This window comes from Netta rufina (assembly GCF_964035555.1).
Source record: "Netta rufina genome assembly, chromosome: 19".
Classification (NCBI taxonomy): Eukaryota; Metazoa; Chordata; class Aves; order Anseriformes; family Anatidae; genus Netta; species Netta rufina.
In genome coordinates this window covers 8044803-8115389 of record NC_140143.1, presented here as the reverse complement: position 1 = coordinate 8115389, position 70587 = coordinate 8044803, and the positions used below count along the sequence as shown (strand labels likewise).

At 44.9% G+C, this 70587-nt stretch overlaps 1 protein-coding gene and 1 long non-coding RNA gene across 2 annotated transcripts; both read left to right on the top strand.

Annotated features, from left to right (window-relative positions):
• The first annotated feature begins 7173 nt into the window (after window positions 1-7173).
• LOC311216697 lies at window positions 7174-10229 on the top strand. Its single transcript, XR_014618956.1, has 3 exons — window positions 7174-7309; window positions 9351-9403; window positions 10107-10229. It is a non-coding gene; the product is annotated as an uncharacterized lncRNA (long non-coding RNA).
• A 24084-nt stretch (window positions 10230-34313) lies between these two features.
• On the top strand, window positions 34314-66887 carry SEC14L1 (SEC14 like lipid binding 1). Its single transcript, XM_084298724.1, has 16 exons — window positions 34314-34370; window positions 47898-48047; window positions 48138-48269; window positions 50263-50391; window positions 50646-50880; window positions 51226-51335; window positions 52112-52301; window positions 55210-55298; window positions 56378-56448; window positions 58094-58265; window positions 58598-58732; window positions 61414-61548; window positions 62028-62279; window positions 63284-63462; window positions 64078-64179; window positions 66358-66887. The coding sequence occupies exons 2-16, from the start codon at window positions 47937-47939 to the stop codon at window positions 66371-66373; spliced, it is 2058 nt and encodes a 685-aa protein (XP_084154850.1). The 5' UTR covers window positions 34314-34370; window positions 47898-47936; the 3' UTR covers window positions 66374-66887.
• Window positions 66888-70587: the final 3700 nt, after the last annotated feature.

Sequence of the window (70587 nt, the reverse complement as noted above, 5' to 3'; positions counted from 1 at the left end):
GGTGCCTGGAAAGGTTTTACCTCCTCCACAAAAAAAAAAAAAAAAAAAAAAAAAAAAAAAAAAAAAAAAAGACAAATTTGGTTGACCTTATTGCAGTGGAAATGGTTTTATGGGGGTTATTTGTTTATTTTTATCAACAGGGATCTGAGCTTCCCTCCTAAGGTGACACAAAGCCCAGCTCGGCCTCCATGCTGCTGAGAATTGCTGTTGCTGTAACAGGAGTGGATATAAATCTCACAGATATTTTTTTTCTTCCTTTCAAATGTCCTTATTGCTGCCCAGAGTGGTGTGTGCACACAGGGAAGGAGCTCCTTTGCTCCCTCACACTAGAGATGTGGTTGCTTTGCAGGCCTCAGACAGGAACGTGTAGTATGAATGTCCCAATCCTGGCTCAACAGCAGGAGGAGCACGGTGTGGGCAGCCTGTTGTGACTTTGTGCTGGAATTACCTGGAGGTGAAACTCCCCGAGCAGCTGGGACCCTCCCCAAGCAGCCCAGAAGCTCTTGCCCCATGTTCCCGTGTCCCCATTTGGGGGGATGAAGGGCCTGTAGTGGCTGTCCCCCCCAAAAAAAACTGACAGAGCACTGCTGTCCCATGCACAGTGTCCGAGGGCGTGCTGCCATCCCAAGCGATGTGGTGTTTCCCCATGATAAACCCTATCCAGCACAGCACGGCACAGACGCTGCTGGAGATTGTGTGACCGTAACCCAGCCTGGCACTGGCATCACTGGAAGGGCTTAGCATGAAGAGAACAGTTCTCCCCATGTCTGCAGGTGTTGTAGCTTTCAGTGCTAATTATTGCGTGTTTTAATTCATCCATAACCAATATAACCTTCAAAGCTTAAATACATCTTGATGCGATGCTTCCATTGTCATTCCCTTTTCCTTTGAACTCCTGCGAGGAAGCCTCTGAGACCCCACAGCTATTGCTTTGTGTTTGCTTTTAATCAGCTTGCGTTTCTTCTGAAAAACAAACAATACCACAACGGTTTCTCCTTGGAAACTTCCACACGTTTCCAAGAAGAAGAGAGCGTGAAAGCATGATTTGTTAATTGCTGAATTCCTTTCCTTGATGTCTTCCTTTCTTGTTATCTGTTTCGAGGCAAAGGGAATGGCTTGCTTAATTTAGTGGGGGAATCGGAGGGTGCATGTGTAAGTGGAAGCACGGTGACAGCATCACGTTGGTGTGATGCCAGGGATGTCACCAGGATGTCCCCACAGGTGCTGGCCCAGCCGGGTGAAGCTGCAGCGCCTGCCCCAGCCCAATGCCCGGTGCAGCCACGGCGCCTGTAGGGAAAAGCAGTGAGTTTGGGATCGTTTTTTTGCTTCTCATCTTTGCTCCCTGCTGGAGCTGATTTATCCCTGCAGCCTGCACAGCTACATCCAAGCGGGGCATGTTTCGCCTTTGTGCTACAGGAGATCGCTGTAAATTATTAGCTTCTTTGTGTCAGCTGGAGCCCGACGCAGCCCATAAAACTTTCTGGCCATGTTATTGCGCTGGAGCGTGGCACCGGGCTGCTGGCAGCAAGCTGCCCAGGGGAGAGGTTGCCAGCTCAAAGGATGCGTTATTCTCCAGCATGTCCCCATCCCTGTCCCCAGGATCGCCCACAGGCTCTGTGAGCACGTCTTTCTAGCACAGTGCAGCCTCCAAGGGGAGAGACCTGTCCCAGCTGCCGACCCCTTCCCAAACAGCCTCCAACCTGTTCCAGCTCTGCAGGGGCCGTGCCCACCCCTCCTGTGCCAAAGCACCCTGCAGCGCATGCTTGACGCTTGCAGCTGGAAGAATTGTTGTTGTTCTTATTATTATTTATTAATGATTATCTCTGAGCATAGAATCGGTGAGATTAAAATTCAGAGGTCTCTGGGCGAGATCGCAGCCTGTTCGATATATTATCAGTAAGTGGTGCGCGCACAAGGGTGGGGTGGGGAGAGAAGGGGATCTCACGAGAGCCACAAAAACCGGACTTTTAATTTAAAACTATCCTTCACTGACTTGTGCATCTCTCCTGCAAGACTATATTTTATTTCCCCCTGTGCAGCAGTAATCAGAAGGCAACAAGGGAGAAGGGGAAGCGGATTATCTTCCAGCTCTATCTGGCTGATTTCAGGGCTGTAAATTATAGATATATATGGTACAAAGGAGTGCTGGGATATTAATTTCTGTTGTTGAAAATCACAGACCCTCTGCTTTAATTTACTGCTAAATAATAAATGACATTGTAAGATACTCAGCAAAGATAAAGATGCCCCAGTAAATCAAAGAGCTCATAAGCACTTACGGATCAGTCTATCTTGTATGTGTACTTAAGTGGTTTATATTGTTCTCACAAAGCAGAAATAAGCAGGCGTTTAACTGATGTTATCTGCCAAAATAAAGGATGAACCTGTGAATCAAACAGTTTCCTGCAAATCACCATTTGCATTTGCAGAATTAAATGGGAAGTGGTGCTTCAGGGATTCTAAAAGGCTCTTAGCACCAAACCTGCCCTGCTGGAGGCGGTGGATGATGCTGGCAAGGAGAACAGCTGGGAGGTTTGGTAGGGTTTGCCTGCACCTCACCAGAGAGGAATGCCATGTGCTTTTTAGAGTCACTTTGGCCAGTGCTTGTTCCTATACTCCATCTCCTGGCTCCAGATGTGTTTTTTCTCTCCTCCCCGGATCCACTCGTACCATGCAGTAGAATGCAATGGCAGAGCTGATAATGATCCCATGGGAGAAGCAGGAGCTCCTAGGCGGCCACGAGATGGATGCTGGGCTCGTGCACAGCCTCGAGGAGCTGGGCAGGCAACGCTCCCAGCCTGACAGGCTCCAGCAATCTGCAGTAAACTGGACAAATTCTGTCTGAATGCAACAGAAAGAGATCTCAAAATGCAGCTGCCTGTCCAGGCACAGGGCTGGGGAACCCGGCTGGGGTGTCCTTGTGTGCTGTGAGCTGGGACAAGTGTTCCGGAGTATTTCTAAGGCGTTTCAGAGTGGGGCTACCCCAGCAGCAAATTAAGGGGGATTAGCACAGTCCTTCCTGGGCTGACCCCAGCTACCACACATTTATGAGGTGCCTGGCCTTCATCCCTGCTATCCTGCCAAGCCAGGGGCCAGGCGTGGTTAAGGCCATTTGTTATCCCTGACGTCTGTCAGCCCACAGAGCTAATTGTGTCCCCCTGGCTTGGTGGGGACCTGGGTGAGTAACTGCTGGTGTTGGCCTCCTGCCCTACAGATGCCCCTGCAGCCAAGAAATGTCATCTTTGCAATCCAGATGTGCTTCTTGAAGGCATTAGCACCCCACAGCCCCTCGTGGCCTGGGTCTGTACCTCACAGATGTGCTGGTTGAGCAGTGGGGAGGACTTTCCGTCCCACTTGAGGGTTTGTTTCAGCTCCTTGAAGAGCTGCAGTTCTGCATGTTAATTCACACGAAGCATCACTTTGCCTGGCCACCACACTGCCTGCCCTGGTGGTTATCATTGCAGGGCACGTGGGCAGCAGCCCAGCTGGGTTTGTCGGAGTGAGCATGCAAACAGTGCTGCTGGCAGGTTGATGGCAGGGAAAGCCTCCAGCTGGGGACAGTGACAAGTGGCTGAAAGAGAAAACATCTCTCTCCAGCGCAGCTGGATTTGGACAAGTGTGTTTCTCTGTGAGCAAGGGTGTTCAATAGCAAGCCATTAGGTTCAGAAACCTTTGTGTCCTTCTCTGGACACAAAGGTTTCTGGGGATTGGGAGCAGAGGATCTTCTGCTGGGAGGAATTCTAGAAACGGCTGACATTTGTACATGCTGGATGGTGGCTTCCAAATGCTGGAAACCTGCTCCCAAAGAGGCCAGAAAGCATTGTGTCTCTGCTTGCAGGTGCCTCACGCTCCTTGCTGCAGAGCTGATGACTGCGTGTCCCATGGTACATCCTGCGTCAGGGCAGGGGAGCAGTCACGGTGGACAATGGTCCCTGTTCCCAGGAGTTGCACTGCTGTTCTCTGTCCCCGTTCACTGTGCTGCAGCAGTGACTCCAAACGAGGAGGATCCAACCCAGGCTCCTGCTATTTTGTTTTGCTAATGGTGTTGAAAGACAGGACAGCTCCAATTTGCCCAGAGCTGCTCAGTTACAACATGGCACTGCAGGGAAGGTCTATACTGAAAACCATGTTTGACAGTCAAAACGTTTTGCTGGAGCACAGCATGAGAAAAACAAATTACTATGGCATAAACGAGCAAATCCATCATCAGAGGGAAGAGGAGGAGAGAATTGGTTTAAGGATCCACGTATGAGACTGTGACAGTAATCATATAACGGCCCTTTAAATGTCAAGGGGGATGAACGCAGTTTAATAGCAACAGAAATGCTGCCAAGCTGGGCGGCGTGTAACAGAGCAGATGGATAGATAGATCTACTTATTATCTACTCCCTGGAAAAAAAAGGAGAAGAAGATAATTCAGGTTTATGCTTGATCTAGTGTGTAAATCTCAGAAAGGTAATGCTTTCTTTTACCAAAAGGAAAAAAAAAAAAATAAAAATAGTTTGTTTTCAGACCCAGACAGCATGGGTTCAGCTGTATAAATGAGATGTATAACATTTAAAGCTGGCTGCAACCCTGGCAGTATTATATCGAGGAAAAATGAAAGCACGGGGGCGTGGGAGCTGTCGGTCAGAGCTGGGTGGCACTGTGCCTCATTCAGCAGTGTTAAGAGTCAGAGGAAAGAAAAGGATGTGGTGTGCCTCTGCTCTCAAGTTCTGCACACATGTGCCCCTGTGCTGTCCTGATGCAGGATGGAGAGGGAAGGAGGTGCCTGTCTGGAAGAGGGTGTCCAGCTGCATCCTTCCAGTGCCAAGGTGCTTGTCCCTTCTGAAAGGCCAAGTTGCATTTTTAAATAATTAAAATGAAATCTGCCAAACTGACCCCCATTTTTTCTGTCTTCACCTCCCTCCACACCACTGCATGTGTATCAGGGTGTACTCAGCCCCACAGTGTTAAGCAGCTTGTGGGGAGCTTGGACACCCTTTGAAGTGGTTGGAGAAGCCCCTTTCTGCTGTGAGGGTGCCGGGCTGCCAGCCTGCCCAGCACAGCCACTGCACAGAGGGACAGAGAGGTTTGGGGTCCGGCCTCTGACAACCTGCCTGCAGGGCTCTTCCACCACACTCTGGACACCTTCTGGTATCGTTACAGAGTTGTACTCTGTGTGGAAGGAAGAAAAAAAAAAAAAAAGCCACTGAGCATTGCCTCACCCCATACTAAACAAGCAACAGATGAAAAGCTGGGCCATATGGGGAGAGAGGTGAACATCCCTGGGCTTGTGACCACTGTTCAAAGGGCAGAAAGTAAGGGCTTGGCACCCTGAAAAAGTGGATGCAGGCTATGCAAACTGAGCTCCCCAAATCTGTGGGTATTCATGTTTCCATTTGTCCTTTTGTGTGGCAATTGTGTGTGTGCAAAACAGGGGCTCAGATTTCACGAGGACAGAAAAGACTTTTCTTGGTACTTGTGAAGCAGTCTGACCATGTATTTACAAACACCAGAAGAAAGACATGAGCGAGTGAATAGTTTATTGCACAGAGCAGCTCTGTGAGCGTACAGACAGCATGGCATGGGGTATAGGGCCACTAACGAGAGCCTAAAAGTTGATTTCCCTGCTCTGTCATTGGGTCGGGTCGGGCTGCCAGGGCTCTGCAGCAACCTGAAGGCGAGGGTTTGTGAGCAGTGCGGAGCTTGGCTTTGCAAGCTGCTCCTTCCACCCAGGTCCAACATGCATCATTTAGATCTGTGTCTATATTTTATAAAAGGTCTGCTAAAATGTGTTATTGCAGAAATAAAACTAAGCGCTTATTCATTTTTAATCAGCCATTGGGGAGAAAGCCCTTGCATGCTTGTTGTGGTGTTTTCCTTCTGTTGGGCTGTGTGTACCGAGATGTCTTGGAGGGAAATCTGTGATTAAATTACATGACTGAGATACCTTCATTCATGCTGAAAAGCCTCTCACTTAGCCATGAGCGGAGCTGTCAAAGCCACCGAAAGCGAAGCACAATTCACCGTGAATAGGGGGCCTCGGAAACCATAAAGAGCAAATTAGAGCTAAATATTGATTTACTCCACATTAACTCCAACCCCAGCTCCTAGCAAATCCAGCCTCCGAACACTCCATACAGAGAGGTTTAATGCTTATGTGCCTGTTTTTTGGAAAAACAAGACAGAAAACGGGCGCTTTCCTAGAATACAGGTTTTATTTTTGTTTTATTTTCTGGAGCATGTCGCATTTCCTGTTCTCCGTGCGATTTTCCTGGCTGGGGCCTAGCTCGGGCCTGGCGGCGCCGCGCGTTGCCATGGCAACGCCGGGCCCTTTGCAGGAAGCCTGCCCCTTTTAAGGCAGGCCTTGGAGGCCGGAAGTGCTCCCCCGAGGCGCTCTGGTCTCCTCCTCGTCTCGCTGCTCTTCCTGCTTCCGGTGGGGCGCGGGGCCGCGTGGTGGCGGGGGCGGGGGGCCGGGTAGGGCCGGGGGCTTTATAGGGCCTGGGGGTGGTCAGTGGGGGCCTAGGGGTGGTCATGGGGCGCTGAGGGTGGTTTATGGGGCCCTGGGGGTGGTTTATGGGGCCCTGGGGGTGGTTTATGGGGCCGGAGGGGGTCGTACTGGGGCTGGGGGCTGGTTATGGGGGGGCTGAGGGGGAGGTGGGGGCCTGGGGGGGTTATACTGGGGCTGGGGGTTAGGTTCTGGGGGGCTGGGGGTGGTTTATGGGGGGCTGAGGGGGAGGTAGGCGGTGGAGGGGGGTTGTACTGGGGCTGGGGGTGGCTTATGGGGGTCTGAGGGTGGTTATGGGGGGTCTGAGGGTGGTTTATAGGGCCTGAGGGGGTCGGGCTGGGGCTGGGGGCTGGTTATGGGGGACTGAGAGGGAGGTGGGGGCAGGGGGTGCTTTGGGGGGGGACTGGGGGGCTTATATAGGAGGTCTGGGATCAGCAATTGGTGGGCTGGGGGCATGTGGGGACTGTGGCAGGGCTGGGGGGGTCGTACTGGGGCTGGGGGTTGGTTATGGAGAACTGGGGGTGGGGGGGAAGATGGGGGAGCGCTTGGGGGCTATATTGGGGGTTGGGGTTCAGGGTATGCAGGGCTGGGGGGGTCATTGGGGTTTGGGGATGGCAGTGGGGGCTGGGGGAAAGATGAGGGATTATGTTGAGGCTGGGGGTCAGAGAATGGGGGGCTGGAAGGGGTGAGGGCTCAGGCAGCTTCTCCCTGAGCCCTGTGTGTTGCAGGATCTGCGCTGGGGGGCAGCTCCCAAGGAGCCACAGCCCCAAGTCATGACCGAAGCTCTCCGAGTCTGCGTGGGACGCCCATGTCCCTCAGGTGAGGGGGAATCAAGCCTATGCTGCCCTCAGGTGGGCTGGGGGCTGCAGGTGGGTGGGCGGGGGGCTTGGGGCCGACCGCTGGCGGCTGCTTCTCAGCCCGTGCCTACCGGCCTGCCCCGCGCCCCAGATCAACCCCCCGCGGGCTCCCCGCCGGGGTTCCTCCCGTGCAGTAACAGGTGTGAGCATCCATGCAGCATTTTGGTGGTCATGTATGATACTGCACACAGCGCGAGCCTGCCTTCGGCCGGGGGGATGTCCCCGTATGGCCGCTTGATTCCTTTCTTTATCCTGTACCATCCTGGCTTAAGAATCAAATCGTAGAGCTAAGTGGCGTTGCCCTTCCTTCACAGGCAAGTTTTACAGACATGGAAGGTAGAATTTAGATACGCTATTGATATTTTATTTTTTTCCCTTGATTTATCGCAGGAATAAATTATTGATTTATCTGAATTCCCAAGCTTTAGTTCCCAGGTAGCAGGGAATGCTGGCAGGCAGGGTTCTGTACTCGAACAGCCTGTGAGGTTCTGCTGGAAGCTGTGTACTTTGCTCTCCCGTTACATCTGAGCTTCTCTTTAGTTTGACTTTTCTCCTCAAGTTGAGGAGTGCAGCTGAGGTCCCAGCTAAGGCAGCCATGCGTCCTCACAGGCCTGGGTTGTGACCCTGGCCCCAAAGTGGTCTGGGCTTCTGGAGAAAAAATACTTTTCCAAGAGAAAGCAAGGCACTTTTTGTTTTGTTTTGGTGGTGTTTTGTTTTTTGGTGTCCATCAGGTGCTCAGCACTAATATGCTTTCGGCATTTTTCGAGGTTAAAATGCTGTGGGGAAGGATTTTAAAGACAGCTGGGGGGTGGTGTGCTGCTTTTCTCAGGTGTTTCAGTGGAGCTGATACAGAGAAGATGGATCTGTGCACGGCAGTGGTCCCTAGCTTTAGCTAACGCCCTGCCTGGGTAATGTTCTTTGTTCAAAAAACATTGTGGGATGTTTTGTGCCAGTCAGTTTGGGGTTGTTTTGTTTTACTGAGGCAAGGAGCAGTCTCAAGGGGCTCCTTTGAGCTTGCTGTGTACTAGCTAGAGTTGGGAGTTGTTTGTGTAAGACCAACAAGGAAGCCTCTGGGCTTTCATTTGAAGCTTGCCTGGTAACACAAGGAGGCTTAGAGTATAGCTTTCGTATCTAAAACTGGCCGGCATCAGGGAAGGCCAAGTACAGCACAGTTCTGAGATAATAAAAGTCTGGTTCTCCACTCTCCAGTAAGTGAGCTGAACAGGGATCTAGGCTGGGAGGCTTTCCAGTTAAATCCTGCCCACTTGCCAGCAGCCCCGTGTGTGAGCAGCTGCCATGGCTGGCCGTGCCTGGGGAAGGTCCTGCTTAGAGGTGCAGTAGGCACCAGCTTGTCAGGCCCTCTTCTGCAGCAGGGTTGAAACCAAAGCCTGTGTAAGCTTCTGAGCTGATAAAAGCACTGCTGTTTTAAAAGGCAGGCGTCAGTGGCAAAGTGGTTGTTTCATCTGGGTAAGTAGGAGCACGTGTTTGGAGTAACCTGGGTTCACTGCATCTCTTTTATCAGCCCGCCAGGCTACCTGCAGCTCTCTTGAAGCTTGCAAGGCATGTGCAGGTGTAACAGAGCGCTCCCTAGTGCAGTGTTCAGCAGATGGGCATGAGAGCTTAATGTTTTTTCCTCACCTGTATCGACTCTTATCAGGAAGCAGAAGGTATTGCTTCTTCCTGCAGGCCTCACCTAACAGCGAGTGCTGTACCTTAGGTAAAGCTGCAGAGGTGATGCAGTTTAACACCCCCCTTTTGATCCTTTGGACTGTGTAAGGTGAAATTCCTGCCCTTTGAATGACTTCAGTCAACCGTGACAATCGTGCTTGGGTTCAGCTGTGCAGTGGCTGAAAGATGTTGGGCTTTCCAGTGGCACCTGGGGGAGGGAGGGGGGTTGGTTGGCTCCTGGGTTCTTGTGCCAAGCTCTCATCTGAAGCTTAGGGACGGCAGCTTTGCGGTGTGCCCCTAAATGCTGTGTTTAACACTTGCTGCTCCTTGCGTAGGTGTTCCTGCTCACCACAGAGGCTGCAGGGGCTGTGCCCTGTCCCAGGCCGAGGTAAGGGAGCTCAGCTGTGCTCTCTGCTTGCTGGAGGCAAAGCTGTGTGCTTTGGATCTGCAGCCAATCCTCCCTGTCTGCTTCATCTTCTAACACTGAACTCACCTGGACAGAGCTGTCTGACGTTGTCAGACTGCAGTTAAAAAGCATTTCACTTTTGTACCCCTGCAGACTGACTATTCATTATTACTGACACAAGCTTTTCCCTTTCCTTTCACTAATGTCACACTCTTCCTGGGTTACAGACTGGTATTTTCTGCCACATGGGCTGTCAAAGTGCATGGAGCCCTGCATAGGGTGGTTGCAAATATCCTGATCTTTACTGCACTGGGAAATTGAGCTGTACTTATCCATTAAATCAAAAGATATATAAATACATAGCTATATTTAAAACTTGACAGGTTTCTAATAAAGGAGGGTAAGTTGGATATGAGTAAGAAATAAATCTTCTAAGCTTCAAGAATATTCCTTTTTAAAAGTACTCTGACTGAGGACTTTCCTGTCAACTAGCTTTTAAAGTATAAAACATTTTTTTATTTCAATTAACGTGCAGCGTACCCATTTGTGAGAGGGATCCCTAGCTGTTGGTGGCACTTTCTGGGTCTGGTGCCCTGGCATGTGCACTGAACAGCTCTGACATCTGTGTGCAGCTTTCCCTGCTGTGTGCTTGTTCTGCTTCAATGTCCTGGTTGTTTCTTTACAGGTGGCTGAACTGAAGGTCTCTGCGTGACGGTGGGAGTGCTGCCCTTGCAGTTCCCTTTGGTTATATCTGCGTGGTCTCTTCAGGTTATAAAAGGTAATTTTGTCTAAGTAGATGGTAAACATTAATAAAATCCAGTTCTGCAAGCTGGCTGTCTTTGTATTTAATGCCTGCTAGTATGTGTGAACAAAGCAAAAAGGTTTTTAACTCCCTGGAAGCGTGCACGTAGACAGGTAGGCACATAAAACCTTCTCCTGTGCTGACACCTGTGCCCAGGGCAGTCACGCTGGGGGTGCATGGTGTTCTCTAGGTGTGGTGCTTCAGGGATCTGTGGGGGTAATTCGATCTTGACAGTCACTAACGTATTCCTGAAAGAATCTGAGCATCTTGGTGTGCCAAGCTCTGATTTCCACTAGAGGGTGTGAAGGGCTGCAGAACGGTGGCATTTCCCTGAAACTGGGAGACTTCCTTTAATCGGATGCGCGAGCAGCAAGGCTGTGGCAGGATTATGTTCCAGCTGAAGAACTCTGCTCTTTGTGTTGGCAGCAGCCCAGGTTACATCTGCTTTATGTAACCCATCAGCTGCACTCGCCGTGAAGCCCATGTGATGCTCAGCCCCGGCCGTCGTGCATCCTCTTGTGCTCTCAGGCAATGCACGCGTGCACCCCGGGGGAGGCAGCTCTGCTCTGCATTGGTACAGCACCACGTCCCCTTCCCTTTCATCTGAGTTGTAAAATCTGCCCTTGCTAAGCAAACAGTAAGTTTGTATTTGTATTTCAAAGAGCCCAGCTTCTAGGATTCTTTTCGTAGGGGGAATTTCCACTGAATCTGCAAGATTCCCAGGCCAAGCCAAGCCTGAGGCTGGTGTGAAACCACGCTGGCTGCTGAGCTGACACAGGTGGAGCCTCTTCCTGGTGCCGCAGCAGCCACACTGCTCCTTGGCCAAGTAAAGAACTTCTTCATTGCTAAATTTTGCCTCTAAGTGTCATGTTCGGGACAAATTCCTGAGCACAGCCAAGCCTGGCCCTGTTCTGGAGCAGTGCTGCCTTTGCTAGAGCAGTGAGAGCTTGAGAAGAGGTGTCAGGAGGAGCGATGGCCATCTCAGAATACTGGATTGCTGCAGCTTGAGTGTGTGCTCCTCTCTGCTGGTAGTGGATGGGGTCTGGGGACACTTAAAGCTCACTTTTTGCATCTGAGAGGGAAGCAGTTCCTTTGCCTACTGCTGCCAGCTCTGCTTTCGGGTGGAGGCTTGCTGGGGAGCAATGGGGATGTGGTGGAAATGTGTTGGTACTCACTGGGCTAACAGGAATGCCCCTGCGGATGGTGAGGAATCGAGGCAGCGCCTGGAGGCAGGGCAGTCCTGCAGTGCCTTTTCTGCTTTTGCTTTGTTTTAAAGGAAACTTTACATCTATTTGACCTCGTGCCTTCTGCAAAAAATAATGATAATGCGCGCTCTGGAGATTTGAATTCAGAGTAGGTCAGCAAGGAGTTCGTCACTCTGTTCCCTTTTTTTTTTTTTTTTTTTTTTTTAATGCTTTTTCCCAGCTTCTGCTGGGAGATGCTGTGTCACAGTCATGTGCACAACTGCCACGTGTGGTTCCCAGCTTACCCAGGTTTTTCCGAGGGCAGAGCTGAGCTGGTTAGTGACCCTGGCAGTGCTGCTCTGGTGAAATCCTCCTGGGGCTGACTAACAGGCAGGGCACAGCTTCCACGCTCGGTTTGCTGAGGCCTCTGCTGCTGACATGGAAAGTGGATTAGAGATTGCAAGCAGCCTTCAATTGAGGGAAGCTCAACTGACTTGGGGGGGAATGAGTCAGTTCTGCGTTTGGGGCTCTGGAAACTGCTCATCATGCTGAAGCATCTTCCGTGTTCATCGGCTGAAGTGACTCCAACTGCGTTGTGAAGGTGGCTTACGTCTGTCGGGAGCAGTGAGTGTTGCCTCCCTGTGTCCCCTCTCCGGAGCCTCTCGTGCCCTGGGAAGGAGGATGCACCCAGTTTTGCTTGTTGGACACCCGTGGGGTTGTCCTACAGCCTGCAGCTGCTGTGAGCCTTTTAAATAGCAACTGAGAATGTAATGCCAAGACAGAGCATGCGAACACCCTGGTTGTGAAGCGTTGGTATCACACGGATATGTTTTAACCCTGTCCTGTTTTCCCAGAAGTTTTGCCCACTGGTGGGGTAAATGTGTAAACCCCTAACGGGATTAGCACCTGGCTCATCCAAAAGGGAAATTGTTTCTAACCGGGTGCTCAGCAAGGTGCTGTTCCTTCTTTGGCTGCTCTGGCTCACCCCTGTGACAGCTGGGAATGCCAAATGGCTGTGGGGTGGTGCTGGGCCAAATCCTACAAAAGCCAGCTGCTCTTCCCAACAGCAACACAGCTGAAATATCGGTGTGAGTGAAAGAACACGGGGTGCAACCATGTCCCTGCTGCAGCTGGCTCTGCTGGGGTGACAGCAACACCATGGATGGTGTTTTGTGTGCGGACAAGAAATAGGAATGATGCCTTCCAGGTGTAGCTCTGCAGGGACAGCATCCTTGGTGATTTCATGCCTCTGGGATCTCCTCGTGCTTGGAAAGCACTGGGAGAAGCAGAGGGAGCTGACATTGTGCAGGCAAGGTGTGGTGATCTGGGCAGGCTGAGCTCCTGCAGCGGGGTCAGAGTGTGTCACTGCTGGGTTTGCTGAACCACAGCAGTCCTGGGGTCAGCTCGTGGTCTGTCTCTACTGGAAAGATCTGGCTGCAGGTGCAGGAAAGGCAGGCAGTACCTTCCCACAGACACCGGCGATAGCTGATGGTGCCACAACAGCTCTGCCACCCTCCAGCGTGGCCTGATGAGATTTGTGCTTGTCTGTATGACCTCCTGGGCCAGAGCTGCCACGTTCATTGTCTTTTCAGACCAGTGGGAGCTGGTTGGGATCTGTGAAATTGAAAGGGAGGAAAATCAGTCTTGGAGAAGGGGCACGTGCTGCCAGGCTGCCCTCAGCAAAGCTGGCTGTGAGCCCGATGGCTTTTGTTTGGCTGGAGCAAACAGTGCAGGTCCTCCGTGCTTCCCAAAGGCTGGGCTCAGAGATGTCCTCAGCCCTCCAGGCAGGTTTTAGGGGATTGTTTTCATTGGGAGGATGATGGTTCTCCTCTTAAATAGCAAATCCAGGCCGCAGAGCCCTGGTCTGTCTCCTGTATCCCCAAGGTGAAGGACACTGCCTGGGTACTGCAGGGTTGGGGTGCTGGGATGTCAGGATGCTGTGAGGTTTTAGAGTCCCTGATCCTGATCCCAGTGCTCTAGAACTACAGCTTCTTCCTTTAAAATTTCCAGAGGAAAAAAAAAGAAATCTGAATTTGGCCTGACTTGAATTTTTCAGTGCTGGCATATCCTGTGGGATAGAAAAGCTGTGCTTGGCCAAGCTGTCATAAAAATGTGTGAGGGCAATGGGTGTGAAGGGCAGCGAGGCACCTGCTGCCTGCCTTTGTTTTGCTGTGTGCTGTGCCAGTGGGAGGTTTCCCTGTCTCAGGATGATGCTTTTCTCCCCCATGGAGCCAACACCACAGCCTGGGTGAACGGCACCCCTGGGGATTGACCGGAGGGCAAATGCAGCCGCAGCCCTCCCCGTGCGCAGCCTTGGCCATCACGGGGCAGAGGGACGTGACCGCTGCTTCCCCAAAACGTGGGGCCATACAACAGCAGTGCCAGCAGCCACGTTCCTGCATGCTTGACCCAGCCTGGAGCCCAGCGGGGGTGCTGTGAGGTGGGACAGGGACCGGCTGCATCTTCAGGGCCAGGTCCTGGTGCAAAGCCAGTGGTAGGGTGGCAGCCAGCGCCGTCAGCCAGCCAAGCAAAGCCTCCGGCGGCTGAGCATGAAATGGGTATTTATGTGCACAAGCACCAAATCAGTCAAAAAGAGGAAGAGGTGTCTGTACAGGCACTTGTGCGCTACCTCTGCTCCAGACAGCCTGTGCTGGAGGAGGAAAGCTGGGCCCCAGGGAAGGGGAGCAGCTCCCACCTCGTCTCCTGCCTGCGTGCACGTAGGAAAATGCAAGAGGTCTGTGCCTGGGGAGCTGGACCTTGAGCTGGGACAGGAATTGGTTAATGCTATCGGTGTGTTATGCAAACTGCTGAACTTTGCATCTCAGAAAAAGAAACTCAAAGGAATTGAGTGCGTGGAGAGCAGCTGCTGGGGTTGCTTCTGCTGCTCAAGCAGCCACAGCACCGCCTGGTTCCCACCTCTCCTCCCTCCATCACCCATCAGGGAGCCTCGGCTGCTCTCTTAGGACACATCGGGGGAGTGTTAGCAAGCACAGCTCCAGGCCGGCTCCTTCCCACTGAGCATCACTCAGCCCTTAGCTAAGGACCCCCTCTGCTAAGAGCTTCATTCCAGCTGCTCCCCGGAGAGCTGTTCTCAGTCTCTGGGTCTGGCTGCAGCACTGCTCTTCCCTCAGCAGCACTTAAAGAGGGAGAGAATGAGCTGCAGGGAGGGCTCGTTGCCCACCCAGGTTTCATCTTGGGGGTCGAGGCCAGGCTGAGCTCCGGGGAGCAGAGCTGGGTGCAGCACAAGCATCGCTGCGTGGCAGGAGCCAGCCTGGTGTCAGTCACCGTGCCATGATAATGGCAGAGGGCAACTGAAGGAAGCTTTACAAAATGTTTTTTTTTTTTTAAGCTCTAGCTATGAAAGCGGCAGTGGCTCCAAGTTGGACCTTCCAGCCAGAGGTGCTCAGGCTTAATTTGACAGCTATTCCTTAAATATTTAAAAAGCTGCCTGGAATAAACTGAATGCTTCCGAGTAGTGACCTAAATTCCACTTGCTGTAAATTTCATTAGAAAGTGGATTTGTGTGCCTGCCAGCAGCAAGCCGCTCTGCAGCTTCATTGATCTGACCAAACCATGTGCTGTGCAAGTGCCTTCCTCAGCAGATTTTTAAAGAGCTCCCTGCTGCATGCTCCTATCCTCTGTGTGCCTTGTTCCCTTGCCTTCCTCCTCCCTTCCTCTCTTTTTCCTCCCGATGCAAGCACATCGTTTGTTTACTAATCACGTCGCATCGTTAGCTGCATGGATCCATCCCACCGGCTGTGTGGGCAAGGCTGGAGCAGCTGGGAAGGGAACGTCCCTGTCCTTCAGCCAGCTCCAGGAGCTTTGCTCTCCGCTCCCCGTCCTGGGGCAGGCAGGAGCTTCTGCAGAGGGGCAGGGCCCAGCCCAGGCTGCTCGCAGGGAGCTCACCTGCGGCTCCAACACCTTTGGAGAAGTCTCCTTTCCTTCTGCTGCCCCCAAAGCGCCGTCTGTCCTTGTGCAAGCACCACCTCGGAGCTTGTGGAGAGGCGTGATGGCAGCCCAGGTGGCACGTACCGAGCCTCACTAGGGAAACACGCCTGGGGAGACGTGGTCCTGCCAGGGCACCGGGTGCACGAGCAACGTGTGAGCTCCTGAGTGGGGACATGGGGACACGCAGCTCGTGGCAGCGTGCTCGCTGCCTGCTTGTCTGGGTTCTGGGTGGTAACAGGACCTGCTGCCACCTCTCTGTCATCACAGGAGGTGCTTGGGCACGATGTTCCTCACCATCCTCTCCATACAGCTCAGGGGCAGCTCGTGCATGACCTGCAAGAGGTGCTGCCTCGCCTCGGCTCTGTGGTGGTGGCTGATTTTTAGTTCAGCCTGAGTCTTGGTGAAAGAGGCTACAGCAGCACTGGGGACAGGACCTTGCTGGCTCTCAGTGTCCAGAGGAGGGCTACGTTAATGCTGCCACAGGAGGGTCCCTGCTTTGCACCCCTACCCGTGATGGCAGGGCTCAAAACAGCTCCACGGCTGCCCGTGCTCTGGGGAAGGGCTGTAACTGGCCCAGAAATCTGCTTTTTGGGGCTGGGAGCGTCACCAAAGCAGCAGTTTTCCTCTGCAGCCGATAAGGAGGTTAAGTGAAAAATGAAATTTATCTCTATCTCCTTCCTCGTGCTTTCTGATCTCTGCCAACAGAGCTGAAGATGGGGGAGGATTTTTTTTCTATATTTAGCTTCGGAGAAATTGCTATAACTAATCGGCTTTAGGATACTGGGCTCGCTCTTTTATTTTATCTTTTTTATGTCGTAAAGACCTTGTCATGTGGCTATGGGCTGTGGCTTGCTGGCTCTGGGTTTGCTGGGCTCTTTTTCTTTTTTTTCTCACATGGAGTCAATTAATAACCTGCAAAAATAACACTTCCAGCTGTTCCACTTGCAGTGGCTGGGCTGGAGTCTAATTACCGGGCCTCGGATCCCAAATCCTGCTTTGCATGGAACAGGGACAGGGGGAGGAGGTGGCAAAGCAAAGAAGAAAAAAAAAAAGTGTGATTTGGGTGCTATTTTTAGCCTTTTCAAGCCAAATGTAAAAAGACCCTCAGGCTGCTTGCGTCCTAAATCTGATCGTATGCACAGCATCGTTCCCATGGCACGGTGCAGCAGCCGTGGTGGGCTGGGTGGTTTTATTTCAGCAGTTTGCTTGCCTGTGTTTAAAACCTCCTCCTGGGCCGGTTTGAGCTGTGCCGTGGTGGTGCAGCTTCCATCCCCGTGCTGATGGGGTTTTGCAGTCTCCTGTAGCTCTCCGCGTGTCACTGCCCGTGCTGGATGGGGTCACAGCAAGGAGGGAAGGCACATGGCTGCCCTAAAAGTGTCCTCTTCTGTGGATTGGGATACAAAATGGGTATTTGCCAGCCCTGGTTTCGGGGCAGGCTCCTGCAGAGCTCCTGGCTTGCAGTGTACACACAGTAGGATGTCGGGCTGTGTTTCCAGGCTCTGCCCTGGGGGTGGCCTGGGGCATACGGGCTCCTTTCATTGAGACTCATTTCTGAGTCTCGACTAAATTTTATTGCTCAAAAGCAAATAAAACAAGCAGCTGTTCATTAGCTAATCTGAACTACTCAGTGGCCACGCGTCAGTCTGTAGCTACCAGCTTGAAACCATGGCTGCAAACAGGCTTCCTGTGCTGAAGACCGTTCCCTTCATGAAACCAAGTTATTTTGAGGATGCCATTTGGAAGCTGCCCTCCCAAAAACTCCTCATCCCACTTGCACAGGGGTTGCGGAGCCGGTACTATGCCCAGAAGGCAATTCCACCTCTTCCCTCTCTGCTCCTGCTCCTCCTTCCCCACGCTGACAGCTGCAGGAGCCGTGAGGCGTTAAATATTTCATCTCTCATCCCTACAGAGCCGAGGCCGGGTGTCCCTTCAGCACAGCTCTGCTCTCAGTCTTCTTAGCCAGGGGCGGAGGATGCCATCGATCTCTGCTCGCTCCCGTCTAGCAGAGAGGCTGCAAACGTGGCTTCCCATCACGCGGCGCATTAGCCAAAATTAATTCCAGGGCGGCGAGGCAGCCAGTGGGTTCTCAAGGCCGAGACAGATCCGTGCTGCAGCCACGTGAGGAGGGGCAGAGCAGCTCCCCAGATGCTTCTGCTCAGCAGGACCCACACTCTGTAGGACGTGGAAGACGCTGGGGCCGGTGACACGGGCGGTTCAGCTATAAGGGACATCTGTCTGCACCATGCTCCCATTCAGGCTGCTGCTGCAGCATGTGGGGGCATTTTGATGCGTCTTGCTGGCTTTCTTTCATCCCCAGCCACAGGCACGCCTGTGGAGCACAGGAAGGTTCCTCCCCTGTGACAAGGAAAAAGAAATCAGCAAGCAGATCGAGCGTGTACAGCAAATAATGAGATCGCCTTGGATACAGCGGCGGAATTCATGCAAAGAATTGTGCTGATCAGAGGAGATAAGCAGCAGTTCCGTGGCCTGCGAGCAGCGTCACGAGGCTCGTGTTTCTCAAGTGTTTTCTCAGAGATGCTTGGATGGAGGCTGCCAACAGAGGCCCGATCCAGGGACAGATTGAGCTGCTTTAGCTATTACACTTAGGAGCGTGATTTAAAAAATAAACCCTGGAATAGCTGTGCTGGTGGTTATTTTGGTGGGGAAGTGCCTCGTAATACGTCGCATTTTCCTTGAGGCTTGGGAATAGGTGATACAGAAATGAGCTCTTCTGTACCAGCAGAGCAGCACCCACAGAGAAGGCTCGTCCTGAGGGAGCCCCCGTTGGAGGGGCCGAGTACTGGTGCAGTCAGTGAAAGGAGCTAAGTTTGTGGAATGCTTTAACAACCAGCAATTGTTTCTTATTAATCCCCTGGTATTATAAAAGGGAAAAAAAAATCACAGTATTTTACAAGCAAATAAAGACAAAGCGTCTAGCTAGCGAACAGCTCAGTGGCTCATTCAGCGCTTGTTAAAGCAGCTGAGGGTGTTTGTGCTGTCAGACTGATTTGAAGGAGGGATAGTAAACGGCTTTGTTTTTATTTTTATGGGAAATGTACTCAGCTCTGCGTTAGCAATGCCTCTTAGTCAACGCTGGCGTTTTTTCTAAGGACTGAAAAGTGTCGTTAATGACTAGATGAGTTCTAGGCAGTCCTTTAAGGCACTTCGAGAGTCGACTAGTACCAGGAGCCTCCCTGCGAGGCTAGTACCAGAAGGCTGCTAGGAAGCGGCAGATGGGCACGAGTAGCACTTTCAAAGGCACTTTAGGAAAGTAAAGCATTCCCCAAAGCCCAGTAAAGCCTCCCTTGATTGCAGTCCCAGTTTCCTGTACCACGTGCATGGCAGCAGCCTCACCGATAGTAAAATACCCCGGCAAATACATTATCATCCAAGTGTTTTTTCCCTTTATGCTGAAAAAAAGAGAAGGGGAGTGGGCCATATTCCTTGAGGCAGTTTGGTTTTCCTGTGCCACCTCCTGAGGTCTCAGGGATAAAATAATTTTGGGAGGGCCCCAAAGAGCGTCCCCTCTCTCCCCACGCTCCCCCAAGAAGGCTGTGCTGTCAGCCTGGGTGTTACAAGCATCCTGCGTATTGCTAACCCATTTCCTGCACTGAAATGAGTGTTGGATTTGATGCTGTTAGCTCTCCTCGTGATTTAATCATCGCAGTGCCAGCAGCCTTCCGGCTGCCCACTTTGGCTTTAGCACTGCCCTGCTCACAGGTGGGGGAAGCACGCAGGAAGCGCTGCACAGTTACGGGCTTCGCAGGAGAGGCTGTGGGTGCTTTCCACGTGCTCATCCTGATTCACGTATTTTATGAATCAGAACTTAGTCCTGTTTGGTAACGCTTGCCTACGTAGCTGTTAATGTCATTGGTATCCGGGCTCTGATGTCAGCTGCTGGAGCCCAGGCGCTGGCAGCTGGTGTCCCTGGCCAGCTCCCAGCCTGCAATTCAATTTCCCCATCAGTCACTTCGGAAGACAGGAAAAAAACACATTTCTGTCTGTTTGTGACACCAAATCACAAAGGGCTCCAGGCTACAAGTTCATTTAAGGCTCTTCCACACTGTGACACATGGGAAAGCTCAGAAAAATCGAATAATGGTATAGAAGTGACACCCTCATCTATACTGTGCTAAACTACTGTAAGCTAAGGCCAGCTTAATCCTGGATGAACATCTCTGCGCAAGAGTTTAATGTCTTTTAGGTTTCTTACATTACCATCGTCTCTCTGAACACAGATCAGTCCAGGCACGTTTTGCCCTGTTCCCAGTCTTGTCAATGGTGGAAAAGTACCACAAAGGGCAAAGGCAGCAGCACGGGGGAATAAGGGCATCCCCCTGGAAGCACAGAGCTCTGCGCTGCCTTCTGACACTGACCCTCTGCCTGAGCTTTTGTGTAGCACTTTGAGCCTGAATATTTCTGTCTGCACGTTGGGATTATTAGTATGTTCCCTGACTTTACAAAGGGCTTGAGGATCTCCAGAGATGTGTGTGCATCATTTCCCCAGGTTGAGTTTTCAAAAATACACCCAGAGAAGCTCGTTCCCCTATGTCTGGAGGACCCAGCTGGGATGTCACAGCTGCTTTGGTTCTTAGAGCGAAGGAATTCAGACCAGCTGAGAGCCAGCCCCACCACCAGGTATTGCTTCCTAGACTGACAAAGGAAAGAGAGAATTGTGACACCTAGTTAAGTGCATATAACTGTGCCTAATAAGAAGTGTGTGTAAACCAGAATCGCATGCCTGCAGGGCGCAACTCTGTCCTACTAACTGCCTGTCAGCTATCCTGCTTATTTTATCTGGAAACATTATAATTTGGGAGCTTTTTCATGGCTTTAGATGTTTAGGAAGAGGACATTTATTTCAATTTAGCCAGTGGAACAGAAAAAATTCCACTGAGTCAGACAGAGCTGATTTATTAGGGAACGACTCTGGAAGATCTTCCTTTTATCTGAACTCAAAATCTCATCCCTTCTTTCACATTCCTGAATATGCTTACTGCTTAGCAGCCACAAATTCAATGAATGCGTGCCCTGTCTTGCTGAGAACTCCTAACAACCTCTTCGTACAAAAGCTGTGAAGATGAGACCTGCTGGACAGTAAGAAGCAATGTCCGCTCCACTTTTATTAGAACTCTCTGGGATGCAAACGAAAGGGAACAGAGCGAGTCCCTGCTGGCTGAATTCCACGGGCTTGCACCCAGCTACAGAAAGGCCCAGAGGCATTTTGAGTCTTTTTGTGTACACATCAGCCCGGTGCTGCTCCCAGGCAATTGCACATTAACTTAGCTGTTATTAGTAATAAGGGATTGGCTGCCGATGGTTCAAGCTAATTTCCATGGGAATATTGCCTGAAACAGGATAAATGACTGGGCTTTGAGTTGTGCAACCAGACTTTGTAACGTGAAGGAATGAAACCCAGGAAAAGTGTTCACGTGGTGGGGAGTGACTGACCTTGCATAACCTCCACAAGGCCCATATTCCCTCCATTTCTAGCATGCTGCATTCCTTATTTTCTGAAAATACCAGTTTGCACTTTCAGCCTGTGTCCTTTGGGATTAAATTTTTATCACCCCTCACAGCATTCCTTAAACATTTCACCCACTTATTCATTTATTTACACTCCTAATGATGCACTGCTGGAGCTTCCATAAGAGAAGACGAATCAGGAATATGAACAATAATAGAAACATTTTAAAACATACTGCTCTCCTCTGCTGTGTCTATCTCGTTAAGATTATTGCTACAGAAGAGAGGCAAGACACCTACTACGACTGACTTAGACATTAAATGATGCACTGATAATGTCTTCACCTTATCAATAAACTCCAAATGCCTTTAGGAGCCTTAACGAAGCTTTTCAGGTTATACGGCTATTTGGTTAAATGAAATAGAGGCGGTTAATAAGATTTCCCAGACTGTACAGGGAGAAGCATTATGAACAAAGAGGAATCTGAGTGGGCGTACATTCCTCACCCTGCTATACTGGTAGGATTATATCTCAGGCCTTCGGAGCAGGAAAAGGATGTTGCAGGCGTAATGGCAGGGAATATCAATCAGGTACCTAAATCTAATTATGAAATTACTAGATTAACTAGCTAACTTTGGTTATACGAATGGGACTGGCCAAGTGCCACGAAAGAAACCAGATTTAGAGACACAATTTCTCAACACGTTAAAGAACTACTTGTAAGGACTAGTTTCGGATCAGACAACAGACCTTTCTTGACTAACTTTAAGACACATGCTTTGTGTAAGAAAGTACTGTAGCTGATTCACTACTTAATAGCTACCACAAATTCAGCCTTCCTAGAGAAATAATTGCACCAAAAGGACAGGATAATGACTCTAAATTTTAGTGGCTGGATTTATTTTTTGAGGCAAGCAGGTAATAATAAAACATATTCAGGGCGAAAGCATCGCCTTGATGGAGTCATAGAAGGGAACAGAACTGTTTGCCCCTAATTTTCAAGTCCTTATTTGAACAGCTTGTAACACACTGGTACAGGACAAAACACGGCTGTATTTCCTGCTTTCAGTACATCATGTTATGGCCGTGTCAGACATGGATTAAGACAGCAGAGCTTGTCGTTTGGACACGTGGAGCTGTGAGGCATCCTGGGCTGGGTGACGGCTGCCTGGGGACAGCAGAGCAAGGGAGGTGGCGGCTCAGGCGTGTTGGAGGCCTGGTTCTGTGCTCCCACAGCGCTGGCAGGGCTGTGCCCTGTCTGCCTCCAGGTCCCAGGACAGCTTCTGATCCTCCTCAGGCGATGAACCCAAACAGGGCCGCTGTTATCTCTACTAAAATGGTACAGTGCTTGCCCTGAGAAAATACCTAGAAGACGCTAGGCTTCAGTCCTTTGCCATTTCAAGTCCCAGGCAGGGTTTGGGGAGTTTCTCACCCTGCTGCTAGTCCTTCATTTCAAGCCCTGGACGGGCTTTCCAGACCGCTTCTCACCCCTCTTTCAGTCCTTTGCCATTTCAAGCCCTGGGCAGTCTGTTGGGACCATTTCTCACCCCTTTCAGCCCTGCCAGGTTTTGGGGACAGTTTCTCACCCCTCTTTGAGCCCTTCACCACTTCAAGCCTCAGGCAGGCTTTCGGGTCAGTTTTTTCCCCACTTGTTCCCCCCGTCGGGCCACCCCACAGTGCCTGGTGACCTCAGCAGTGCTGCCCCACGCCCTGTCCCATTACCCTGTCCCCTCACACCCAGCACAGCTCTCGGTGTCCCACCGCCCTGCCTCACCCCAAACCTCTCCCCTCCCTCCTGAGGCACTCTGCCCCGCTTCGAAGCCCTGAGGAGCCGCAGATAACGATAAGGAGCTCGGCAGAGCCACAGCCGTGCCTTTGTGAGGGACGTTATTAAACATTATCAGCTGAAGCCTTGCACCGAGGGCAGAACTGAAAGGTTTTACACCGAGCTTCGGCTGAGGGAGGCTTAGTGAGGAGAGGGGGGGGGGGGCGACCACAGCCCCTCAGCGACCACACTCCCCTCACACACTGCGCATGCGCAAACGGCCGCGCGGGGAGACGGCCCCCGCCTTCCTCCTCCTCTTCCTCCTCCCCCCTCCCATCGTAATGCCGGGCGCGCATGCGCACTGCTCCCTCCCCCCCCTCCCCGCCCCGTCACCAGTAACAACAGGCGGCGGCGCCCCCGCCCCTCCCCCGCCGGAACCGGCGGCGGCGCTGCCCCGCGCCGGCATGAGGAGGGCAGAGCGCGGCGGGCGGCGAGGCGGTAAGGCGGCCCTCGGCGCGGTCCCGCGGCCACCCCCCGGTCCCCTCAGCCTCCTCAGACACCTCTAATACCCCCCCAGCCACCTCCAGTCCTCCCTCAGCCGCCCCCTGGTCCCCTCAGCCGTCCCTCACAGCCACCTTCCGTCCACCTCCTTCCCTCAGTCCCCTTCTGTCCCTTCATCGCCGGTCCCCCTCAGCCCCTCTCACCCCCTGTTCCCCCTCAGCCACCTCCCGACCCCCTTTGTGCCCCCTCAGCCCCCGTCCCCCTCAACCACCTCCCGCCCACCTCAGCCCCACGCCCAGCTCCCTTCCCTCAGCCCCCCCTCTGTCCCCCCTCAGCCCCCTCTGTCCCCCCTCAGCCCCTCTCCCCGTTCCCTTCCCTCTCTCCTCCATCCCCTCCAGCCCCCCTTCAGTCCCCTCAGTCCCCCCCTTGTCCTCCCCCAGCACCCTCCGGGCCGTTACCGGGGGCAGCCCCGAGCCACCCCCCCTTCCCCCGGGCACCTCAGCCCGCTGCAGGTGTTGGGCTCTTTGTTTGCTCGAGGCTTTGGCAGGGTGCTGGGCTTTGCTGCTGCTTCAGGGGGGTGTTGGAAGATGGGGTCAGGCGCGGGGAAATTCCTTAAATTTCCTGGGAGTCCGGGGTTTGGTGGGTTTCCGAGGAGCTGCGGTGCCGGTGCTCAGCGCTCCGAGTTGGTAACTCCTTCCAGAAGTGCTGTAGATAATGTGAGAACGCGCTCGAAAAATAAAATAAAAAAAAAAAAAAGGGGGAAAAAAGAAGAAAGCAAAATTAACTTATTGTAATAAAGCCATTTCTCGCTAAAATTAGGCTGGCTAGCAGCCAGAGTTTTCATCTACAAGTGCGGCTGCCAATATATTTCAATAAATGTAATTGCCTTCAAGAAAGTTTGGGTCAAACACTTTGCTGGGGTAAGCAGATATAACGCTGCTGGAGGAGCTCCTGTTCGGTTCGCTGGTGAATTTCTTTCTGATGATGTTGGAATATCTGTAGTTGCTCTAAGGTTTGCTTCCTCCCCGGCTATTTCTTAAGCCTCTGTCTTAAAAAATCCTGGTTATTTTGATTTGGAAGTGATGTAGGAATGCATGGTCTTAGTTTGCTGTAATATTTTTTTTATTATTTCTGGAAGTGAGGGCTTTTAAAGTTTGGAGTATTTTAAAACTTTTTTTTTTTTAACTAATCCCAATTCAGAATGAGCCATAAGCAGCCCAATTACTGTGCTGGGGAACCAGGCAAAGCTTTTCTGCCTTTGGCTTGTATGTGCTAATGTTTGGTTCTCAGCAGCAGTGCAGGAAGTCTCACCACCCAGATGAATAGTCATAAAGTCTGTTGAAGGCTTGTTACTAAAACTGGACTGAAAATGTGCTAATTTCAAGTCTTTTTTTGGAAGAAGTTATAACGAGTCATTTCTGACAAAAATACACATAGCTTTTCAGTTTCAGAGACCCCGTGTTTCATTAAAAAAAAACAAAAAGGTCTTCATGGAGTTGTGGATAGAACTGCAAGCATGATATCACACTCAAAATAGTTGTTTGAGATTAAAACTAGCTTCCTATGTTTGATGAATGATTTTAAACATTTCTTTTTAGAGTTGACCATAGTACCCGCAACAATGGTGCAGAAGTACCAGTCTCCCGTGCGGGGTGTATAAACACCCTTTTGAGTCTGATTATGGCTGTGAGTATTAAGTTTTGCTATCATTTTCTTACTTGACAGTTCTTTGTGTTGCTAAGTACTAAACTGGGCACTGTTTGCTAGGTGCTGTGAAACACACAAACGTGAGATGGTGTACCAAGTACGGGAGATGTGTTTTGATGGTTTCCTCTTTCCATGGTGTAGTTTTTACCTAATGTGTTCTCTTTTCCCTGACACTTTACATACAGTTCATAGACAGATTTGTTTGTAAACTTACAGCCAAAGTGGGTTTGAAGCGTACTTCCCTGTTGGTAATTGGGAGCAATTGAATCTGGCCTGGGAGAAAGCATGAAGTATGTTGATTAAAGATGGTTGTGGTTGCATCTTCCACAGTATGAGAGTGGAAAAGAATAGAGAACACAGAATGTCATGAAAGCAAGATAAGCGAACAGAAGAGGAAAAAGCATCGGGAGCAGTGGCAATGCTTTGTGGGGAGAACAAAAAAACCAAGGGAGGCCAGAAAGATGAACAAAAAGCCTCTTGGGTGCGTGGCTGCTCATTTGTATACTAGTGCTAAAATTGTAACTGAAAAAGACTTAAATCCTACTTAGGGTTCCTGGTCTCTCTTCTTTTTCTCTCTTTCTCCCCATGTTTTTTCTTCTTTTAGAAAACAGAGGAAGTAGGTCCTTTAAAGTATATTCAGCCAAAACCACAGCTGTGTGGCTGTCATGAGTTAGGAAGAGCAGGCTGAGGGGGAGCCATCAGGCCAACTTCTACTTGATAAGAGCAGTTAAAACCTAAATAATCTAAATAGCTATTTTGTTTCACTGAAAATGCTGTGCTTAATGGCTTCAGAGAAGAGTTTTAATAGTGTTCTTAGTGTAAATATTGAGAGAGACATCACATGGTTTGGAGTGCAGAGTTCCTTACGGAAGTGATCTTCTGCAGTCTGCAGGGCAAAAAAAAAAGGATTAAATTGCTCTGCGTGAAATCCTTCCATTTCTTTTTATCATATTCCTGAAGCTGTGTCCAGGATTATGCATGCAGGTCTTGCTCTTGCAAACACGTCAAGGCAGAGGGCGGTTATTTCATAAGTGGTGGAGAATCTGACTGTGATATGTGGAAGGTCTTTTAATGCACTACTACATTTTGATGATTAAACTAGAGTTTTTTTTAATTTAAATTTGATTGTGTATGCAACTCATTTAGCCTTCAGTGAAATATACTGGCTCTATGTTCTTACACCAGAGAAGAAATGATTTCCTTGAAAAAAAATCTCTAGTTGTTTGCTGAGCTGAGGAGTCCTTAGCTTGCTGTTGAAGGCAAAATTTCTTTTAGCTATTTCTTCAAGGATGCTTTGAATTCAAGTGCTGACATCAGGATTTTTCGCAATGCTTTATTGGGTGTAATGGAAACACTTCAGACTATTGGTATTAAGTTTGAGCTCTCAAACTCTTCTGTATCTTGGGCATAATAAAATTTCCAAAGTAATTTTTAATGAATATTTAACCTGTTCTTACATTAAAGCTTTTTTCCCCTTCTGTAAAAAGAAAGAGTCTGACTACATATGCAACTAGGAGAAAATGGTAGTTGAAAAATAACAACAGTGACCTAAGAGGAGAAGAATGTTTATAAAAAGAAAGTCAGCTGAACAGGATGCTTTCCGAGACAATTCATATTAGTGGTAGTACATATGATTTATTTCTTACGCCAGGGCAGTGAGTTATCACTTGAACTTGTTCAGAGTGTGATCGCTAAATGAACATACCTCTTCTGTTGCTTCTGTTACATTACTGTTTTTAAAAACATGCAGTAATCTATTCCTGTTGGTAATCTGTCCAAACTGTTAATGTTTCTTCCGAAGTATGTAGAGGAGTGTCACTGTGAGCCAATTTTTTTCAAGAATATAAACAGTATCTGATAGCTTGACATTTTTTGTTACTATTTTCCTTTGGTTGAATCGTGATTGCATAATTTGATCAAATATTTCTGGAAGGAGTGTTCACGTCAACTTCTGTGATTGCTAAAGTGGAAGTATTATATTGCATAGTCTCAACAGCAAAGTGCTGTGATGTTATTTTAACTGTTCCAGCAGCTCGACTTAAATGAGGAACAAATGCTGGCGTGTACCAAGCCTGATTTTAAGGCACCCAGCAAATGACTTTAACAGTATGTTTGATTTTTCTGTTGCTATCATTTATTTGCCCCCAAGCCTTTCAGAGAATGTCTCTTCAAATAGAGGTTTAAACTCACCCCGAGATGCTCAGCTGTTAGGCTTTTTCTTTTCTTCCTCCTACAGAGGAAACCTTTGCTCAGTGTGGCATCAGTGTTCGTTATGCCGAGTTGTCTAACAAAGGTCACTGTTTCTGGCTTGACTTGTGTTGTGTGGGATGTTATCTTGGTCTTAAAATTTTTAAAAGTACGCAGCAACTTACCTGCAAAATCCTTCCTCCTTACCTGAGAGTTCCTGCAGCTGGAGAGGTAGTTCAGTTGATGCAGTAGCTGGAAATGAGTATCACCAGTGCTAGCAAAGCCCCTGTGGACCTTGAAGACTTCCTGGATGATGCATCTTCCAGTTCTATGGATTGGAACCAATGAAGTCAAACTAATACCCGGTTTTCAGCTAGAGAAGCAAGCATGAAATTGTTGCTTTCCCCAGACAACCAAGGGAATGCCACTTTCGGAATGGGTCATTTACACTACAAGCTTCCTATTTGCCCACTTTTCCCATCCTGGGCTTCAAAGAAGTGCTTGAAGGAGAGTAAAGTGCAATCAGCATTCCTTTCACACAGCTCTAGTGTGTTTTGAGAGAGCTTTGTGAAGCTCTGTGGAGGGTGAGTGCCGCTATATTAAGACAAAAACTGGTTTTGATTCCACTTTGACCTGAACCGAGACTGACAAGTGTTTCGCAGAAAATTATGATATAAAGACTTAAAAATAAATGCAGTAGAAATTTTTTCTTTTTAAGTTGATGCTGAAAATGGTTTCTCTTTATGCTCTTCCACTGAAATCCAAAAATGAGCTTACTGAACCGTAACGCATCCCTGACGATGTACTTCAAGGCACAAACCTTGTCTATCAAGTCTGAAACAGAACTTGTGAAGCGCTGTTGTAGGGAGTGAGTTGGGAGATTTGTTGCTGCATGCTTTGTGCCTTCCTTTAATATTGAAGCAAGCTACATAAAACCTAATGTAAGCTTGAAGGCAATTAATTTTTACCGATGAGTTGTGTGGTTTCAGATAGTATCTAACTTGCTTTGAAAACAGTAAGGGCTGGATGCAAATATTTTAAGTTATCTCCTGAACTTGGTAAGAGGCTGGAATTACAGTCTAGGAGTTATCACACTGTAGTCTGGTATGCCTAATGCAGGTGATATGCCTTCACTGAGTGGCTGCACTTTGTGACGTGATGGATTTGGGGCAGTTCTGTGGTATATCTGTCATAACTTATTGAAAATTGCGTGTATACATACATTTATAGAAAGAGAAACTTGTCCAGATGTTTATCAGACTGAATAGAATCTCAGCTTATTTTTCCTCCTGCTCATATTGAAATTTACGAATGCTGAAAGTAGCTGAAATGTGGAGAAATGACTGTTTACTGAGACTCTTGTCAAGTTACCACAGTTAAAAAATATTGGGGGGAAAAAACTAAGAAGCTGCTTTTATAAAACTCTTAAAGACGAGATGCAATTTTTAATGCTAGCTTTAAGAACTTTGCATTTAAAGTAATATGGTGACTTAGCCGAATAAATAGTTCTTCATGTTAGAAGGCAGTTAAGAATTTGAATCTTGAAGCCTTTTTAACTGTGTGTGAAGCTAAAATTATCTTTAAAGACTCACAGCTTGTTTTCAGTCTGACGTGCATTAGATAATTCCCTTTGAGTTTAATTTCCAAAATAATTTTAGATAACGAATAATCAGCTATTATGGCATTCCAAAGGTGGAGCATATGCAAGTGGCAAAAAAAAAAAAAGTAAGATTTTGAAAACAATACATCAAATGTCCTGAGACCAGAGGGTTTTTTTGGGAGCCTCTGGAAGCTCTGGAAAATCTATTATGGCTAATCTAGAAGCTGTCTTATTTGCAGCCATGGATTACTTGCTTTTGGAAGTAAGTGTAAATAGTACCATGGCTAAACACAGCAAACGTGCTTTAAACCTGTCCTGTTATGTTAGTCAATTTAAAGTGTGTTTTAAGAGCTTATAGCTCTGTGAAAACTGAGATTTTTCAGATCTCTCTGTTACAGGAGATGGACTTTCAAAGGTAGTTTGCTGTCTTTTTGAATATCTGAAATAACATTTCCACCCCGTTAAAGTGCCTGGTATCTGTCAGCCTCCACTGGAACCAGTGAGGAGAAGCCTGTAGGTAAACTGGTCATCGATGTCAGGAGCTTGTTGTGGAAATACCTTTAAATTTTATTTTAAAATAAGCAATGCAAGATTTATTGATATTTTTGAGGCTGAAACCTTTTCCCCCTCCAAGCTGCATGTTTTCATTAAAATCCTGTAAAAAATTGATCACTTTTTTCCTTTGTTCTACTAGAATAGCTGAAGTAGCTAAAGCATGAATCTATCTTAAGTGTAACATGTGGTGCCCTTTTGCTTATTGGGTAATATTAATGGTTTAAATTTGCTGCTTTGAGACAACAGGCTGACTGGATTTCTTTGGTTATACAGGACTGAAAAAAGCACTACATTTAAGATAAATCTCCATGAGTTAAAGTATCTCTAAATTACAGGAAAGTAATAAGATTCTAGATGGCATAAATACACTTCAATGATAGAGTGCATCAGAAAAAAAATTGTCTGTTTTCAGATTGACAAAGCAAAGTATAATCCCTTGATCTGGATTGTAATGAGATTCCTGATCAGGCACCACATCATTTTAAAGCTTATTATTTTAAAATGGCATTAAAAAATAACTATATATCAAGCGAAGTGCCACACCTGCTCATAAATTCCTAGTTTTTTTCTTAATTTTAGTCTTTTTCTTGGAAAAATGCGTTCTGCTTATGTGAAGAGGGGAGGGGCTGACAGGCCCATGAGAAAAAGGAAGCTAGGAAGAAAGCCATTCTCAAGTACTTCTGAAAACACTAAGTAAGCTTTAAAAATATAGAGAAGTATTTTATTTCCCCGTTGCGTTCTTGATGATTTGTCTTCGATGCTTGAAGCCTGGGGAAGGGAACAAGCTCGGTGCCCTCTACTGAAAAGGCTCAGCTGTTTTCCCTCCCATTGTTTGATTCCCAGGCTCTCATCTACTTTGCTTCCTGTCTTTGTTGAAAATTCAGGCTTATTTGCTGTTGGAAACACATTACGAAAAGAGCTGTGGAACAGCACCTTGTATGGATTTTCTTGTTTTGGAATAAGTGTCTGCAGCTTAACTGCTGTTTTATGTCATTGTTGATGGTCTCTTGTGTTAGCACGCGCTGCAAGAACAAATGAATTTTTGGCCACTTGTTTGGAATGAGCTGTAGTTAACAAACATAGGAGTTAAGCAAAGCGCTGGGGAGAAATATTGACTTGAGCAGCCTGCTTACTGTGCACTTTGCATATTATTTCATGGCATGCTTAGATATTTCCATGGCTAGCTGTTTCCTGTTTTTGTGGGCAAACACATGACCTGCCTGTAGTTGATGGCTGCAGTTCTTTTCTTCACCAAATGCTTTTAGTCAGTTTTTTGACAAGTCTTTTACGCTTTAAAAGCTAAAACACCACTTCTGTTAAGCTCTGAAAGGTGTCAATGGAAGAAAAAATATGTATGAAAACGGGTCCTGTTGCTTTATTCTGAAAGCACTCCAAGTATTTCACCCTTTGCAGGTTTTTTTTATCACCGAGACGGGAGTGAAATGCTGCTCTAGGATCTGTTAAGCAACCAACTGAAATCTTGAGTCAAAAATATCCGTTGGGAACCTGGCAGAAAGGAAGTGGTTAACGCGTTCTGCAGAGTCCTAGACACCCATGGTATTACAGTTATGATCTGGAAAACGTCGAGCTTCATGCTCGTAATTTAATGTGTGGTTAGCCATTAAGAAACACACGTAAAAGCTTTTGAAACCCTGTGGGACAGAGATATTGTATATTGCTTTTTCTTGTTGATTCTAAAAACACGTCCAATGAGGAACCTGGGGTTATTTAGAGATCAAAGGCTTCAGCTTCAGACGTAGCATGAGATGTTTCCGTATGGTGTGGCCAGTTACGTGCGCCTCCAGCTTGAATAATCTGTGCTTCCTCTTCCTGGGGAGCTCTTACTGCTGTGAACTGAAGGAGCTGCAGACAGAAGATGGGAGCTCAGATGCTTCTAAGAAACAAGTTCAGGATGAAAGAGGGCATAGGAGAGCCTGAAGTTTTGGAGACAACCCCAGATGACTTTCCCCAACTCATATTTGATCTGAGTCCAGATTTTGGAACACAGAATTTAGGGATATTCGTTGTGATTCTTTGTAAACAAGATGTTTTTGCTTTGCACTTGCTTTGAATTCATTAAGTTTCAGGAAGGAGATGTGATCTCTAAACTCTTCTGTTCTGAATATAGAATGAACCTTCTGAGAATTTGCAAGGAAATCTGTTAATTAGCTCAAGTTAAAATTAATTACAGGTTAGTCTTAAATGGTCTGTATTCTCCCCAGTGAACTCATCTTCAAGTTTTTCATGTAGCTTAAAATTACTGTGTATATATTGTAAATGAAGAATTACACTGTCAAGCTGAATTGCTAGCTCTTTTTATCTCATTTTTGTATGTAGTTGAGACAGGTAAGGTTAGCAGCTCAGGTAAAATGTTAAGCAGGGCCTATTACAGGTAATTTAATCCTTCTGCTTTCTCATAGTCTATTTGCATGCCACTTGTTTCTGTTGTAATGTCAGTGATGTTTGAGATGAGTCACGTCAATAACTCACTGGTAGAAGAGATGGTGGCAGCGTCGGTGCAAAGCCTGTCTTGGAAGGGCTGTCTGGCATCACCTGGGCTCTGCTGCAGTGTGGAGCAATGTTGCCAAAAGACAAGCAAGCACAAGCCATCGAAAGCTGAGATCAGATCCTGAGCTCGTGGCTTCTCTCTGTGTCACTTTTGGTCAAGTTATACTGATTTCAGCCCAGTTTGTAGAGGTTTTCAGCCCGTGCTTCATGGGTTCTCTTTTTTAAGGGCCAGAGGAAGCTAACAAAATGTGTGGCTTCCCAGTACAGCTCAGTGTACCCTGTGTTCTTGTTGCTGTCTTACAAAGACACTGCAGTTCGTTGACGAGCCAGTTCAGGGAGGTAGGTTGGTCAAAAGCCATCGTGGGGGGGAAAACCAAATAAATGTTGACTGCCTGCTTGCCTCAGCTGCCTCACTTCAGGCTGATGAGCACCCCTGTGGGAGCAGGTGCTCATCCCCTCCTGCACTGCTGGTGAGATGATGGCAGCTGGCCACAAGAAAGAAAGAGCAGGAGCGAGTCAGCACGGCGTTTGTCAGCGCATGTTGCACTGCAGGAGCCCCTGGTTCCACGGGGAATAATTAGGGCTCTGTGGTTGGAGAAACGCAGAAACTGACTGCTGTAACAGTAAATGGGAGGGCATTAGAAACGGGATTCAGCACTCCTGGGGCCTGCTGCTATTGAGCAGCGCAGGGTATTTGCACATTGTGCTTAACAGCTTGCAAATATCGATTTTTGTGAGTTGGTGTAAATGGGAATCTGCCCTTATCTTAGGAAAATAAAATGAAGGTGTTATTTTGTATGATCTAATGCTCAAGCTTGCAGTCTCACTGGGTTGTCTTCTGTGTTTTGTATTCATGACTTGAACATTGTGTCTTGGATTCCTCTTGGGTTGGGCTTTATGGTAACTAGGTGTGGAGTGTGTGAATCAGTAAACATGAAAATAAAAATATCAGTCTGTTGGCTCCTAACAGCTCTACTTCTGAGGATAGCACAGGAATTGTGGGAGAGGGCAAAGGGAAGCTACCTTCTTGCATTAAAATGAATGTTTCAGCTGGCTTAATTATTTCTTAATTATATACGTTTGGCTTCTCTAAAATTAGCATTTCAAGACTTTGTCATGATCAGACTTATAAAGGTAGCCCCCCAGATCTATTTTTTAAATTTCCTGTTGGATAATTACAACAGTGTTCTGATTCTGACATTGTTTGGAGTCTCAGCATTCGAGTACAGGAGTTTTCTTGGAGTACATGCAGATCGTTCTGTGTAACCGTTTGAAATATATATTGCAAAATTCTCTTAACATCTTGGCCTCTCTAACCAGTAACTTTGTCTTGCCTGCTGCTGCTGGAATATTAGATTGCTTTGAGCCTAATAGATATCATTTTGTGAAAATGAGTATTTCTGTGGTGATGGTGAGGATGGTAACGTGTCATTTATATTTGTTTATGCCACAGCAGAAAGGGAACAATTAGTTTCCTGATGAGAGCACTTCCTTCCTTGGGTATATTGTGTGTTTTCAGTTAGTGCAAAATGCGGGTGCCATAACCATTAGTCCAGTTTGGGAACAGCAGTCAGCGGAATCCGTTCCAGAGGACATTTTGCTGGCTGTTTCATTCAGCGTGTAAATTGTACTTCTTAATTTGCAAAACTCTCTCTTTGCTGCGCAATTCATTGGCCTGTGGATAAATTCTTCATTACTGAACTCATGGCTCTATGAAATTACTTATTTCTATTGAAGTGTTTCATGGTCTGCGTGGTGCAGCTACTGATGCCGTAATGAACAGGATTTAATGCAATTTCACTCGAGCTTGGTTGTTGTGTTGACTGAACTGATTCCTGCTTTTGTTTGCCTGCCTTCCCTTGCTGTAAAGGAGGGTAAAGAACAAAGAAGCGATTGTTTGTATCTAGGGTTTTAAGAACCTTTTAGAAAAGAAACAAAGGAATCTCGACTGTTTTTTATGTTAATTGACTTGTCTTTTGAAGCTAGTGATATTCTTCTCTTTATTTTAGCGGTAAGCAGACCTTGGGCATACAAGCTGCACCTCCTTTACCTGCCAGTGCGTTGCTATTACCTGGTTCTCGGTATCTTGGTGATCTGTTTGGATGTGGGGAAAAGAATTGCATGCTGTCTCTTAATGAGCACCACGGTTCTGAATTGTACTGGGAGGCCCAGCTAGCTAGTGTGCTGTGTGGCTGGCAGTGGCCAGTGGCTCTCCCCCTTCAGGGGAGGAAATACGAGCGAGCTGATGGTGGTAATGCACCTCTCTGATGCTCTTTCAACCTGTGGTGGTGTGTCTGGACAGCCCTTCTGGTCCAGAGTGCACCTGTGGTGTGTGATAGCACCGTATGTGGTTGGCTTCCCGGGCCTGCCCAATTCCTTTCTGGAACTAAGCGAGCTCCCTGACATGACACCCTGCAGCAGGAGCCTGTGCTTCATGACACATCCTGTCAAGAGAGATATCCTTTATCCAGAGCCTGGCTCGGTTTCACACCACCTGCTCCCTGTATTGGAAGAGACAGTGCAACCCTCTCACATTCTTCATGCTGCTTGCTCAGTTATAGATCCGTGTGTTGCCTCCCTCAGCCCTGCAATTCTTCTTTTCCATGCTGGTGAGTCCTCGGCTCTTTAATAGTTTGATTCCCTAGGTGGAACTGCTCTTGTTCTATGCTGTTGATCTTCTGCCATCACCTTCAAACCTTTTTGAGCCGTCTGCTACATCAGACACGTATGTAAGGCTAAGATCTATATTTTATTCAATTTTATTTAACTTCCTAGCTTGAGCTATTTTTTTCCAGGCCCCAGACCCTATCCTGTGCACTTGGCTGACATTACCTTGACATCAATGAATACTCAAGATGCAGTTGATGCAATTAATAGACTACAACTGCGTTTTACCTGGCAGCGGATATTTTGCTGGCCCACAGGCCAGACCCAGACATTTGAGCCACACAACTTATCTTGAATTCTACCTTCTTGGCAAAGATTTCCTTCCTGTGCTGGTTGTGCTCCTGGTAGAGTGAAATCACTGGTGCAGTAGTTAGAGACCGCTTGCCTCTGGGCCAAATTAAAACCTGGTGGGTGCAGTCTGAGACAATGAAGTCAAACCTGTTCGGCTGAGCCTTCCTGGGGCGGCAGGGAAGGGGGGTGTTGATCTGCATGGAGATCAGGAGACTTTGTTCTTTGTGCAGTACAAGCCTTTAACCTTTCAGCTAATGCTTTAATGAGGAATTCTGAGCTTATCCTGTAACGATGTTGTAGTCATCCTTTCCTCCCCCACTATTAAATTATATTTTGTCTATGCAGCAATAATTTTATTTAAGAAAAACACATTCCAGATGTTCAACGTGTTTTAATAGGACTGCTTGTTGAAAGTGTTTGTGATTTTTTAAGACCAAAAAAGCGTCGAATACCAATTTTAGCTTTTATAAAGGCAAGACTTAAGCATGGAACAATCAGCAAGGAATATTTGACAGATCCAAAAATAGATCCTCAATGGACACAGTAGAATTGCAGCAGAATTTTAAAGCAGAACTGACTGCAGAGGATCCAGGCCTGCAGGATGATGTTAACTGGGAAGGAATGGAGAAACTAAATACCAAAATCTGCTCTCAGTGTATCAGCGTGGCAGAACCCCGCGCGCTTCTGAGATGCCTGTTGGCAAGGCTGAACATAGTTGTCGTTGTTCAGCTGCTGTAAGATGTGTAATGATTATTTGCAAGCAAGAGTAAGACAAGCTTTTAATGGTTTACAGTCCTTCAGTATGCGTCTCTTAATCTCAAAGAGATGTTTCTGTGTTGTTTAAGGGTTTATATATTACCATTGTTGCAGAGAAAGGGGAAGTGCTTGAGAATAGCTCACATTCCCCAGTAATCACATGTTGGTCGCCGAGCATTTAAGCTTTCGCTGGCCTCTTGCCAGCTCTTCTGTGATGCTTTTTTGGAGGTCAGCCTCTCCTCTGGAGTACTTTAACCTTGAACCAAAACAGTCGTGTCCTGTGTGACTGGGGTCAGAAGCCAAGTTTCCTCTCCTAGAAACCAGTGGAGCTGATTCTAATTGCAAGGCACATTCTGTCAAACCAAGTGGTGTGCTCACAGCTACGTGGCTTCTGAGCCAGAACTGATTTCCATCTGTCTTGCTTGGAACATGAGCAGTGCAAAGACTCATTTTCTGTGTAAAATAGTTCTGCGCGTACATTTAATACAAATAAAAGGAAATTGCAAGTTAATCTGATGTCATTCGTACCTCGACCTTAGTTGTCGTAGTGGGGGTATACTAAAGAGCAACATACACCAGTATGGCTGTAAGGTCTGTCCTTGATGTTCCACCTTCAGCCTAGACCACAGCAGTGTCCGTTTTTCTTTGTTTTTCATTCCAACCAACATTTTAATACTGGTTTCCCCATCACAAGCCAGCCTAACCTGAGTGGTGAGGCTTTCCTAGCGTATTCCGGAGGAAAGGAAGATGAAAATTACTTGATTTACATGCAGCCTGTTGGCGTTTTCTGTTCTTAATTATTTTTTTCTAGATGAAGTACTACTTGCCCAACTTCTCTTTTTCTAGCTTCTTGTTTTAGAGATTCATGTCTCAATATTGTGCAGAGGCTATCATTGGAGTTGTAAGCTGTTAGCCTCACTGTTCAGCGGAGTGGCGCTGTGCCCTGGGCTCTCTGGACTTATTGAAGGGAGGAAAAGAATGAACGATCCTCTTGTGAGCATCTCTGGAGCAAGCAGGTGTAACTCCTAACTTCTTGTAGTGGCTATCCAGTTTCTCCTTAGGTCCTACCCCAGTCATCCATCTGGTCTCTGAAGATGGGCATTCAGACTCCCGCACAGAGAAGTGAGTATTGCACAGTGTCAGGGGTGCAAATGTATTCGAGCAAACCACAAATGACTCGTATCTGTTTTAAAGAAACCACTCTTCAATTAAAGTACTGTTGAGGCATGCCTGTGGTTGTTAAAGGTCATTTTTTAGCAGATAAGAGACAGAATGCTAGCTCTTGTGTCAGGGTCAGATTCATTTTCCCCAAACTGTTTTTTTTGCTTGCTGAATCAGTGTACCTTTACTGCCAAAAGCTTGAATAAAGCTGCATTAAATCATTGACATGTTTATTTTGTAGAAGAAGGAAGAAGACTGTCTCTGCATGTAGCAGAATGGTTCTGAGGTTGTTAAGAGCCAGTTCCCTCTTGTCTTATTCCACACAGCTGTACAGAAGAATCACGCTGCTCTAATGATGCTGGTAAAGCTTTTCTGTGGGACCACTTCTCTGAAACGAAAATGAGCAGCTAATGAATAGTAGCCGTGCAGGAATGGGAATCAAACAGTATCCATGCACGTATTGAGAGGGTTAAATGCTAAACCGTACAGAAAGAGCCCGTGTGGGTGGCTTGACTGGTCACATCACCCTCGAGAACAGAGGTTTTCTGTGTCTGGCTGTTGCTTGTGGTGCAGGAAGGCAGAGGCTCTGCTCGCTGCCGTACGTGGGTTCCCGCAGTTGCATAACTCAACGGTGAATTACCAGTAAAATTCCACTGACCCAGAAGATTGCTTCATAGCCTGTTTTGAATCTCCTGCTTTATTTATGAGGTCTAAATTATTTTAATGAAATATTAAAATATTAAACTAACTTTATTCATGCTTGGAAACACAGGATGCCAAAGCTGATTCACTTGCTCTGTAGCCTACACGTCCACTACAGAGGAAGCTTACTGCAGGCCTTCCTGAGCCCCTTAACTTTGTTTCTGCTTTCTGCATTTTATGCCCTATGCTGCTTCTGGTTTGAGGCAGGCTTAAGCAAATATGTGATATTTTTTTTAGTATAATTCAAATTTGTCAAGAAGGCTTTATGAATATGTATTATGGAGTTGTAAGCTCAGAGTTTTATTGATATTTGCAGTTGCAGGGGCTATCTAAATGGAGCATCCTTTTAACAAGCTGCCCATGAAAACCTTTTCTTTTATGGTTTGTATGCTGTTAGAAAAATGAATTCTTCACTGGTTCTTCATGTAGAATACAAACTAAAACTGTAAACTTTTTAAATTCCTACAAGGAAATGGGAGTTTTTCTGAAATGTGTTTCTATTTTCCTGAGGTTTGGTTTGATGTTTTCTGTAACTTTTAATAGTAGTAGAAGGTAGGTAGTTCTAAATCCTGTTAATGAAAGTGATACCAATAAGCATAATCCTATCTAGTCAGTGCATGTTCAGGATGAACTTCTCAGAAATCAATCTCTGCAACGGGTTCCTAGGGGCATATTTACTGCAAGCAGTGTACTGTGAGTGACTAATGGCTTTTGCAGTAGGCATATTTTGATTTCAGTTGGACTCTTGCTATCCCAGCATGGTGGCCTCAAAGGAAACAACTTCAACCACACATAAGACAAACCTTTTTAAGATGGGTACATACTTTTTGGAGCCTGATGCAGGTGATGTGATGAGATTCCTTATTGATCTGTCCAGTTTTTGTGATTGCTTTTACAAATGATCTGGAAGATACAATAAAGAGGATGCTTGCTAAGTTTCCAGGCATCACTATAACATATTTGAGTGCGTTGCACCTTAGACTGAAAGCCAGTTCCCAAGATCCAGCCTGCTGGGTGGTTATTAGGGCAGTTTAAACTGCCAAGCTCTGTGTTTGTCTGTATTTAGAATGTACTTAAAGGCAATGGTGATCAACGTGGTAACCATGGCAATGCTGCTTGAGCTGAGGAGGTGAACAGAAATGCCTGTTTGTGTTAGTTTATTCCACTCGCTTGAGTGCTTTATAGCAGTGTTACCACATGAAAGGTCCTCTTGGCAGAAATCTGGGGTAGTGTGCGATATGTGCTGTGTAAGCAGCACGCCGAGCTCTTTGGAACGCCATTTTATTTATAATATTTCAGTGCTGTTTCCTAATAATTTTTATGGTTTTTGGTGTGTATAAGCTATTGTTACGCCTGAAATTTAATGTGGAGCTGTTCCTTTCACCCTGCAGAAACCTTCAGAGATATAAAATAGGTGTGAAGTGTCCTGGGCTGTGTCTACAGAGCTGTGCTGAGATAAGCGCTGATACCTCCTGTTACGTGTAACTGCTTTGTTCCTTGTGGAAAGGCTACAAGGGCTCTTCTGAAAGGTGGTTGTGATTCCACTGTGTACATCCCCTGTATGTTTGTATGACGGGTGGTAAGTGCTGTTGGGAACGATGGTGATCCGAAAGCAAACAAAGAATTACCTCTAGATTTTTACAGTCTCAAGCAGAGTATCTTATTTGAGCAAAAGCGCAGGAATAGCTTCTGTGCTGTTTCTGTCTGACTCCAGAGAGATTTTAAATTTATTGTTGCTTCCAGTTAAATCAAATCCCTTCATTTAATATTATAGAGGAGCTACTGAAATTGAGTTTACTCTGTGCTGGTTTGTTTTGTCAAGTTCGTGAACAATGCCTTCATTGCTTTCAGATACTTTCAACTTGGTTTCAGGAATTTGTGGAATGGATGTGAAGGTCAGAAGCTTTCTTGCTGTTTTTGATTTTTAAGCAGCAAATGTCTTTGCCTGCTTTGCATGTGGCAGGCCTCTTAAACCTTCTTAGTAGAACAAGTAGGTAGTGTTTATTCTCTGACATCCGCAGGATTATTTTAGAAGCTTTTCATTGGATCTGTTCATGTTGTCTAGGGGTAGGATATATTTGAAACCTGCAGGAAGCATGACTGGTACTTAATTTACCTTTAAAGTACTACAGGCTTCTAAAACAGCGAAATGTGAAAATGGACAGAAGAGTCCTGCTCTCTTCATACAAAGTATTGAAACCTAAGGCTTTTATAGTTAGGCTGAGGTGCAAATTTAAATGTACTGGAATAACTCTCCCTTCTCCTCCCTTCCTGTTTCTACATGGATGTTTGCACAGGTATGAGTGGGTCATTCATAGCAATGTAGGGTCTTAAATCCTTTCCACTGAAACTTGAATAAATCAAAAGGACCCCTTTAAACAAGTATAAGAGCATCAAAAGAAGACAAGGTGGATTAGGGATTATATTCTTTTGTACACCTAATAAAAACTTTGATTCTATACCCAACTCATGAGTGACAAGAGTAGCTGTCGGTGGTGAAAACTTAATGGCTTTGGTGAATGCCAGGGAAAGAAATGTTTTCTTGTTCACCTCTGCTTATAGTTGGTTTCAGTTCCCTCAACTCTTGGTTTCCTGGAGAATTTCTCAGGAATTTCCATTCCACTGAAGGAGAGGAGAGCTGAGGCAGCTCAATGTGTTGTCTTGACTGTTTCCAAATGCTGCTCTAGAGACAAGGATACAGCAAACAGCAAGTCATCTTAGCACTTCCTACAAGATCAAGTGGAGCCCTGGTGGTGCTAATGAAATGCTTTCTGTAGAGATCTTTGTGTTTGTAGGGTCAGCTGGACTGTGTAGAGCACAGGTTGTTTAACGCCTGTGGGTGTCTGAAGCACGGCGAATACTTCAAGATCTGCAAATACTTCAGGATCTGCGCAGGATCCAGGGAAATCTGCGGCAGTGACCGATTCAGGATGTGAGACTGTGAGACCACTGGTATTTTTAAGATGAGAAATGGATCTGGGCTGTAATTCTGAGCTCCACTTTAGTGCAATATTATAAATAGTGTGAGGTACAGAAATGTAAAGGCTTTACGGGCATCTGTCGAACAGTATAGCACAATGAGTTTCCTATTCAGTTTCATAGGAATCTGAATATTGTGCTGCAGTGAGTTCTCAAACTAGTGATAACTTTTCTTCCCAGATACCCTGCTTGAAAGCTCTGTTCATGGCACTGAGAGCATCTGGGATCATATTTCAATCTTCTCTCACCACTTGAGAAATTAATTCTATGCTGAAGGCTAATTAGTGAACAGTCTGTGTGGAGTAGGCTCTTGTTAGTACTTGTCTCATAAACGGTACAATCGTGCACTTGTATAGTCTAAACTTAAAAAAAAAAAAAACCTTCAAATCCTGAAAAGCCATTGTATAGTTCATAAGTATTTGAATTACTTAGGGAATGCTTTGCTTTGGTACAGGGTATGCGAACAGTACAGGTACTGCTTGCTCGAGTGCTGTAAGCTTCCAGTCTAAATGCACTAATGAGCATTTAATCAGGAAGTCCTGGGTCAATAACACTTCGTACACTTGTGTAATGAACAAGAACTCTTTAGCCTCTAAAATGAAGCAGAATTCTAGTCTTATTGCTGTTGACTTGTCTTATTGATTTTTCTGTGTAACTTATGGATGGGTTATTTATTTTATCTTGGATATACTTAATAGCTCTCATCAATACTTAAAGGCCAAGTTTCATCTCGTGCCAGGGACCAGAGGGTGAATACAGCATTCCTGCTCCCGAGGTCTTTGTGCAACACCAGGGCGAAATGCTTTTGGACTGCAACGGAGGGAGCATAGAAGATGACCAAAGTGAGGACCAGATGCAGTTGCTGGGTAGGAGGAGTTGTAGTGCAGTTACTTCTTCCTGGAGTTCAGGGTAAGGGGCTACTCAGCTACTTGCTTTTGGTGAGTAGCCAGGTGAATATCAGCCAGTTCTCACTTGAAGAGCTTCACCAGCATACATCCTGCCGTGTGATACAGCTGTCCCCTCAGCCATCTGCGAGGCTGTCGGATTGAATGTTCTGCCAGTTCTTCTCTGCTATTCACACCCTCCTCAAGTATAGCTCAGTTTGTAAAGGCTGGAGTTTTGTCTCTTCAGTGAAATTCTTTTCTCCAGAGTGGAAGATTTTTTTCCTTCCAAAATTCATACATTAAAATGAAGGTATACACAAATGTTGAGTCTTAGGTTTCTTTTTAACAAAACAAAATGGAACACAAGACCTTTTTTAATGGATGCTTGCTGCCTACTTCAATGTTCTGGATTTTAAAAATCTTTCAAGTATCTCTCATACAGGTGAAGGATTATCTGAATTCAAACAAAGGGTTCCCATGCGAAGTATTTCCTGATGTACTTCTTCATTGCTTAAATCTAGTTCAGTGATAAGTGGTTATGCAAGCATGTTGTTTCCTAGTACTGTTGTGATAGCTGGCAGCTTAACCACTGGTGAATCTTCCCATAGAAGCTCTTGAAGAGCATATTGCATTACAATCCTAATTTGAACCTTCTAAAAACTTTCCTTAGCAGAAATTGCAATAGAAGGCCTAAGCTTTTTTTTCCCCTACTTATAAAGTAAGTCAGTGTTTCTTCTCTACACTGTTAAGAAAAGTAGCAGGGAAAGGTCTGTTGCATCTAGTACCTGCTCTTACAAATGCCAGTTGTGCTGTGGGTCATATTCCCAGTATTAAAAATCTGATCAGTCATAGAATCATTAAGGTCAGAAAAGCCCTCCAAGATCATCTGGTCCAACCATTCCCCTACCACCAATGTCACCCACCAAACCATGTCCCCAGGCACCACGTCCAACCTTTCCTTGAACACTCCCAGGGATGGTGCCTCCACCTCCCTGGGCAACCTGTACCAACGCCTGACTTCTCTTCCTGAGAAGAAATGTCTCCTCATTTCCAACCTGAGTTGGAAATCCTGATTCATCTATTGATGGCAAAGACTGGGCCAAGATTTGCAAACAAGTGAAAAATAAGGTTGGTCAAACCATCTCATCCATGTCAAGGACTAGAAACCTGTATATAGATCACTTCTGTGTCAGATGATGCCCAGTAATTCATTCATTGGTCTGAATCTGCTTCTTTCATGCTCATTGTCTGTAGTCCCATATAAGCCTCGTTTGTAGTCTCGTGTAACTGAAGCTGCCTTGGTCTTTTCCAGATAAAGAGAATTCTTAGAACTGAGTCACTGCCAAGCAGCCTTTGTTCTGCAGAAATAAGAAAATAACTTCTCTTTGGAAATGAGAGCAATTAATGAACTGAAAATGGAGTGAAGAGGGGAAAGAAACACTTAAGCCTATTTCTGAACAGGCAGCTGGTGTGAAAAGCCATGCTGATGGGGAGAGCTGACTGCAGAAAAGTGAAGTTTAGCTGTGCTCATTGCCTGATAGCAGGGTCTTGGCTCGTAGCAGGGAATTTTGAGGTCTGCTTGTCCTTCCAGAATTTGCTTCACCAAAGTGTTCCTTTCTAAAGAGCTGACTACTCCTACATTAAAGAATTTGTTTCCCAAATTGCAGTCCAGTTCACTTTCTCTTCCCGTGACTGGGAATACTACTTTCTCCAGAGATTATTTCTGGAGCTTTTTGAGGTATATCCTCTCTAGCCATCTGCTTTCTCCCACCAACCTTCAGTTGATAACTAACACAGCAACTAGCGTGCAAGAGATGCACTAGCACTGAGATATGAGCTCCTTCGTAGAGGTGTAATGATTTTTAAACTTTGATCTTTATTTTGAAGAGGTGAACAGCAATATATGAGAGCTGAGAAGGTAGTTGCTGATTTGTGAGAGTTAATCCAGAGTTGTTTCTTTCCAAATGCAGCTGCCAAGAATTTGAAGCCTTTTGGTTGGCCTCCCAGGAGTCAATGTTTTTCCTATTGATCTGCTGTGCTCTAATGCAGGGGGGAAGGAAGGGGATATAGCGATATACAGCAACACTCAGGCTGCTGGAATGCAGTCTGTCAAGCTAGTGGTTGAGTGACCCTTTTTGCTTCTTGTGTATTTATGAATAATTCAGGAATTCAACACTTGCAGCGGGTAGAAAAACATGGTGAACGTCGGCATGCATCTGCAAACTAGCACCCAAGCATGGTCCGGTATTGCAGGCGTAAATTAGTTTGTGTGGCACAACTGAAAAGCAAAGGACTGCATTCGGTTGTCACAATGAGTCTCTCTTGGGATGCCCTTGGAGAATGTTGTGCTGCTCTTAAAAGGTTACTTTTTATAGCAGTTTTGAACAGAAAACTAAAAAAATGCAGCATCCTAGCAGCTTGTTTCATGTAATTTAGCTATTAAAATATTCAATGTGCTTAATCTTCTGAATGATGACTAAGATTCCTACTTGCATTTTAGCAGATTTTCATCTTTATTTGGAGGATTCAGCTACTAGAAGAATAACAGGACAGTACAAGATCACTTGCAAGCTTTGTCAGGCTGTTTTCTTCTGTATGTAGAAGTTACTTCTAATGGAAAAACTGAGTGGTCCCTCTCCTTTAAGGCAAGAGACTGGGGCCCTTGTATAGGAAATATATATTCCCTACTGAATATATTAATCTGGCCAGAACTTATTATATGGGTGACTTATTTAGATAAATGACTGACCTTCCAGAGATCTGGGCACATGCCATTCTCAAATTGTCAACATAATTTTGTTAGTCGTAAGTATGGTTTGAGGGGCAAAAGGCAGAACATCTTTGGTCTTGCTGAAAATTGGGTTGGGGTCCTACCTAAACACAGTCCTAAAGCTGGTATTATGAAAGGATCCTAGGATTGCTACGATTGCAATCTAAGGACGGCAGCAGCAAGCATAATTCCCTTGGACACGAGAAATGACTGCAGTGGGATTAAAATAGTCCTACTTCTGAATTGCTTTCATGTCTTTAAACACAGCTGAAATACTAGCAAAGATAAAAGTAAAATAAATCCTGTTATTTTGACTCTACCCTGAACATGAGTTGCTAAGGGAAGCAGTTGGAGAAGAGGCTTTAATACAGTGCTATTTTGGTTGAAATTATGCTTGTCAATGTCCTCGCTGTTCACATGCATTAAGGAAGTTACGGGTTTATATAATGAGTGCATTAAATTTGAAGTTCAAGCTGCTTCACCATACTGTGTTTTTCTTGATACACAATGCCAGCTTTTAGTAAATCAGAGTACATAAATGGTCAAGGCTGGTGGGAAATCTTAAATGTATGTTATTAGGGAACAACAGAATTGTAGGCTAAAATCTTTTTAAAGGTCTGTGCATCCACATCTATCCTAGTGAAAGAGGCACCGACTTCCCAGGTCATGTCCAGCACCATCTTGAGAATGTGCACACCAGCTCTTATTTTGTTACGTGTCAGAATCTCCACTTACCCTACTTTTTTTTTAAATGTGGCAGAATAAAATAACATTTTAAGTACCGTCCTTGCAACATCCTTCCTAGACGCATTTAGTCCCAGGTCAACAGCATCGTTGTCTTGCATTCAAACCTCATCCAGCAGTACTACTGCTGCTGCTTTTGAGGAACTAATTGGCTTTTGTGATTGCAATTGTACTGTAATAGATACAAACCTGAAAGATGTGTAGTATCTAACATTTTTATTTGTGAAGAGACCTATTATACAGAAAAATAGGTGTCATCTTACACTCTGCTTTATCAGACTGCTGAAGGAATATTGGATAATGCAGTTTAGTTGTTTTGTGTTAGCAAAGCTGGACTTGAAAATTTGTTCAAAACACCTCGATGCTGAACAATCAATTCAATGATCAATTTCTAGAAAAAAAGCAGGATTTTATTTTTTTGAATGTTCTCAGGCTCTTTTAATAGCTCCAGTTTTGGCCATACATACTCTGCTTTGACCCGTGTGGTCTATTGATTGCTCTACTATTCTTAAATTGCAGGTTTTCCTCCTGTGCTCTGTTGGTCCGTGGCGAAGCAAGACCTCTCTCTCAGTATCTTGTAGTCTTTAGCAGCTTTTTCCTGCCTGCTCTGCAGTGTGAAGGAGAACTGTTTGCCACATGTGGAGGAGACAGCTATGCTTAAACCAGATTGACAATTTTGATGTGGCTACAGTTTACTATAATCGCTTTTTCTTCAAACAATGCTGTGCTGAGAAATGATGCATTACAAGAACATATGGCAGTGGTACATAACTTGAATAAAACCAGCCTAATTTAAGAGCCCAATAAAATTTACTGTGAACAGTTTTCAATAGTATGTGTGCACATTCTTTAGGAAAGAAAGAATCCTGTGTTGCTGTTAATCTCTTTGAAACCTTTGAGTACTTTGCTGTAAGCAGCAAGTGTGCCAACTTTTGGCAGATAATTATTTTGTTCTCTTCCAGCTTGAACACATTCAATTCAGTCATCCCATTCAGAACAAATTCTTATTAGGCTTTTTTTTTTTTTTTTTGCTTGCAGTTCAGTAAACACTTCTAGCAGGTACTGTTGAAAGTGTTCACAGGGCAATTGTGAAGCTTTTTGAGGACTAAGATGAGAAACGCATCAACATGTGCTATGGATGGTGCTTGCAAAGGCTTTTTCTAGAGGTTCCTCAGATGGGGAGATATTCTGATACAAAAGTGTAAAAAGCAAAACAAATGAACAACAAAAACACCTTCAAAAGTAAGGAGTAATATTTCAGATATTTTGCAAGCTGAAAAGGACGTAGATAATTGTTGTAACATAAGTTCCCTGAATAAAAGCAGAATTTTATTTTAAAGAAGTCTGAAAACCAGAAGTACTTCTCAATTCTGCTTCTGCTGGCAATCTTTTTTTTTTTTTTTCCCACCGCCCTTGGCTTTAGGGCAGCATTTAAGGGCAGTTAATGTAGTTGCAATAGTGATTAACAAGCCTGTGTTCCAAATAATTCATCAAGAGGGCTGAGGTATTCCTGAACAACTGTAAAATGCATAGCCTTTGTCCAGAACAAGAAAACCCTCATAAAATAAATAAGAAAATTCATACAGTATTAATAGGATCCATCCTCCCTTTCTCCTGGAGCTGTAAAAGTTTTTTCCCTACTGCTTGCTATTGTGTTAGAACACTACTGCTCTGTCACTTCTATTGTGCTCGTCTCTGAACCCAGAAATTATTTCTATTCTTAATTTAAACAATACCAGCTGTGCACAAATGAGAAGTTTGCAAAAAGGCTCATGTGTGCTCACTGCTTGTACTTGTAGCATAGTACGGAGGAGCTTCATGAACTCAGGGCAATCATGCTGCAAAAATGGTCGAAAAATATTCATGAAGGGGAAAAAAGCTGGCATTGTTTTAGTGCCTCGCACCACTGTTACCATAGCAACACTGCTACATTTGAACCCTGGTAGCAAACGAAGTATTTTTATTCTTATAAAGGGAAAATTAAGAGACCTTTTCTCTTCCAGTGCTATCGTTGCATACTTCTTGCAGCTGCTGCTTATTTTCTTCCACACCCTCTCCCTCTTGATGCTGTTCCTGTGCTGCAACCCAACTATATTAAGAGCAGTTAAAACTATTTAAAAGGACAGAGTGGATATTTTAGCTCTTTCTGAAGGATTTTGTTTCATGTTCTTCTCTCAGATTTACTTTGTCACTGGAGTTTTCTTCTGCGTTGAGACACCTTGCAAATCCTACTTGTCTTACAGGATTTTGATACTCCTAGCTAGAAGGAAAGAATTCACAGTTTGGAAGGAAGGCTAAAAGAATTAGTTACGTCACTAGTCCCCATGAGGGGTAAAACAAAAAAATCCCAAGGGAAGTGGAGGTATACCACCAACTATGAAAGAAAAGGAGAAAAAACAAAAATGTTTTATTCTCCAGCCACGGTCAGTTCTAAAACTAAATTTCATCAACATTACTAATGGGGTAACTCCCATTTTCCTTTTATCTATGTTACCACTTCCCAATTTTTAGCTATTCCTGTCTGAATGTGTCTGATTTAACCCCATCTTCCCAGTTGGCATCAGGTACTTTGGAGATCAACTCATTTACGTGACTCCGTTCTTTAACTAGAGCCACAGCTATTGCTGTCTTGCATTGTGACAAAAACTTCAAACTTTCCAAAGTATGAAATGGCCTCATTTTATTGGAAAGACTTACTGTATGTTGTTGAACAAAATTGTAAGCTGATAAACTGTGCCGTGAAAGCATTATGAACACTCTGCGTAGGGAGCTTGAGAGCTCCATTAGCTTAAGAAATAGGCTTTGAAATGTTTTTATTAGGCCTCTGGGAGCTGTATGGAAAACCCTCTAGACAGCTTGGTGAAACACCGATAATTAGCTTGTGGGTTTTTTTTAATCCAACATATAATTGTTTTGTCTTGTGGTATTTTAGAACTAGAGGGTCTTATTTTCCTGTTACTCCTGACAGGAGGATTGTCATTGTGCATAATGAACAATTTCCTTTTGGGGGAAAGGGGTGGGGGGCGGAATGAGGTGTTTCATGCGTTGTTTTAGAAATTACTTTACTGGAGTGGAGCTGTGTTAAGAACTTCTTAAGAAATGGTTGGTTTGGAACCATGTGATTGTGAACTGTGATTTTTCAGCTATAATGTAGACTTCAGGAAGGATCCCTTCTACTAAAGGTGTAAAAATTTGAAGCTGCCTTCTAATGCTGGTGATGTCGGTGAAGGAAGACTACGCAGACCCTCAAGACTTAATTGTGATAATAGCTTGTTTTCTTCTCTTTCTATCTTTGTAGGCTTATGAAAGAAGGTTTCCTACATGTCCTCTGATTCCTATGTTTGTAGCCAGTGACACAGTGAACGAATACAAGAGCGAGGATGAAGCCATCCATGTGATTGAACGGCGCTGCAAGCTGGATATAGACGCACCACGACTGTTGAAAAAGGTGATTAGATTTGAAGTGCCCGTTTTGCATTTTTGAATGTTATTTCACGTGAATGTTATATCTTAACAGAATCTATGTTATCCTCCTCAGATTGCAGGAGTGGATTACGTCTACTTTGTCCAGAAGAACTCACTGAACAGACGAGAAAGGACTTTGCATATAGAAGCCTACAATGAAACCTTCTCTAATAGAGTCATTATTAACGAGCACTGCTGTTACACAGTGAGTAACAGGCTCTTGATGGTGCCACAGATGGAATTAAGTCAGTGTTTAGATTTCAAAACTCAAAACAGAAGTTGGGTTGTTCTTGGCTTTTGCCTTGCAAGAAAAAATAACCGACACAGCGCCATGAGTGATAATTGTTGTTAGTGTTAAATGTAACACGCTTGCTTGAAGAACTGAAACAAGTTTGGCACCCTCTTGCTTGAGCATCTTCTCAGATAGCAGAACACAACATAATTTGCGGTGCTTGACAGCTCTGTTTAAGCAAATCTGTGGTCTGTAATAGCAGTGTGGGGCTTGTCGAGGCTGATGATACCCTGACAGAACTGTTAAAGCAAAGTTCAGCATAGCTTATTTGCCTTCTGCTCAACTCAAATGTTCGTTGTCAGCAGTGTTTTAACCTAGCTCTTTCCATTGTGGCTGTTTTCGGCCTTCAGTGCAGATGTTTTCTGATACAAAGGAGTTTGGTGGTGTGCTTACTGCTACGTTCTGGTCGTGGCTTTTCATAGCGTCTTAGCCCATACCCATAGGCTGATGCAGCACATGTTTGTGGAAGTAAAACTGGATGGATTTTAAAGGTCAGGTGCAAGCTAGCAAATGGAACCCACTTAGTAGCACTGTAGCATTCTTTTTTAGCGCAGCTAATAAATTGTTTCCTATTGTCTACAGAACCATGGCTGAAAGGTCACTAGAATTCAAACCCACTTGATGCTAATAGCCTATTTTTTTATTATTATTTCTACAATTATTTCCAAGGCACGTTTAAAAATACTCTTCCACCTGAAATTTTTTGGTGAAAGGTGCATTTAAATAGGGGAAATGTGGCACAAAAAAGTGCATGTGGTAAATATGTACAAAACACGATGCTTCTCCATGGCCTAGCTCTACTTGATCAAGAAACTAGTAGTGGTAGGTAAATATAAAACCAGAAACTTTTTAAAGGATAAATTATTTTTTAAAAATCCTTTTTTTTTTTTATTTAAATTAAATTACTTTGATCAAAATAATGGAAGGACAGAAAGATTCTTAAACATTATTATTATGGTTTGTGTTTATTTAGTTGGTACAAGCTATTCTTGTACCTCTGGTTCCCCAGTGCAGAAGAAACAAAAGAGAGGAGTTGTTTGTTTGCTTTGTTTTTCCTGTAGTTGTCGTGTTATGAAGTATTAATACCGTTCTAGGCAGTTCTAGCATGTTGTGAGGTGGAGGGGAACCTTAAGGCGCCAGGACAGCTGCATACTCAGAATTGCAGCATGCCATGATGTTTCTTTATAACAGTGAGTTCTGAGCCCAGACTGGATTGCTATGTAAGTTATGAAGAAAGTTGGGAGTGCTCTAAACTTAAAAAGGCAAGAAAGTAGCAAAGGCCTCCCTGATAGTTTATTCAGCTGTGAAACAAATGAGAAGTTTACAGTCCTTCTGTAGCATTGTCACAGCAGAGCAAAGTAAAACATTTTCCTGTCTACAAAATACTGAGGTACTTAAGTTAAAGAGGGAACAACCTGTTGTGGTATGTCTGTTGCAAACATGTCTAGACTGCAGTGCTGGGGAATGTGTACACTGTACTCTCTGCAGTCTTGAAGCTAGCTGGCCTTGGTCTATCAGTCCAACCTGCAGAAGCAGAAAGTTCACTGCAGAATATTTACTCTGTTCCACTGATACACTACAGTCGCAGCCCGTATCTACAGTGAGATACTGTTAATTGTGTAAATGTGTGAGTCCCTTGTGCACTAGTATTTTCCAACGTTCCCCTTGCTTGTTAAGACAATGTGCTGTGCTAGCCGTGGGACTACAGGAGGGCTTCTCAACTTTGTGTTCTTTAGTGTTGGCTTTTCCGATCTGTGTTTTGCAAATGAAGCAAAAGACTGCAAATTCTTCTTGCGTGTGTTTGATTATATGAACCTGAAAAAGAAGAGACAGTCATTTCAAATATTTTGAGGAAAAAGAATGCCAAATAGATAACAAGGTTGTATGATCTCCTTTTAACCAATAGGTTCATCCAGACAATGAAGACTGGACCTGTTTTGAACAGTCAGCAAGTCTGGATATAAAATCTTTTTTTGGTTTTGAAAGCACAGTGGAAAAGATTGCCATGAAGCAGTACACCAGCAATATTAAAAAGGTGAGCTTGCAGTTGGAAAGGAAGTGCCTGGCTCTAAGTTACCAAAAGATAATGTAGCTGCTGCTAAGTAACAGGCTGCTGTGGTCAAAAAGCTGGGCTGTTTACTCTTTAGCCTAGGGCAGTACGTGTGTGTAAGTCTGTATTTGGAAGCGGAATCTTTAGAGATGCCTGGCTGCTAAATGTGTATCCAGTCTAATCATTTCAGTGTCTAAATGAGTATTTTTAGTAGCTGAAATAAAGCCTTCTTTTTGAAGGGAAAAGAAATAATTGAGTACTACCTGAAGCAGCTGGAGGAAGAAGGAATAACTTTTGTTCCTCGTTGGACTCCCCCCGTTGCATGTAAATTGGAGAGCAGCACAACCCACACAAGACGGCCAGTTTCACCTGCTATAAATATACCAGACTCTGCCACAAAGGAGGGCTTGAACAATAAGGAGATCCTCAACACCTCAAGCAGCCCCTCCGAGCCTACAGCAGGAACACCTGATGGTATGGTTGTTTGCCTTGCTTAGTGGGATTCTTTGTACTGTAGAGGCTCTCAGCGCAGTGCTGCTGCTCTTGGGCAGCTGAAAACTTATACGTCAGCTACTTGTTTGGTAACATATAAAGTTATTGCTTGCAAAGCACTGACCTGTGCGAGAGCTTGAATAGCTGTTATCAGCTGGTCTTTTTAGTGAGTGAAGTTCAGAGGAGTGGAGAAGCTTTTCTCTTTGCTGTTCATTAGGCTGCAAATCAGTAGCCTATTTCTTGCCCAGAAACTCAGGGATGGGTGTAACTATGCCAATAACGGGGACACTTCAGGACCACTCTAATCACATGTACATCTCCTTTTAGACAAGCTAGATGCAGACTACATCAAGCGGTATCTGGGTGACTTGACCCCAATGCAGGAAAGCTGCCTCATTCGGCTGAGACAGTGGCTTCAGGAGACACACAAGGGCAAGGTAAGCTACTGTTGGTCTCTTGTGTCTCTCTCAGTTCATGAGATGCAAGGTGGACCTCATAAAACATCATGCCAAACCTCACGTGGCTAACTAGTTGCGGTAAGTGGCCCTCCAAACTCAAAGTACCTAAATTAAGTTTTTACAGTGGTAATTGAATTTTATTGCTATTGTCCATCTGACTTTGCGTGCTGAGGTGCTTAAATGATTAGCGTGACTGCCTCCTAGACTGTCCGTAATCCAGCACAGGGGAATCCCATCAGTTTTACAGGTCTTCCTCATTCTAGAACAACCTTATTTTTACTTCTGTTTGTTTTGGCCAAACATATTCTTATATCTGTATGTGCAAAGGAAGCAACGTGGCCTGTTAAAACACGAAGAGCAAGTCTAAGGGTTTTCCAGTGGCTTGTGATTTGAGCATGTGTCTCAGTTTCCAGGCCTTCCTGTTACATAGCAATGAAACACAGTCTGTTTCATCGCTAAATTCATTTAAATTGGACTGAATTAGTATGGTCACACAAGTGTAAATCATTGTTAGAGTTCTTGGAATCTTTATATCCTTCAAATGAAGGTAGTTGCAATATGTGACAAGGTTTATGTTTTTATTGCAAAAAAGACTGACTTTCCTGAGTAACTTACAGTGTTGTATACCATCCTCTTTATTGGCACTAGGCTGCACCTTTGTCAGCTTCTATTGTTCATTCTTTTCACCTTGTTTCAAACCTTGAATACAAAGTTGTGTTGTTTGTTTGTTTTTGTTTCATTTTTGTTTTTAATAGATCCCAAAGGATGAGCACATCTTAAGATTCCTGCGTGCCCGGGACTTCAACATTGATAAAGCAAGAGAGATCCTTTGCCAGTCTTTGACATGGCGCAAGCAGCACCAGGTAGACTATATTTTAGACACTTGGAATCCTCCTCAAGTACTCCAGGATTACTATGCAGGAGGCTGGCATCACCATGACAAAGGTATGCTCTATCCTGTGGATATTGAACAGCCTTTTCATGTTCTGAATTAAAGGTGATGGTTGTTCCTCTGTTAGCTGGAGCTGGCTAGAAAGCTGGGTAGAACTTCTCAGTTATTATGTGCTAAACACATTAAAATTGATGTTGCCAGCTCTTTAGTTGGTGGCAGCATACTTTTAGGTCCTAATCTGTCTGACAAATAGCACCATATTTAACTCTGTGACGAGCTCTGCTGTGCCAGTAGCTTTAAGAAGTCGCACTTCTATACTGCTCTGAGATGCTTAGAAGGGTGTTATGCAAATACTGACTCTTCCCTTCTAGTGATTAAAAGATGTTTGTAAATAAGTGTAAATAAGTTGGATAAGTCTGCGGATGTCATAAGTGAGAATACTTATTTGTCATTACAATCAGCTTAATGAAAAGAAGTGCTGAAAGACCAAATAGAGCAGGTTTATTTAAGAAGGGAAGAAGTTTTAGTTAAATTCATTTCGTATGGTGAGGCACGGCTAGATCTTTAAACCATGGATATGTGCCTGATACGTCCCCGTCCCTCAGCTTGCTTTATCGTGCACTGGTCTTGTTGCTAATACATGCACAGAAATGAACTATTTTGGAATTCATTGCTTGAGGCTAGCTGGGCTCTTTAGATACGGAAATGGTCTCTTACTGTGAGCTATCTGTGTTCTGATTTAGTCCTTTCCCCACCAGGCACCATAGTTTCTGTGAGCTCTTCCTGTTACAAGGAGAGGACAGGAAGCTGGCTGCGCTAGTGGCCAGGAGACAGGGAGGGCACAGCAGAAGTTTAATTGCTGTAATGCTGACGAGCTTGAATGGCTCTTCCTGTTGCTGGGTTTGACTGAGAAAGTGGAAAATAACAATATGATTGTAAAGACTGTAGGGAAAAGGATTGTGAATACTTTCTCCCTTTCTGTCCGTTCCTTGTCCTTACTTTCCAAAGACAACTTCTGTCAGTAGCACATAACAGGTTCCTGCCAGTGAGCAGAAGGCTGTAGAATGCAACAGAAAATAATTTAATGTTTTTCTGGGAAGTTCTTCAGTCTTATTGTGAGCTTCATGTGCCCCTCTCTTCCCCCACAGTTCCTTAGGTCTCTTCTGTGCCATGCCCTCAAGTATAGCAGTTGTCACTAGTGGAAACAGAGAATTTCAAAACCGAACAATTCTCTATAATTTAAATTTTTGCAGTGGGTAGGTTCTTTTTTTAAACCCTCTATTCCAGTATTGCTCCTTTCATAAGCTTCTTTCCTCCCACATAAGCAAAATCTGCCAAACTGAAGCTGGCTGAGTTCTGTGTAGATTTTAGCACTAAAAGCAAAGGCAGCAGTGGTATAAAGCATGCTGTCTCAAATGAGCTGTTAATGCAAAAGAATAAAAGTTGTTATTTTGGTTTGCAGCTAGCATGGTTTTCTTTATATTTGAGTGGTTTTTAGTTTGTCAAGAGTGCTTCAGTCAAATGCTTATTTTAAATCACAAAGCTCAAATGAAATATAAAATATACAGTGAAAATGCAGCACTGTCAATTGAGACTTTCCTTCATGTGTCATTTGAGTGGAGGAGGGTTAATGAACTATTTGGTTTTGCATGCGTGTGCATCTCTGAGGGAGGGAGACCCGCAATGAAGTTTAATAGCACTTCTTGTTCAGTGTTTCAGACACTAAACAATACATTCCAAGATAAGAGTGAGCTGATGTTAAAATAATATTGTCTTTTAGACCATCTGATAAAATACAAAAGACTCCGTGAACTTGCATGAGGGTAGTGTCCTTGCGAAATAAATAACCTTGTTTGACTCTGCAAATCTTTTTTAATTTTTAAATAGTGCATCCCAATAGTTTCTCTCCTTGTCTCCCAAAGGACTTGAGGATAATTTGCTATCTCTCTTTGCAGTTCTTGGAGGGAAGTGAAGCTAAACAGACATCAGAACTGCAGAAAACATTTATTTTTTTTGTGTGTTTTAGCATATTGAGTTTTATAAGATGATGATTATTTAGCTTGTGTGCTATAACAGGTGGAGCAAATGCTTAACAAATACATCACAGCTTTGGGAGGATGGAAACTATTTCAGACAACTAGCTTCTATTATGAAGAACCAGAAATGCAAGCTTTTGTTCCCAGATTCACCTATTGCAGTTGTTAAGCTTAATGCCTTTGTATCCTGGGTCAGTATCAGGATACCCTGGTGTGTGGCAAGAGTACTGTGGAAAGGCAAGTCTTTGAATGCAGAGGGTCATCTGAAGCTGGTATCTGGAGCAGAGTCTGTTCTCACCAGACTTAAACCGCATGAGTGAGGCTGTAGGCTGAGTGCCAGTTCCGCATAATATGCAATGACGTAGCTGAAAGGTGTGACTTCAGCAAATACTGCAGAAAGCAAGTCTGGGGTTAGCACTGTTTCATTAACTCTCAGCACTTAGTGTAGCTACTTGCCCAAAAAGGGTCCTGTAAGCTATCCTGTTGTGTTGTCATGTGTGATAGAAGGCTTTCATCCTTTGTTGCAACTCTTTAGTTACGCTAGTAGGCTAAAGTTGTTCCTTTATCTTAGCTGTGCTGGAAGGTAAACATAGACCTGTGTCTTTAATTGTATGTACTGAGATCTATAACTGTACTTGTTGAAGTCCTTTGGACTTTCCTTATAGATAGGGTAGCTATTTTTGCATCAAGATGTCTCCATTAAACCTTTGCAGTTCACATACAGGTAATCTTGTGCTGTAGGTGGACAGGGTAAAGATTGTATTGCCATCTGTTCCAGTTACTCCCTCTTTCACCTGTGCAGCAGAATTTGAACTGACTGTGATTTGTTTCCATTTGGATTTTTAGCATAAAGGTAATTCACTCAATTTTATTTATTATTGTAAAAAATAAAGGTTATGTTGATTTTTTTTTTCTTGTTATTCAGATGGTCGCCCACTGTATGTGCTGAGATTGGGACAGATGGATACCAAAGGCTTAGTGCGAGCTCTTGGGGAAGAGGCCTTGCTTCGATACGTAAGTGTTTTTGGAGCCAGCAAGTTGCTAACAATGTGATATTTTCATTTAGAAACTTCCTTCTCTGCCAGAACATTCATCACACTGGATATTTTGATGTACTCTCTGGCCGTCTGTTTTCGGTTTGAATACATCTGAAAGCTCCTGGTAGCTGGTCTTCTGCATTCTTTCCAACTGCAAACTGATGGCGGAAAGGCGTAGTTCTTGGCAGCTCCTGTAGTTGTTGGTTAGCATTTTCACAGATTCTTCTGCAGTTTGTGCACTGCTTTGAACTTAAGTCTCTGCATTTGTGCAGAAGAGAAAGTGCCATGTTCAGATTTTTCAAGCCTATGTACCAAGGATAAAGATAACTTATTTTTAAAGAAAAAGTACTTTTTTGCAGTGTTGCCTTCTCTGAAGGCAGCACTCAGACTGTTATTGTGGATCTGCTCAGTTTCCAAGCAGAAAGCTGGCAGAATTCCAGGTTTTCAATAATATTTTTTTCCTCCAAGTAATGACAGTCATGGCCGTAGTAACTACTAGAAGCAGGGGTTGAATTCTACTTTTTCTCTTCCGGTAGCTTTTCGAGGCACATATTAAGTTTTTTGTTTGCCCTAGTTTTGTTTCAAGGTTACTTTCTATGGCTGAGAGAGGCTTTAATTTCTGAGTAAATAGGAAATCAAAGCTTAAAGGGACAGAAGTTTAGGGAGGTTTCTTGTCTCTATCATTCCTGGGTCTCACTTTTCAAGAGGATCTCATTTACATGTTCCAGGTTTTAAGGAAAGGCATATTTATTTCTCAGCAAGATCAACCGATGGGCTAAATACAGTGATTTCTAGTTTATTATTTGGAAGAAGCTGATGCCATGTTATCAGATAGAGCTCTTTGCTGAAATATTCAAGTAGGATCAGCAATTTTTTTGATTTTTTTGGTTTTTATTCTGTGTAATCTTTCTGAAAATCAGTCGTCATAAGTCTCTCGCAATACTTTTTTCACTTTGAGCTTGTAGTTTTAATTAGACTTTGGTTAAGAATGTTTTTTTCCTTATCCTACCTACTGAGTTTTAGGCTCTTCTCTAAACAGCATATTTTCTTGGACAGGTTCTTTCTATAAATGAAGAAGGACTGAGGCGATGTGAAGAGAACACAAAAGTATTTGGCAGACCAATAAGGTAAAATACATCTATTAGATCTCTTCAGGGATTAGCAAGTCACAGTGGTGGGAGGGTAGGGGGTGGACAGGACAAAACATCGTGCAATATCACCCTGCTGAGGCCAGTTTATTAAATAGACCAAGCAAAGGGTAGGCTCCGTGTCTCACATGCAGATATAAGCACAGTTACAGTTAACTGAGACCTACCCCAATTACCACTTGAGTGAATTGTCATGGTCAGGCCTGAGGGAAACACAACACTTGCTCCAGCAGTCATGCCCATAATGGTTCTACGTGGAATATTCTGCTTCTGCACGCTGTTGGAAGTCTGCAAAGCAATGCAGCCCACTCCCCATCTCTGATTCTGGGGAATTTTATAGCCAGATGTTGGTACAGGCTGCCAGTAAGGTCAGGCGGTGATAATATCACAGTGTAACCTTTCCAGTAGTTTCAGTTATTGTTTTCATGTCACTTTTTGATCCATGGTCCATACCAAGGATCATTACTCTCAATTCTTGTTTGCATTCTTCTGTCAGCCACGATTCATTATATGCAGTTATTCAACTATTGATCAAGGTAAGGTTGTGAGGCTCCAGTGAAACCTGCAATTTAGTTTTCCACATGCTTGCATGACTTCATGTAAAGTTGAGCCAAAAATGGCTTGCTATCCCATCTTTAAGTCATTTTAGGGGTCACTTAGGAGAGCAGTAACTGCAAAGTGGATTTAAGGGTGTGGAATGAATGCAGGACTTGGCTCTGAAATGAAACTGTGTTTCTTGAACAATTTTCAATCTCTGACTCCATCCCTTAATCTGTAAAGGTTCAGGGATGCATGGTATGTCTGCTTATCTTTTCTTGCTAAAGAACTTGCTGTGCTAGCTCCCAGTGAGAAATAAAATCCAAGAGGTAGGTTTCATGTGTATGACTGTGGACTGCTGTCTACTGAAACTTCATTTGTAGAAGCAGTCCTGAAGGACTACATATTAAACATTTAAAGTGAAACGAAGAAATGCTTGCTGTTTCATAGGAACCTTGTGCATCATTTTGTGGATACTGTCTGGTGCAGCACAGCTGTAAATCTTGAGTCCATGCCCAGGGTGAGATGGAGCTTAGAAAATAACTAGAGCATATGCTGAATCTCGATATTTAGTATTAAGAACACATCTGTTCCTATGGAAAAAGCTGCCCATCCTGAGATCTGATAACAGAATTAGCTTTGAGTTGTAATAGCACTCTTACTGTACTGTCTTAGTAGGAAATCAACACCCGGAATGTTAGATTATGTCGTAGCAGCACAGCCACTTAGTTGATTTCCCGGTAAAAGCAATGGTTTAACATCTGGGCTGACTGTTGACAACACTGTGTATTGGCTTCGTGTTAGCCTTTGCCTGGAGTTTGAAATGTCTCGGGAGATGTGCACGATGTGCAAAGTGATCATTGCACATACTCTGTAAGCATGCTTGGCATGCTGTACAACATTTCCATCCTAAGAATTTAAAACTCCAGTGTGAACAGTTAGTACAAAACACAGAGCTAAAATATAGGAAATAAATCATACGGTGGAGTCCGCACATTTCAAAAACACTGGACATGTGCATAAGACAGGAGAATTTTGATGCCACTGAGATTTATTTTTTTTCACTTTTTATCTCTCTGAAACTTAGCTCTTGGACCTGCCTAGTAGATCTAGAAGGCTTGAACATGCGGCATTTATGGCGACCTGGCGTCAAAGCATTGCTGAGAATCATTGAGGTGGTTGAAGCTAATTACCCTGAGACTTTGGGTCGCCTTCTTATCCTGAGAGCGCCTCGAGTATTTCCAGTTCTTTGGACACTGGTATGTTTGTAATTCAAGGTCTTTCACAGCTCTCTCAGTACACTGCTACACACTTGTAGTTTGTAAAAGCACTTCAGAAATCAGACTTCATAAGCAGGAAATGTTAACATTTCGATATGTATCTTTTGTGGGATTCCTGGAATGTATTTAAAAACCCTACCTAAGAACTTGCTTATATAGTAAATTAATTTAGCTTCTAAATAATGTAAATTTTGCATAACAAGGATGGTAACACTTCATACAAACTGATCCTTCAAAATTTACTCGAGAAAAATTTGGGAACCTGATCTATTCTGTTTCGTTTTTGTTTTTGTTTTTTTCTTTATTTATAGGTTAGTCCATTCATTGATGACAACACTAGAAAGAAATTCCTTATTTATGCTGGAAATGACTACCAGGGTCCTGGGGGACTGCTGGATTACATTGATAAAGAAATTATCCCTGATTTCCTTGGTGGAGAGTGCATGGTATGAATTTAAAATACTGCATATAGCAACTTATTTGTGAATTTTATTTTTTTTCCCCTCACTCCTCTGAACAAAGAAGCCTAGAAGCACAGAGTGATACCTAGCAAAGACTGGGATGCAGTCTTTTCTCTGCTATGTTTAATTTTGGGGGGAGCTATGACGTAGGATTCCAGGGTTAGCATTTTCTTCTGGATGCACTTTCAAAGGAGAAATACAGTACTACTTTTACAGCAATTCTCAAATAAATCAGCAAAATAGTTAGGCACAGTTAAAATGCACAGTGTCCGTTACCTGTCATGTTAAAGTACTATGGTAGCACAGCAGTGAGCAAGAAGAGGTTTGTGTTCCTTGATGCATTAAGATGATTATGGAGCAGACCTTATGCATGACCCAAGTTGAAAAGCTTGGTGTACGGTGTTGCACTGTTTTCAGCAATCTCAGGGTGGCAGGAGGTTTTAGGCAGATTAAAGAATATAAATTGCTGTCTAAAAACCCCTGTACTAACCAAGGATGACTATTAAATATGCTACAAGTTTCCCAAATATTTTAAATCTTTGCCTTCATTTTTAAAGTATCTGCAATAATCCATAAACCAACGTAACTTTTAAACTCTTCAGTTTTGATGCTTGTATTCTTGTTCTGTTGCTATTGGTTCTGGTCAGAATTCAAAGGGAAGTCTTTGAAGGGGAGAACTGAATTATGAGCTTACAGCCACAGCAGGTGACTAAACCATTGTGTTATCACAGTTGCCAAGCTTAGCATTTGTTGCATGATACATAGGTGCCTGGAGCTGTGCGTGGTTCTGTTGTTTGCATCTTTCTGAAGGCATAAGATGCAGTATTAGATCCATCTTTCATTGCCTCTTTTTCATGGCAGCAAGATGAAAGGTTAGTTGTATCCATTATGCCAGACTGTACCATTTTATGGTCTGCCCCCACCCCGATTTGAAATGCTCTGGACATTCAGAAGCATCAGTGTTAAATTATCTTCACCAGTCTGATAGACCAGCAAGATCTCTGTTGTCACCGTCAGTGACCATGTGATACCAGTGATTCAGCATGTCAGAATGACAGTGCTTGTCCCTGTAAAGAGCTATTTATTCTTATTCTCACTTAACTATGCATCTATAGTGGGCTTAACTGTCCAAGAAAAGTTGATGGTAAAAAAGGTTCCCATGTACATGATCCCACTTGAAAGTATCTCATTCTGACTACCAGGCTTCATTGGCCATCGTCACCACCAATTAATCAGAAGAGTCTGTGTGACCTAAAAGAACTTACTGATACCATGAGGAACCTGAGGAAATGAGTGCCACATCTGCTAGTAGGGTTTAACAGACAGCTGGGACTCACACGTGTGATGTGTTGGGATCTGTGTTGCCCACAACAAACTGAAACATTAGTTTTACTGTGGTGTACTGTAATTTCCCAATCCCTTGTCATGTGCCTTAATAGCTGCATCCTGCCTAGACTATAGGTGCCTATCAAATCCATCAATTTAACATCTCAATGGTACTGTAAGATAATTTCCTTCATAATGTTCCTAACAATGCAGGCTTGCTGGTGTGACTGAGGTGTAGGAATACAATTTAGTCATTTTCTGGAGCTTCCATTACAGTGACGCTTAGATTTTATTTTATTTTTAACTTAGCTGTGTTAAAACACGGTCATTTCAGGCTTGCTTTTTAAGCCCCTGTTACATTTTCTACATTAATTTCTGTACTATTATTGAAAATGTATCTAGTTCTGTTAATCCAGCCTCATTATAATGGAGTACTGCTAGATGTTTTAAAGCAGACCATGCGTTTATCTTCAGTGGGCTGCTTTATACAGCAGCAGTAACTTTCAGCTGAGAGAGTTTGTACCGTCTAATTCAGAGCTTGAGAAGCTGGCAAAATCCACTGCTTAAGTAAGCAAAAGTGAACATTACCAGAAAGCAAATTGCTACAATACTTCCTGCTGGTCACAGACAATAACAGGGTCTTTTCCTTCTCTTCTTTACTTCTGGATGTTTGAACAAAAATGATTTATCAAAAGTCCTTTCAGTTCTCTTATGTAGTTCAGTTCTGCTGCCCCAAACACTCCTATGGAACCCACTCCTGTAGGCAGTTGTCGAACTTCATTGCTGGAGACTTTTTTAAAAAAAAAATAAGAAGTTTGCTTAGAGAAATTGTGTAACCAGTTCCAGTACTCAGCTGAAGACAGCTGTAGCTTAAAAACTGTTAACTTCCTCACTGCAATATCCTTTCACCTGTTTGGGAACTTACCATAAGTCCCCTCTACCCCATTTCCTTTAGTTCTCTGTAGGCGATATTTTTTGCACTCTGAGTCATTATTGCGACTCTTTTCATGATTCTCAAGTGTCTCATGTCTGTATTCAGTATAGGGCATAGCATTTGCACAGTCATTTTCTGCAATAGTGGCTCTTGTGTATAAAGAAGATCTGTTCCTCTGGTGTCTGGGTCTGCAAACTCATGCAAACTAGATCACTTATTTTAGTATCTTGTGTAAAATACGTGTACATATTTGTGATGTACAAGCTGTAAAATTGCTTTCAAATTCTGTTCATATCTCATTCTTCAAAATACTTGCTGTGAGTTTTTGTTTCTGCAACTAGCAGGCAGCATGACAGTGGGTGGATGTACAGAGGGGATACTTTTTAACGGCTATTTATGCTTTCAGTGCGAAGTACCAGAGGGTGGGCTGGTTCCCAAGTCCCTCTACCGGACAGCAGAAGAGTTGGAAAACGAAGACATAAAGCTCTGGACTGAAACAATCTACCAGTCTGCAAGTGTCTTCAAAGGAGCTCCCCATGAGGTATGATTGCAGCCCTACCCTTCTTTTCTTTTATCTCAGCCCTCTGCTTTGGAGTCTGTCTCTTGGTCTGAAAATGGTTTAGAACTTGATTGTTCAGTTGCTCTGCTTTCAGCTTGTTCTTTTATAGTTCTGATACGTAACGATGCTTTAACAGCTGAAGTTTCTGACCATTTCTGGTATCATCTCATCGCCCTTTAGAGAATATCATTGCTTAGAAGGACATAGACTTGAATGGAATGAATAACAAAGACAAATGATATTCTCAGAAGCAACTTGAGACCTTCTGAAGGTCGTGTGTTAAAATAAGGACACTCCATCAGGAGAAAAGTGATTTAGAATGATTTAGAAAAGGTATTTAGAATGCCTTTTAATAGTCTAAATTAAGACCAGCAATACAAAGTTCTGTTCTTTTCTGGTAAGAGTTTCTGTCTCTAGTGAGCAAACTGCTGTTGTCTAATACAACTTCTCTCCTGTCTCAGGTTCTCATTCAGATTGTGGATGCTTCATCGGTGATCACATGGGATTTTGATGTGTGCAAAGGCGACATTGTTTTTAACATCTTTCATTCCAAGAGAGCCCCACAGCCTCCTAAAAAGGACTCTCTGGGAGCTCACAGTATTACATCTCCTGGTGGGAACAATGTCCAGTTGATAGACAAAGTCTGGCAATTGGGACGTGATTACAGCATGGTGGAGTCGCCTCTTATCTGCAAAGAAGGGGAAAGCGTGCAGGTAAGCCCGCCAAATCCTTGTGTGGGAGCAGATGGAAGCCAGCTCCAAAACTAGACGTTCTAATTCACAAATGTTATTGATGACTGAGTGGTGATTCAGCTCCGGATTGTCTGCTTGCTTTTGGCCGACATTTCAGCTTCTGTTCCTGGCTGCACGCTTCATGGAAGGGGGGATACATGGGATCTGGTGCGAGGGGAGGTTGCATCAGTCTGGTAGTGATAGGGAAGCTACCTGGAACACAGTGCACGTGCAGAAAGTAGCAAGATGTGCTATTTTCTGAAACAGTCTGTGTTTGAAGAATATCATAGTGTCTTACATCAGTAAGGAGAGAAGTCTAGAATTTAAGATTGAACTCCGTGTGTGTCTATAACAGGCACCTTAGGGAGGGGAGGTCCCTATGACCAAGGGTCCTAAAAAGTTGTTTTTTGTCTTTTTATGGCATTTGCAACTTTGTGGTTAATTATGAAATACGCTATTACATGCAGCATGTTTACAATCACACTCTGCCACTGTTATTCTCTTTGACTTGAAATAAGAGTTGAACAGCCTTTGATAAAGGTGTTCCTCTAAGTGATCTAGTTGGAAGTGTTAAACTTCAGAAATATGGGCGGTGACTTTTTGAACTGCTCTTTCTCTGAAGCAGGACTCTTGACTGCTCTGTTCAGTCTCAAAGGACAGCCATTGATAAAAATAAATGGGAGAAAAGGTTATTGTTTTAAAAGAGAACTTTGTACTTTCAGTGTATATAAATCCTAACCCCCTTGACACTGGAAAAAAAAGGAGGAGGAACCCCTGGTGTTCTGTTACAACTTTTATAAGTATATTGTGTAGGGAAAGCCCAGCTGCACAGCGCTGCCAGTTGGCTGATGAGCTGAAATACTGGTATTGAGGAAAAAAACTGGGAGCGTATAAGCAGTGTTTCTAAGCATGGAAAAGAAATTTTGACTCCACAAATCTTTGTGTTAACAAAGTTTATTTTCAATTTTGGCTGTGCCTACATCTAGGGATCGCATGTGACCAGGTGGCCTGGCTTCTACATTCTCCAGTGGAAATTTCATAGCATGCCTGCCTGTGCTACAACCAACCTGCCTCGTGTGGATGATGTACTAGCATCTCTACAGGTCTCCTCTCACAAATGCAAAGTGATGTACTATACAGAAGTAATAGGATCTGAAGATTTCAGGTATGTCTAGCCAAGGGATCATAAAGGTCAGCCAGTGTAGAAGAACCTTTCTGATACAGGCTCTCCCTTGCTATACTATCAGTATCAAGCTAGCATCAAGTTCACTTAAATACAAGTAAATTGTGAGGACTTGTACTTTTTAATGGAGTGTCATTATTATATACAGCAAGCTAGATAACTATTTGTAGGCCTCAAAAAAAAAAAAGTCCGACCAGTATTGGCAATGGGGGTGACTAATGTCAAAAAGGGGTTAGTTATCTCATTCTAATCATTGGTCACTTTGCTCTTTGAAAGTATTTGTGTGAGTTGTAGGGCTTGGCAGGTCATCATGCAAAAACGGATGCAACTCAAAAAGGAGTTGAGTCAGTTCAATTGCCTGCCAATTGAAATGCCTACTGAAATTCAAACTCTTTGAACAGCACGTGGTTTTTGCAAGAAGGTTTTCTGGTGTCCCCGTTATCTTATGTGGTGAGGCAGGAAAGCTTTTTGAGTATCTAAACCAAAGTTGTTATTTGCTTGGTTTTCAGTATGCAAAGAAATAGTATGTATATACGCTGCAGAAATCAAAGTCATTGTGTATTCTGAAGTGTAAAGCTACTTTGTTTTTTATTGCAGAGGATCTATGACCAGCCTTGAATCAAGCCACAGTGGATTCTCCCAGCTCAGTGCTGCCACCACCTCTTCCAGCCAGTCCCATTCCAGCTCCATGATTTCCAGGTAGTGCCACAACAGATGAAAAGCAAATGGATGAGATGGCTGGACCCTCGTCTGTGGCAGCTGACTGCAATACAAGTGGCAATTGTGCAAAAAAAGCAAAAAAGAAACAAACAAAAAAAAACCCTATCCCAGAAAAAGCCTTTTATAGATAGTAAAGTAGCTGTTCAAATTTTAAACTTAGTGTTTTTGGTCCTTGTTAGATCCAACAGCTTGTCTCTTAACTCTAACCCTTTTTCCTAACTCAGCCATAAATATTTTTGCAAGTGTGCTTGCACAAATCCTAACTCTGAACACAAGGGCTCTCTTGGAAGGAAAAATGATCTGTACATCAGTTAAGATAATTTTTTAATTGTGTAAATGTTAAAAAAAAAAAAAAAAAAAAGGCAAAAAAGAGAAAAACCCTACCAAAAATTCTCCGTAGTGCATTAGAGATCAACTGCAAGTCTCCTGTCAGGACATTCCCTGCCATCTTATGAAATCCCCTGTGATCTTCCAGTGCTGCAAACTGTTCTCCCATTGCCACTAAGCGATGTCCGAGACAAAGAAAAGCAGTTGCCAGATACTTGACTTTGTGAGTCCATTTTTTTCAAGGCATGCCCACAGAGTTGTGGACAGGCTGTAAACACTAATACCTTTTGTATGAGCACATTTTTGGGGAATTTGAGCTCTGGGTATTGATGGGTTAAAGCAATTCATTCTTTCCTTGGATTTGCGCTTAAAGCACTGTGGAGAGAGAGGCAGAGAGCAGGCTCTCCCTCATTGATCCCGAACTGGCCTGGGGATTTATTCCCAGTTCTGTGCTGAAGCTTCACTCCACTTCCTTAGTACGCTCCCCATGAATTGATCTTACTGCGACTTTGCTCTTATCAGGAATTTCTGCAGAGTTTAAGCTTGCTTCTTAAATCAGTCGAGAGGAGGTATGGCTTACATCCTTCCGGTGCACTTTTCAATCCCTCTTGCCTCCTGTCCCTCTCTGTGTGTGTCAGAAATAGAGCACTTTAGTTCTAAGCAGCAGAAGTTTTAAAGTAGGCAGGGTGCATGGGGATCTTCACTCTAAGTGATATAGTAGAAGGCATTCAAAGTGGTGCCTGCTCAACAATTTTCACCATTGCTACTGCTAGTGATGAATTGCCATATTAGGTTTTGTCCCTATTCTACCCGGGCCCAAGCAATCCTACCTGAACTCTTTTTGTTGAGGTTGGTTCAGGTATTCTTCCACTTGGGGCCCTCTCTCCCAAGCACAGCAAAGGGCACAGAAGACTAAAGTGTTGAGCAAGGGGCTGTCAGCAGACAGCTCCAAACCATACCTGGCAGTGGAGCCAAGATTTCAGTGCAGAATGCAGCAGGGTTTGCTTTGTTTAGGCCCTGCCTGGTCTGTCCATTTTAGAGCTAAACTACCCATCTAGACAAAAAAAAAAGAGCTTCTCTGCTAAGTCCTTGCTAGACAGGCAGGCTGGACAGGCTCTATTAACTCCTGAGGAATTAGCACTGTCATGGGTAAGTGGTAGAGGAGCTTGCTACGGTCTTGCTCTTTCAAAACAGAACTCCCTTAAGATACTGGATATCCTGCCTGAGGAAAGCTGGTTCAGAATAAATTTTATTTTTATTTTTTTTATAACTGCAAAGCTTCTGAGAGGCAGGTTAGTAACTTCTAACTAGAAGCACCTCACCTGCAGATCTGTTCCGGCTGCAGAACCTGGCAGATAGAGCTGACAAAGAAGTATTTTAGCAACAGATTCAGAGGTTGAGGGGCCAGTCTCCTTATACTGAACCGAGATGGTCAATTTTGTCTCTTTTGGACTTAGAAGTTGAAGATGGAGGTTAGACTATCACTGAGTCTGCCAAAGTGTGCTGTTGTGTAAGACAGGCCACTGCTTCGGTGTCAAACAGCTCCCACCCAGTGTCTGCACAGCAGACAGACCAGCAGGCTGTGGTTCTGTTCGTAGGAGCTGTCTGTCTAGGAGGAACACAGCTTGCTGAAGAGGTGGTTTCGTGCTTGATGTGCAGGAGCCAGAATTCCCAGGCTGAGGGAAGCGAGTGCAGCAGGTGGCACTGTGAGGCTAACAAAGGCACTCACAGCTCTCTGCAAGAGGCGCTTTCCATTTACCAGGCTGTGAGGGTTGAAGATGGTCCCCTTTCTTTCTTTCTTTCTTCTCTCTCTCTCTCTCTCTCTCTCAGATGGCGATTTTGCTGACAACTGTAAGGAAACTGCTTCACTCAACACTCCATATCTCTCCAGAGGTGTCTGGCTTTGTAGACCTTTTTGAGTTGCAGTCACTTTCCAAGTCTGAAGATCTGTTTTGTTTTTCACTTGAGCTGGCTCAAAAGTGGCACTTTGGGTTTTTCCGGCTGTAAATCTTAACACTCCTTTTAGAGCTCAAAGCACATGACAGCACAAATAGCTGGGGGGGATAAAATTCCAGAAAACCAGTAGTTTATCCTCCTCTAAGCAAAGTGCTCTGGCAATATGACTTGATCATTACAGTCTAATTAATTTCCCATATCCTGGTCTTTTCTTGTGTGATATTATTGTTCTTCTTACTTCTCTCAGCCAACAAATTCCGTTGGCTTTTTTCCTGTTATCAGTGTCCCTCTGCACTTACCTGTCTGTACTCATGAACTGCATATCAAATTCTGTAAATGTTTTGTATACATAATACCTCATTCTTGGTAATAAAATACAGATAGTCTTTAAAAGATTTTTTTATTGTTATCGATAATAAATGTGAACTGTTTGGAAAAAGGGGTCAGGCTCTTTATTCCATTCAGCTGGATGCAAAGCTTCCTGGTTGTTGAGTGTGCTGTTACGGGAAGGTGAAGCTCTCTGCTTCTGTGGTGCAGCTTCAGCAAAGCAGCCTCTCTTTGTTGGGAATAGAAACCTGAGAAGTAAAAGGAAATGCAGTTCTAGGGGGAAAACTGCCCCTGTTGGGCACTTCCTTGTCACGTTACAACAAAATCTTATCATCCCCACAGTGCACGTGTACACAGGTGCACACGCTTTGTTTTTTGCTAGTCTGTGAATAGCCAAAAGGAACAAAACACTGTGCTGGAAAAGTCTTCAGGTAGCCCTAAAAGAGAAAGGGTTTTTGTGCTTTTATGGATTATGTGATGACTTTATAGTCCTTCATCCCTGTTTGAAAGGGAGCTGCAGCCACAGCTGAGCTGCTCGCAGCAGCGTTTGTTGGGGAGTGCATTATGTGTATTATGTAAAAGGCTTTCACTGGCAAGCTTAGCACAGCAGGGGTACAAATACGTGTGTTTCATTTGCCCTTTGTGCAGCCTGAAATGGGGCTGGTCACCTGAACCAGCAAGTGCAATATTTCTTTCTTCTTCCACATGCTGATTTCCTTTTAACCACCGTGTGCCATAGACTTCTTGGCAGAATAGACGGCTGAATGTTGCCCTAGGTGGAGCGTGTACAGTCCTGGGAAAAGTTGAGCGGTCTTAGTGCAGGCACAGCTGCCTGAGCAGTCAAACTGCCCATAAATCCTGCTCTTTCCAATCGCACCGAGCTCTCCAGGATTTGCCTTGGTGTGGTGCTTGGAGAGAGGAACCTTTAAAGGTGAGCATTCAGCTGCGCCGCTCCGTGGTTTAGGTTGGCTGATGCAGCTGCTAGTGCTAGTAGGCTGTGAAGGTTGGGAGTTTCTTTCAACTGAAATTAACAAAATAAAGGTACAAGAATTTTTTCTCATTCAAAGCTGATCCACAGCCCCCCCCCGTACACGGTTTCATGCCGCCCCGTTCCAGGATCGAGGCGTAAAGCACAAGGGAGCTGGGCTCCGTGGTGGCTCACACATCCTCATCGGCTGCCTCCTCCACTGATGCCTTTTGGGTGGGAGGCTGAGACAATCACATGTGGGGAGTTATTTTTTTTTCACTGGTAGACAAAGCTTTCGCTATTTTTAAAACAGGAGCCAATAAATGTCAGGCTGTGGTTTTTATAACCGCTGCAGTTGGAGCAGTGGCTGAAACATCCATTTATGGTTGGTCTTTCAGCTTTTGTCCAAGCTATAAAGTTTCTAAAATGAGAATCTTTAACTGGTTGTGGAGGTCTGTCAGCAAGACCAGATGGCTGCCTGACCTACTTAAAGTTTTAACGTGGCCAATGTTTTCATGCCAGTGCATAATTATAACGGACTGGCTTACTGCTGCTCTGGACATTCCTAAATAACAAAAGCCCTTGAAAAGACATCACATGAGAGGGCAGCATCACCTGCTCAGCAGTGCTATGCCCGGGGAGGCGATGAAAAAGCTGCCGAATTTCCTCTCTTGAAACAGCAATTGAGGGAGAGCCTCAGACCTTGTTTGAGCTGAGTAGGTGGTAACGGAGTGGGCTTGCTGGACCACTCGCCATTCCCGTGGCTTTGCAGGGCAGCCCGATTCTGGTGCTTGGTGAAGGTAGGTTAAAACGAAGGGAAAAAGGGAAAATCCCTGCTGGCACACAGACACAGAAGGCAAGTGGAGCCCTCGCTGTGGTGGTGCTTGCTGCGGGAGCGGGCACCACTGTGTGTTTTGGGGCCAAGGGGATGCTCAACGCTTCCATCCCTTCCATCCCTACAACGCAGCCTCACCTCATGCCCAAGGGACAGCACCGGGGCTGCCTCCTCCCCACCACGTTCAGCAATGTGCCGTCACCTCCTGCACAAGATATTTAAGGCAGCAAACGCCAATTTTCCGCCCTGTATTGGAAGTGTCCGGGGGGAAGGTGTGAGGCTGGTGCAGCGTGCAGCAGCCAGGAAAGCTGCTTCCCGGGGGTGGTTTGGTGCTTCCAGGAGAGAAAAATCATACGCCTGCGGTGTTAGGGGTTTGGCTGTCTTCCAAAAGTCATTAAGATCCAGCACAATTCAGGCTTTTCTTCAAAAAAAAAAAAAAAAAAAAAAAGGAAAAAAAAAATTGCTATGTGAGGATGTGAGAAGATAATTTTTTTTCCTTGCTAACTAATTCTGTTCTGGGAAGGTCAGACAGTGAGAAATCAAAGGTCAGTATTTTCTAGGTTCTTTTGTTTTTCTTTCATCTCCCCTACGAGTGATGCTGAATCCATCCCATGCTGTGCTTTAAGCTCCGGTCCCTCTGGTGGCAGCCAGCACCCCTGGGCCCAAGGGGAGCAAGGCAGGGCCCCTGGCTTGCTGAATCCGATTTATCCCGTTCATCTGTGCTCGCTGGGCCTTCGGAGACGGGGCTGCTGCTGACCCACTTCGGCAGAGCAGAAAAGTCCCCAAGGACCTGTGCTGGTGCCAATGAGGGCGCAGAGCTGAGCCTCCCCCAGCCCCTCCTGGCTTCAGAAACGAGCAAAGGGAGAAATCCCGCTCAGCTGGGGGTGTTCCCAGGCTGGACCAAGGTCATGGGGTGGCCTGCATGGGGTATGCACGTCACTGCGATCCCTGCTGCCATGTGGAGGGCTCAGGGATCCCAAAGTGCCCGGTGTGGGGCTTGGGGGGCCACAGCCCCCGGCACTGCCCTGTGTCTGAGGGGCATGGAGGGGAGGGGAGGGGAAGGAGAAGGGGAAGGGGAGAGGGGAAAGGGAAAGAAAGAAAAAGAAAGTAAAGGAAGAAAAAATGAAAATAAGATAAGTGAAAGCAAAAGAAAAAAAAAAATAAAGGAGAAAAAGAAAGGGAGGGAGGGAGGGAGGGAGGGAGGGAAGAAAAGAAAAGAAAAGAAAAGAAAAGAAAAAAGAAAAGAAAAAGAAAAAGAAAAAGAAAAAGAAAAAGAAAAAGAAAAAGAAAAAGAAAAAGAAAAAGAAAAAGAAAAAGAAAAAGAAAAAGAACGGAGCAGGCAGAAAGTGGAGCTCGCGCTTTCTGCACCGCTCACCCCGCCGCTGCCCAGCAGCTCCCGGAGCACCGGCAGCCGCAGCCTCGGCCCCGGGCCCTTCTCCTTCCCCTTCCCCTACCCCTTCTCCTTCCCCTTCTCCTTCCCCTTCTTCCCCTTCCCCGGCTCCGCCTGGGCCCTGCCCGGCCCCGGCCCCGCTTTCGTCCCGGTGGCTCCGGGAGGCGGCGAGGCCCCGCCAGGGGGTGCCCGCGGCCCGCGCCCGGCCCTGGATGCCCCGCTGCGGGCCCCCCCCCCCCCGGTGCCCCGGGCCCACACACGGGGATTTGGGGTGTTTTTGGGTGGTTCCGGGCTCACTGCCCTCCTGAGCCCTCAGCTCCCTGCTCAGCCTGCGTGTAAACCCCTCTGGGACCTTCACTGATCCTTGTGGGGGCAAGGCCAAGCGATTCCAGCAGGGCCAGAGGCTGGCGGTGGTGCAGCACGACATAGCTGCCATGCAAAGTCACCCTCTGGTTCCCCAACTTAGTGCATAAACTGTCATTTTAGGGAAATCCTTCTCTCAAAGAAAAAGGGCTTCGTCTCGCTGTGAATTCCTCCAGCTTGGAGGCCTTCACCAGGGCGCTGCTGCCAGGGCAGACCCCGCTC

Bases quoted from the DNA above. Each gene is read 5' to 3' on its own strand.
- SEC14L1 (XM_084298724.1), top strand. From the start codon at position 47,937: ATGTTTGTAGCCAGTGACACAGTGAACGAATACAAGAGCGAGGATGAA. The intron at 48,270-50,262 runs GTGAGTAACAGG...TTTAACCAATAG, and splicing joins ACGAGCACTGCTGTTACACA to GTTCATCCAGACAATGAAGA. The intron at 56,449-58,093 runs GTAAAATACATC...TCTGAAACTTAG, and splicing joins GTATTTGGCAGACCAATAAG to CTCTTGGACCTGCCTAGTAG.